General features: G+C 40.8%; 1 protein-coding gene and 2 pseudogenes across 4 annotated transcripts; 2 read left to right on the forward strand and 1 right to left on the reverse strand.

Moving 5' to 3' along the window:
* Positions 1-809: 809 nt before the first annotated feature.
* Positions 810-40796, reverse strand: LOC308608401 (membrane-bound transcription factor site-2 protease). Of its 2 annotated transcripts, XM_081221415.1 has the most exons (11): positions 40587-40796; positions 37619-37767; positions 35423-35642; positions 25304-25407; positions 23473-23600; positions 14444-14562; positions 13355-13535; positions 5373-5467; positions 4812-5007; positions 2679-2754; positions 810-1571 (listed from the first exon to the last, which is right to left on the reverse strand). In XM_081221415.1, the coding sequence occupies exons 1-11, from the start codon at positions 40659-40661 to the stop codon at positions 1349-1351; spliced, it is 1566 nt and encodes a 521-aa protein (XP_081077541.1). In that variant the 5' UTR covers positions 40662-40796; the 3' UTR covers positions 810-1348. The 2 variants fall into 2 exon arrangements, with proteins under 2 accessions (XP_081077541.1, XP_081077540.1); XM_081221414.1 differs by lacking the exons at positions 810-1571; positions 2679-2754; positions 4812-5007; ... (1 more) ...; positions 13355-13535; positions 14444-14562 and adding an exon at positions 18519-20261.
* On the forward strand, positions 28653-31084 carry LOC308608845 (heterogeneous nuclear ribonucleoprotein A1-like; annotated as a pseudogene). Its single transcript has 2 exons — positions 28653-28693; positions 29935-31084. The product of its transcript is annotated as a heterogeneous nuclear ribonucleoprotein A1-like (transcript).
* LOC308609488 (nudC domain-containing protein 2-like) lies at positions 40660-45569 on the forward strand (annotated as a pseudogene). Its single transcript has 2 exons — positions 40660-40899; positions 45066-45569. The product of its transcript is annotated as a nudC domain-containing protein 2-like (transcript).
* Positions 45570-72089: the final 26520 nt, after the last annotated feature.

Raw genomic sequence — 72089 nt, forward strand, 5'->3', positions numbered from 1 at the left:
CCTCAATTAGTGAAAAAGCTGGATACATGACTACTCATGTTCTTGAGTATATGAGAGAAGTAAATATTTTTCATCAAAGAAACAGCTTGCTCATATACTTCTAATACCAACAGCTTCACACTGGCCTATTGACTTCCCAGATCTTCCAGGGCTGCATCTCCAGTCCAAAAGATCTCAAACTAGGCAGGGCTCTTTCGGGCTCAAGAGGCAGTTCCCAGGCACTGGCAAATCCACATTTGTACTCACATGCAGCCATACTCACTCTACTACCAAGTCTTTCGTGGACCCACAGAGGTAGCTTAGGGGAAAGATGGAAAGCAAGGACTACATATTTAATTACCCAACACAGAGAAACATTGGAGCCACTGGTGAGGACAGAGTATGGTTCAGGGCTTAAGGTAATTGCTTCTTGAAGACAGGGACCTAGGAGCTAAGCCCCAGATAGCTCCAGCAGCACAAGAGAAAATATCTACCCTGGAAGGATTCCAAGCTTTGAAGCTCTGTAGAGAACAGTAACCCGGACTGCAGAAGGTCCTGTGATCTGTCTTGTGACCTGCCGCAAGACCCACCTGGCTCATTTCTGAGGTTCACCCCTAACTGTCTCAGCTCACATATTGCAGGTGGGAGATACTTCTGCAGCTCACTCTGAATGTCGAGGGTAGTGTTGCTTTATGAGAGTATAGGGACATATTATCAAAGAGGCAACTCTTGTGGGGCAAAACATGTCTCACCCTATTATAGACCCTACTTCCTCTTTGTTCATTTATTTGGCGTCATTTGACAAAGATTTTCCCTTTCATGTCAGCAGATTCTTTTACAGAATTTTATTAATTTAATTGTAATCAGACCTCAGTTGTCAGAGTACAAAATAATACACAGTTTAATTTAAAAATACTTTTCAAACAAGACAAGGGACAAGAGATATAGACCAAGAAAATGCTCACCTTTCCACTTGGCCAAAGTCTGGTCTCCTTCAAATCTGGATTAATGATGCTTTTTCAAGAAGTTTTTCCCAATTAATCCTACCCAATTCTGTTTTCCTTTACATTATTTCAACATGATACGTAGCCACACAGAAATGGTTTAATATGAATTTGCACTTGTTTAGAAATTGTTCCACAAGCATCTGAAGGTTGTAGGTTCAGTCTTCAAAACTAGAATGTAATCAGGGACTATGCCTTTCATTTCTTCTGTTTATTCCCCATCCCATAGTTTGGATACTCTGGATAAAGAACTTAAAGTTGTTGGCTAAAATGTAACTTTAAGGAAACACTTTATATTTCACACCAAGTAAGGTTTTCAATATTGTATATTGTAACTCAGAGATTCTATCAAATGAGTGCAAATATTACCGTGCTGTAACCATCCAGAGTCCCAGGGTCACATTGGCAGCCAAAAGTATACTGCCACCAAGCAAGATGAAAAATCCTATCAGATCTTTGACATCATTGTCTCCAATCACTGAGGTAAGAGTAGCATCTAGGAAAGAGTTTAAAATCCATTGTCCGTCCAAAGCAAAGCAGGGCACTGCATTAACAATAGCCAGAGCTCCCGAGAGGGAAATCAGGTACCTGGTTAAAATCCGTTAAGGAGCTTACAGCAAGGTCTGAGGGCAAAGCACATTTCTGGGTGTCAGAAGCAGGCATTTTACCAGGACTGGATTTGAGATTACAGGTGACTTCCTTCCTTTCTTTAAATCTCTGCTTACCAGTATACACCATTGCTTCTTAGATCTCTACTATTTAAAACAAATGACATATTATTTCGAAGTTCAAAAACCTTGACTAGAAAAATAAAGGTCAACCACTTGTAAACCAAGACAATCTGTAATGAAGTCCTTCAGAAGACTAACTCTTTCTAATCCTTTAATGATACATCAAGAGAAAGGAATAAGAAATAAGGGAAAATTACTTTTTGATCCTTACGAAGTATACGTTATATTAGATAATAAAGATTTTGGCCCCTTGAACTTTATTTTACTATCATCTGTAAGGTCATAGTGTAAATATCTCTGAGAAAAAGCTGCAGTCTACAAGGTACAATTTTGACTGTACACATTTTTTAGTAACTCATTTATTAACTAATTTTCTCATTTGTTTTGTTTCATTTTTTTGCAAATCATTAAGAAATTAAAAAGATTTAAAAGTGACAAAAGTAAAGAACCTTTCCAAACTGTTCAGTTTATTCAAATTCTATATAATAACCAATTAAAATTTTTCTTTATATGCAAATATAATATGCTAAAGAACACATGAGATTTTGTCCTCTGAATGCTATTTTAGTAGTGGAAACCAGTTTGATCTCCCTTACGCATTCCTCCACTTGATCAGAGCCAACAGGCTCAGAAGCGGTGGAATTCATCACCTCATTAGTAGCTGAAGCGTTCATCCTTTATAAACGTACTAAAAGGTTGTATACCTCTAAATTCAACTCTCAATTTGTAGTCTAGGTTCCTTCCCTTCGACATCTTAACCTTTCTCTCTTCCCAATCAATCTTTCTTCTCTGACTTCTTCCTCCCTAGGTACAATCTGAACTTTTTCAACTTTAAAGTCTCTTTTTTTTGGTATTAGCAGTTAATTGATACTTGTAAGGTCTGTTCATGCTCTCTAATCAAGGTAAAACTGATGAAGTTCCAAGTAGCACATTTTAAAAACATCTTTCACGCCAGAAAGGATACTTGACAAATGTCTCCACAACCACAGGCAGATCTATGCTTAGAAAGTTGAAACGTGGGATAAAACTGGTGATGCTCACTAAAAAAGAAAAATAAGAAATAATGAATAGTATTTATACAGATAAGCAACAGCATTATGAATTTTACCATATGACTAAAAATTGGGCTAGCCTATTAAATTGATTGAGAAAGCCCTTCCCAAACATATGCAGGCAGACTCTATGGCCCACATACAAAAGCAACTGGCAATTCTAGAACATCTAATAAAAATAGTGGAATACAGAAATTCATGTCTCAGTGTACTTATATTTTGAGGTGAGAATACGATAAAACTGATTATATACCAACTATGACTACCAAATACAGAGACTGACTTTAAAAATACACAAGAATTTATATCAAAAGAGTCCTTATTCTTTCAAAGAGGTATAACCTTAAAATCACATTCACTCCAACTATCAATATCATGCCACTTAATCTCCTGGTCTCGGTGTTTTTTTCATTGCTAAAACAAGGATTAAGACTAGGGGATTTTTAAGGTCTCCTCCACTTTGTGGATTCCATGATCCTGTTTTTGTTGAAAACATTTAAAAACTCTCTTATAATTAAATAGAACCCATAGCACACATTTCTGAATTACCCTGAAAAGGGACATTTCTACATTTGTTGAGGAGGTATTATACACTCTAGAGTCACTTAGTGTCAAACTAATAAATAAGAAGAATGACCCGACTTTTATCTTAGGATATGACTATGGAGAAATGAGAGAGCTTTTTCAAGAGTAACATAAAACCCACATGTCCATCAACTGATGAATAAATACAGAAAATGTAATATATCCATACAATGGAATATTACTGGCTTGGCCATAAAAAGGAACGATGTACTGACACATACTACAACATGGATGAACCTGGAAAACATTATGCTAAGTGAAAGAAGCCAGTCACAAAATATTCCATTTACATGAAATGTGCAGAAACAGGCAAATTTGCAGAAACAGAAAGTAGATTAGTGGTTGCCAAGGGCTGGGGGTCGGTGGGTGTAGAGAAGTAGAATGACTGCCTAATGGGTATGGGCTTTCTTTTTGGGGTGATGAAAATATTCTGGAACAAGACTGTGGTGATGGTTCCACAACTCTGAATACATTAAAAACTACTGAACTGTACATTTTATTTTTTACTTAAAAAATTTTTTTAACATCTTTATTGGAGTATAATTACTTTACAATGGTGTGCTAGTTTCTGCTGTATCACAAAGTGAATCAGCTATACTTATACATATATCCCCGTATCTCCTCCCTCTTGCATCTCCCTCCCTCCCACCCTCCCTATCTCACCCCTCTAGGTGGTCACACAGCACCGAGCTGATCTCCCTGTGCTATGCGGCTGCTTCCCACTAGCTATCTATTTTACATTTGGTAGTGTGTATATGTCCATGCCACTCTCTCACTTCATCCCAGCTAACTGTATAATTTACAAGGGTGAATTGTATGATATGTGAATTATATTTCAATAAAACTGTTATAAAAAAAGGAACGTAAAAAAATCTTCTACAAAAAAATAAGTTAGACTGTATGATCTTCAGCCATATGGAAAAGCTATATGTTTAATCCAATCATGTTGCCACTGTTAAAACAATTATGCTGGCCCGGTTTTGAAATTATATTCATATAAAATTCATGTGTCATGCACAAATTACTTTATCATCATTATCACTACAATTCCAATCGCTTCTTGGCCTTTTGGCTAAGATCAAGTGTAGTATCACTATGATTCCAGGCATTCTTTGACATATGCTGCTCTTGCTACTGTTTTGGGAGCTTGGATAAATTTAATAAACACTCAGAGAATATCTGAGAGATCATCTATGTGACAGAAACGGTAGTGAAGGAAAAATGCGTCATGTGTCACTCTCCATAGGCAGACATGGGGTTCAGCTCCATCTTGCTTTCTAAATTCAGATTATTTTCCTAATGGTTAAATTTCATTTCGTGCTTAAGAACAAGTTAACAAGACTTTGAAAAGTGATCAAATATAATAAATAAAATTAATGCAAGATGTGTACTGAGTTGCTACCACTGAGAATATATGCCATTGAAGCGATATTCTGAGGGTCTACCACAATAATACCCACCTGTGTAGTGAAGGTGCAGTGGATGTCCTACATACAACATATCGATTTGAGGTGGGTGTTTCACTTTTATTAAGCGAGTATGAGTTTCCAAAGAAGGTATTATACAGAAACTTGAACTTGAGCTTTTTTTACAATCTTTATTGGTTCTACAAACTTGGGTGGCTTCCACTGCTTTCCGGGCAGGTAGACATGTATGCTAGGGATAGAACATGAATTAGTCAATACTAAAAATGACTTGTTAAGAAGAAAAACACCAAGTTACATTACTTCAATATCTTTCATGTCACCTAGCATATTAGGAATGAAGTTCATATAAAGGAAATGCCATTTATGTGTATCTACTATAAATTAGATTCAATTATTCTACTTTGGCCAAGTAAGATATTACCATTATAAAATTTTTAAAGATTCTCAGATGAAATATGACATATGAAATGTAGAGATTTTAATAAAATGATACAAAGCAAAAGGGCAATGGTTTCAGAGATTCCATTTTAGTTCTATATGCTTATTTTGTAATAATTATATCAGGCAAGCAAGACTGCTTCAGGGACAACTTACCAAACGCTTATTAAAATTATTTCTATAGGAAAAGCACACATCTGTAAGGCTGTGATTGTTACAGCATTCAGTCGAACCGTCTAGCCGTTTGTATGCTGAAGAGAAATGGTTTATTAAAATCTGTTATTAAAAAAAAGAATCCATTACATGGAAGTACATTTGTAATAAGAATTTTGCTTTCAAGACAAAAAGAATTAAGTAAAATGCATATGAATTCAGAAACAACTATAATTGACAGTTCAGCTTGTCAGCTACTCACTGCAGAGTTTGATTTTACATTATAAAAAGAGATACATCCAATTTGAAATCAAGAAGCATCAATTACCCTAGGTTAGTTGTCTTCATATAAACTTACCCACTGGTAAAGCTGGAGTTCCAGGGTCTCAGTAGGTTTTGCAATAACTCCAGGTGGTCAAGCACAAATATTTAATGAGCCACTATTAGATGTCCTAATGCTGCTGATCCACTGATCCAAGTTCACTACTGAACTCCTGTGCTGGGCTGTTAGCAGAGTGAGCTAGAGCAGGGGGTCCCCAACCCCGGGGCAGCAGACCGGTAGCGGTCCATGGCCTGTTAGGAACCGGGTCGCATAGCAGGAGGTGAGTGGCGGGCGAGCGAGCGAGCGAAGCTTCATCTGCCGCTCTCCATCGCTCCCCATCGCTCGCATTACCGCCTGAACCATTACTCACATTACCACCTGAACCACCACCCCTGCCCCCTGCCCCGTGGAAAAATGTCTTCCACAAAACCGGTCCCTGGTACCAAAAAGTTGGGGACCACTGAGCTAGAGGATGCCTAAGAGACTCTCACCCCTAAGGACATCCCTATTATATCAAATATCTATTCCACCTCCAGGCTTATCTTGAGGCCTTCCCCACAGAACCAGGGCAGCCCAATTTGACCCCACAGATATGCACATATTTGCCTGCATACTAGTAATCCAGTTACCATTTTTGGAAGATAACAGAAACAGGGCAAGTATCCCCATTATTCATTTATTTTTTCAAGTTCTTTGGTAGACTGCTTCACTTGTGTCTAGGGTCGAATAAGGAAGCTAAGTCACTGATATAGCTGGGACAAAAATTTGTTTCCAGATATTTATTTTGGAAGGTTTCCTGCATTCAGCACATCAAACTTGTAAAGCAAAATTGATGTGTGGGGACTTCCCTGGCAGTCCAGTGGTTAAGACTCCCAGCTTCCACTGCAGGGGGCGCAGGTTCGATCCTTGGTTGGGGAACTAAGATCCCACATGCCACGGGGTGTGGCAAAAAAAAAAAAAAGTAAAAAAAATTGATGTGTGGCAAGGACCAATTAAACTTAGAATCTTATATATCTACTACCATACTCATATGTGCTGAAGAAGAAAGAGTAAAGTTATCCCCGATTTCCAATACTACGAAAAGCATTATTAACAAGTGTCTTTAGGAGTCTGGCATGAAAATGGTTGTTGATATGCAATCTGACTTTATAAGGATTTTATATTTCAGGCAAAGGTTTTTGTTTGTTTTTAAATCTTTTTTTTTCTTCTAGATCATTTGGTTAGACTGGATGTCCTTAAACACGCACTGCTGCCAACACGAAGAACAGAGGTGAAGTAAACTAACAGATGCATCAATTTCTCCTCTGCAATGGCTGGCTGTGTGGGTAGTTTTGCTTTGTTTTCTTACCATAACTGAATGGGTATTTAAGTTCTGGGTGATGAGTAATATTTAAAATATGAAAGCAAACTGTGAACATCTAATGGCACAAACTTGTGCCTATAATCACTCATCAGCCCTAACGGTAAACTATAAGGTAAAAAGGTGTTTAGGATTAAAAAAAAAAAAAAGATCCAGGCAAAAGCCCTCAGTATTTTTTCTCATCAGTTGCAAAGTCGCACCAATTTTTACCTTCTCATTATTTTTATCTTTATTCCCACTAAAGGGTAGACTCCAATTCTTTCTCACTTGACCCATTTGAAGAGAGGCCTAATGCATCTAGTTTACCACCTAGCTCTCATATGCAAACTTGTCCTACATACTGAATGCTTCAGATTAACCTTCCAGTGTAGAACTCTGAGAATGTAGCTCTTCTAATCCAAATATCCAAAGACTCTGTGCTGCTCCCAAACAGTCTAAATGCCATAGCCTAAAACGTAAAGACTTCTACTTTTTTTTTTTTTAGTCACCTTAGCTCATACTCTTCTCTTGCTGAACCAAATTATTAGCAGTTCCCTGACCAACTTCTAATCTGTGGCGCCGAGGTTCATTTATATCCGTCTCCTGAAATTAAACTCACTGTTGAGGCCCAGCTCAAGAGCTGCTGCTATGAAGCCTGTCCTCATCTTTTCAGTCAAGACTGACTGCCATCAACTCTCACAACTCCCAATACTTTTTGTCATTAATTATATTTAACCTTGTACCATAATGTGGGCATGGACTAATTCTTCGATTAGACTGTGAGGTCTTTGAGGGAAAAGTTTCTCAGTATCTTATATAAGGTGAATAACTCAATATGCACTGAATACATAAATGGTGTTCTATGCCACTTGCCTTTGTATCAGTAATGATTTTTAAAAATTTACATCTGATGCTTGATCCTTATTTTTTCTTGGAGGAATGTATGCAATACAGAATTGAAAGTCAAGAATTTGATATCACTGTTGATATAGCATGTCTGATAATACAACAGCTTAAAGGGGCCAAGCAGGTATCAAATAAATGAAGTGGATAGTGTGTGGAAAAAATAGGAAATGGTGGGGGCTGTGATGAATTAGAGAATATATACCTTGTTGTTCTAAGTAGGGTTAGCAGCCAGGCCACTCAACTTGGGGCCGAGAGTCAAGAGATCATCTATTTTATTCTGTAAGAAAGAAGTCTGGACCCTCATGTGAAACCTTTTCTTTTTTCTTTTTGGCCGTGCTGTGCAGCATGCGGGATCTTAGTTCCCCGACCAGGGATTGAACCCGTGCCCCCTGCAGTGGAGTTTTAAACACTGGACCACCAGGGAAGTCCCGAAACCTCTTAAATACTGGCAGCCAATTAAGAATTTAAAAAATATTGTGCAAGCCGAACCATACACATCTGTCAAGGCTGGCTGGATTTGGCTTCTAGGTTCCCACCAATTTGTGACCTCTAGGTTATGGCTTCTTCCTATGGTGATTAATCCAATTAAAACATAAACTGATGGCTATGGCTACCATGACAAGATGAAGTGCCTACTGACATACAGAATTTCCCATTATTTTGTTATCATGTGAGAAGTATACTTGATATTTCTCTGTTTATCAATTAAAAAAAAGTTGTACGTTTAAAAATGTATTTTATTTTAGAATCTTTTCTACTGGAGCACATTAAAGGACAAGTCACTTAATTTCTGTGACTCAATTCTTAACCTATAAGACAGGTATGCCACAGGTAATTTTCACATTAGTATACTGCTATCAACATGAGAGACCAACCCAATTCTACTTTGGGAGGCACATTCAAGACTGCAATGGGAGGTCCCAGAGGCATTCATGGGTTCAGTTTAACTCTAGGAAATTAGAATTCTCCCTTAAATCTCCCCAGACTGGGAAAGAATTAGGGAAATTAAGACCAGAACAGTTTCATAATTCCATTACAAGGAGAACCTGCATATTCTGAGTGTACCCTAAGATGGGCCCTAAGATACTTGTAGAAATAGTCTAGTCTTCAAAGGATGGTCTAGACCAGAGGTAATTTTGGAATAAGGCTGGAAGGAAGAGACTTTTTCAATCTATAGTTCACAGTACTCACTATTTTCTACATCACTAAAATGAATTGAACAATTTTCTTACCCTAGCTTAATAAATATATAAATGTAACTAGAGTTCCAATATAGGCATGCAAACCTATTTATTCTATTTATTTATTTATGGCAGTGTTGGGTCTTTGTTGCTGTGCGCGGGCTTTTTTTTTTTTTTTTTTTGCTGTACGCGGGCCTCTCACTGCTGTGGCCTCTCCCGCTGCGGAGCACAGGCTCCGGACACACAGGCTCCGCGGCCATGGCTCGCGGGCCCAGCCGCTCCGCGGCACGTGGGATCCTCCGGGATCGGGGCGCGAACCCGTGTCCCCTGCATCGGCAGGCGGACTCTCAACCACTGCGCCACCAGGGAAGCCCTGTGCGCGGGCTTTTGTGGCGAGTGGGGGCTACTCTTCGTTGCGGTGCGTGGGCTTCTCACTGCAGTGGCTTCTCTTGTTGTGGAGCACCAGCTCTAGGCACGCGGGCTTCAGTAGTTATGGCTCGCGGGCTCTAGAGCGCAGGCTCAGTAGTTGTGGCGCACGGGCTTAGTTGCTCCGCGGCACGTGGGATCTTCCCGGACCAGGGCTCGAACCCGTGTCCCCTGCATTGGCAGGCAGATTCTTAACCACTGCGCCACCAGGGAAGTCCCTTTATTCTTAGTTCTATGGTAGAATTTATACCAGAACCACCTAGTACCAAGTAGTTAAAAAATTATAAACTCTCTCTCTCTCTTCAATTGGTGAGAGCAAAGAAACCTTGGATGATACCTTGATATTCACAATGGGAGAACAGACACTTTTTTCTAAACATTAGAGAAGATTTGAGCATAAAAACAATCTGGGTACTCAAACTACGTGGAAAAGATTTCCAGAGTTTTCCTTTTACTATCTTAAGCTAAGATAAGCAACGGTCTTTTCTCACTTCAGTTAAAGATGCATAAGACAAGACAATACTCTCTGTGCCAGGCAGTTACAGGTATATACCCTCGTCTCCTTTGAACAGGAATATAGGCTATTCAAAGGGGGTGCCTGTGTCTGGACTCATAGCTTCATTTTAGGGAGCGGTTGCCTTTAGTATTCAATCTCACTCTTTTTAAAGTGCCATTCAAATGCTGGACTTAGTAGTCTTTCTTATTCAGGACAATGCTTCCAAGAAAGAAAAAAGGAATTTAGCTTTAGGCATATATGAAGAGTGTCCCCTCAAACTAAAGAAAGAGGATGCAAGCTACTTGTTAGAAAATAATCCCCAAAAAGAAACAAACTAGTTCTTGTCTGTAACTTTTAGTTTCATTCAAATCACTAAGTGGCATATGGACACACAGCAATCTTAAATTAAGCAGAGGGTTGAATATGAAGAGGGGAAGTTTGTTCTGTTCTGATGCAGAATGAAACCAGAGATTTATTCCGGGTACAAAGGGCTCTAAGCCTCACCCAGTGTCCTTTTTGGGGCTTCCTGGAAAGGCCATTCAATCTGCAAGGAGTGTGTGGGACAAGCTCCTTAGGCTTGCCCCATGTACCAAGGGCAGAGGCGTAATTAAACCAGCCTTGGTTTTGTTGGTGCTGCTCATAGCTCAGCAGGTTAATGTTTAAAAATAAAAAATGAAAGGACTGACAGAAGAAAAAAGTAGTTCCCAACAATTTCATAAAATGAATAGTCATTTCATGTAGATTAACCACATTTTTCTAATTTGCCAGAAATATACCTGTTAATATTTTAAGGAGAACATCTAGTCTGCTTAATTAATACCTTAATTAATTCATATCTTAGGGAATATCTTTAAAAATTTAAAATTACACCTGGGAGAGTCAGGGTATGAAATGAGGCCAGAAATGATTGGCTGGGACAGCTTATGAGAACTTTCAGGGTCAGATCTTTCCAAGGTGGCTTTATTGTTTTCAAGTGGTATAAATTTTTAGAATTTTAATTATGTATATTGAATTCTACTCTAACTTGAATATGAATCACTTTTGGATTATGAGCTACTTTGTATTACCACATTTGGTTATATCTTTGCCCTCTACTCATAATGTAGGATAAGGAAGGTCCCTAGATACATGTAAAATAATATCAATCTGTAGTTTTCTTAAATGTCCATAGCCACAGTGGTCAAGTCTGCCATTAAAATTAATCTAGTATATATTTTAAGTTACATTTACAGTCATTAAGATTCCTACAGTCTGGCTAAGCATATGTACTCCATTTAAAAATGATTAAATGGAGGTACGGGTTTATCAGATACCGTCATCATGTAAAATCAGCAAGTATCCTAATACAGTTGCTCCTAAGGAAATGAAACATATATTGAAGAATTATTATTTTGGGATTGATTTTTTTATTAGTGTGGGAAGAGTAATATCTGCTTTGGGTTTTTAAACAAATACCTCCAAAATATAGCATATGATCCATAATAGTGAAATACTCAAAAAGTTAATAAGGAAAGAGTTTCAGAGTATTTCAAGAAAAATTTCACTTCCATTCTGTCTGCTGGAAAAAAGACAAAACCTTAAACATCTGAAATGCAGATATTCTAAATAAAACAATCCTACTGGAGAGAGCTTTATTTGATTACGATGTCATTTTGGCTTTTGTAATTCAATACAGATTATACCAAGTTTAGAGAAACTTGAGGAAAATGATAAAGGACTTAAGAAGTATGAAATTATGGATTATTTCTCTTACAGAAGAACACACTGTGGATTACACACCCAATTGAAAAGATGCGATACCTGGAAAAACATGAGATGCAATATGAAGTACTGAGTGCCACCTACGAGGTATTTTTGCCCTTGCCAAAAATGGATCCTGAATCTAATCAAGCCTCTGGACATAACTACCATCTATAGGAAATTTGGGGGATACCGAACATGTTAATGATAAATTTGAAAAAACAAATGACTCAGTTTCTTCAATAAATGATATTAAAAATAAAAAGTCAGGGGGAATTGTTACAACTTAAAAGAGACTTAAAAGGCATACCATCCAATTTAAATCAACTATAAAAACAAAACCAGAGAAGAGTGCAGGTATTAGGAATTATTGTTAATTTTGTTAGGTGTGATAACAGTACTGTGGTCATGTCTAAAAGGTCATCATCTCTTAAAGATATGCTGAAGTTTATGGATGAAATGACAGGATACCTGGGATGCGCTTTAAAATACTTCCCTCAAAAGTGGACAGGCTGGATTAAAAAAACGGCAAAATGTTGATAATTGCTGAAGCTAGGAGAAGGATACATGAGGTTTCATTTATACTACTCTCTCTTTTTATTTTTTTTTGGGCCGTGCTGTGTGACTTGTGGGATCTTCGTTCCCTGACCAGATATTGAACCCATGCCCTCGGCAGTGAAAGCACAGAATCCTAACCAATGGACCACCAGGGAATTCCCTGTACTACTCTCTTGACATTTAGGTATGTTTGAAAAATGTTTACAATAAAAAAAATTCTTAAAAATGGGTTATACATGGAAGACTACATTTGAAAAAAATTTTTAAATCAGTTCTTACTACTTTGTCACTGTTGCACACAGTACTTTAATACAGTTATTCTTGATAATTAATCATATTTCTTAACCCCAGTAGATGTAGACAAGTATCCAGGCATTTCTTGACTTAAAGATGTAGTCTGTGAGCATAATTTGTGCTTTCCAGCACTTTCAATAATTTGGGTCCCCATAATTTTGTATGAAGAGTTGGCAGACTGATTTTTCAGAGTTGGAAGAGCTAAAAATAAATTTGGAAGCTTCTGAGAATAAACTTGCTTCACCCTGTCGCCTACTACACAGAACAACAGATGTGACTTCAGTGGGTATTTTCGGACACCAAGATGACTTCCTCTGGATGACTGCCACACAAAAAAACCCTACCCCAACTAGCTTTGGACATGCCACCATCCATACAGCACAAGGGTATTTAATTGCTGGAATTTAATTAATTGGTTATGTTTGAGCTTGAATGCTGACTTAACACAAGTGTTTTTTAAATGCTGAAAGAATTAGATACTAGAGTTCTGAAAATCAAATATGAAATTAGTTAGAAATTCAACAACAATATATAATAAACAAAACATACATATTAGTATCTAACTTACCAAGAAGAATGTTTACTAGTTTAGGCTTATTATTACTTTACTGATTTGTTTTAAAGAAGTTAGGACAAAATAAATCTACAGACATGATCTAAGAATTAGCAAATGGCAAGTACTGCTGCTTGAAGCATTATATTATACTGAGGAAACAAACACACCTCTAACTGGGAAGCTTAACTGCTGTAAAGTTGATGCACTTATACAGTAACCAATTTGGGGCTCATAGGCGATGGTATCTAGACATTCATTCCAATCTTGTACATTTGTAACAGGACAATCCTGTAGATGGGTGACAAGGTCTCCCACAAAAAGGCCTCTAGGTCCAATGGCAGGTGAGTCCTTGGGAAGAAGGCAGAAATAAATCAGATAATGTATGAAGACAAGCTGTGATTAATCTGAGCAAATAATAAAGACACTGACTTAATTAAGTAGACTATTTTGAATAATGTAGAAAATAATCCAGCTTTGAATCCAAGATGTATAGTCCTAGAAAATTAACAAAATAACACCCAACAATTATAGTTACTTTTCATATTTCACTAAGATTTTGAATTTTTCACAAATGAAAATCAAACAAACCCCACTTGCCAACAATTAAGATTAAAATGATAAACTTTTTCCCAAACTGCTAATTAAAATTTTTTGTGAAAGCAGTCATCAGAATGCCTTCGTTGTCCTATATCATCAATGGATAAAATTATAAGACTTATCTAAACACAGTCCCAAATATGCAGACAATACCATCAGCACAATGAATACATGAGTACATGAGGCAGTTGCTCACAAGGTAATTTTCCTTGTCCCAAAGTGTGAAGAGAAGACTTGATACCATCATAGTAGTCTAAGGGAGTGAAATACAGAGTTGAAGACATTAAACTCCCACGGAATGTTCTGGCTGGCTAGCCTAGGTTCCATCTTTCTTACTTCTTAGGAGTAAAGACATCTGACTCAAAAGCTGAGTTATAAAAATAAACAGTAAAGGTAAATGATGCATTTAATCAAACTACAGGTAGAAAGTCTTGATACTATCCTTGTAACTCAGAACAGAAACAATTTTCAGTATTTTAAAAGAGTCAATGTAGTTCACAAAACTATTTCTTTGATGTGAAAGGATTACAGTAATTTCTTCAGGAGAAACTGAGCATTCTGTATATGAGAAGAGTTTGAATAAAAGTTCCTGACATAAAATGCTAAGTGTTACATCACAAAATCTGGTGAAAGAATACCCCAAGTAATCTATTATTTACCTCAGCAACTTCAGTGATAAGCACCCCAACTCCAGTGTAGTAAAACGGCAAGAGAATTACAGGAAGGAGAACAAGAGCTAAAATACCCAGGAGTGCAAGGACGAAATTATGCCAGATACCTGAAAAGAGGGAAAAAAAGGAATAAGCTCAACCAGGGGCAGGGATGATATCATTCCAGGTAGTTGTACTTCATAATACTTAGGCATTCTGATAAATTAGTAAAGTACCCAGAAGAAGCTGTGAGGCAGATAGATCTACTTATTAGTACAGAAGACAGATGTTCAGTTAGAGGTTTCTTCCATTTCAGATATTAAAATCTAAAATGAGCATGTTAATACAATACTAGGAAGACCACATGCTAATACGATTTAACACTATTAGAATCTATATTCGATTACATATATACCTCTATTATATATGTAAAGGTGTGTGTGTATATAACGAATAGAATATCTTCTACTTACTACTCTTTTCTCAGAAAATGTATACATATTAATTTAAACATAGTTGTGAAAAAAAACATACTTGTGATCTTTGAAAGGAACTTCAGAGCTATCAAATAAAAGTTATGATGAAGTAAAAAACATTCTTGCTGAACTGGGGTATCTTACATCAAGACTATAACTATCTCTGCCATCTCTGCAGAGATGGTTAGGTGAACCCAGTGGTGTGCTGGAGCCTGCTCCTACCACCTTGCCACAGCTGACTGGGCCTCTTTAACCAACTCCTCCTTCAGGAACTTCAAGTTGGCGCTTTGAAATTGGCCATGGTGGGAGTGTTTACACCACAGAAACCAGCAAATGCTACGTATCAGAGCTCTCCACCCTCTCCTCCAGGGCTAGATGTTAAACATTCACTAGCATACCTCTAGATAAACCCCCCTCCCATACCGATCCTTGCCCTCTAGTACAGTTTTTCTCATAAGGCAGGGTGGAAGCACTACCCGCTCTCTGAGCAGTGTGATTCTTTTTTTTTTTTCTGCGGTACGCGGGCCTCTCACTGTTGTGGCCTCTCCCGTTGCGGAGCACAGGCTCCGGACGCGCAAGCTCAGCGGCCATGGCTCACGGGCCCAGCCGCTCCGCGGCATGTGGGATCTTCCCGGACCAGGGCACGAACCCGTGTCCCCTGCATCGGCAGGTGGACTCTCAACCACTGCGCTACCAGGGAAGCCCAGTGTGATTCTTAGTTGTGCAGGTCTTGTCCGTTACAATACAGGATATATAGCATTCCCAACTCCATCCTCTGAATGTCATTAGTGTTCTCCAGTCACTGAGACAAGCAAACAACTGCCCCCACCCCACACATTCCAAATATCCCCAGGAGGGTGATAGCACCAGTGGTTGAGGACCAGTGTTTTGTAATGATAGAAACATAACTTAAAAGACATCTCCCAGACTCTCAGGAGTCTGAGTATGGCCATATGACTGTTTCAGCAAAAGGATGCAAGTGGAAGTGATGGGGATTGCCTTACTGGCTGGAATGTAGCTATGATGGAGCTAAACGTGAGTCCATGACGCAGAAGCTGCATGTTGGGAATAGTAGAGCTAAGACAGAAAGAGTCTGAGTCCCCCAAATCATAGAATTATCATATCAGCATTGAACTACTTACATTTGCAATGTTTTATGAGAGTTTAAGTCACTGTTATTTTTAGCTTTTACAGCAGCCAGATACCTAGCTAATATGGACCATATTCACATTGTAAAATGTTCCTCTAGTCCAGGACATATTGGGTAAACAATATTTTCTGTTTTGCACACAGAAAGATCTTTTAAAAACACTAATGGTATCAAGCTATTTATCACAAACTATATTTTGCTTTTTCATTTATATATTTTCGACTTCTTCCTTACCTTCACATTCATATCTAACCCATTTCTTATATCCACTACAGAGTAATCCATTTTTAAAAAAACATATTGACTTATTTATAAGGTTCCCTACTAATGATCACTTAGGCTGTTTTAACTTTTTATACAATGCTGCAACAAACAGCTTTTCTCATATTGTTATGCATCTAACTAAGAATGCATCTCTGAGGGTATGGAAAATTGCACAGAAATGGAATTATTGGGTCAAAAAATACGTGCATTAAAATTGACCTCCAACAAGTTTGCATTATATTCTCCTAAGTGGCATATGTTTCCCCACCCTCTAAACAATACTGGATGGGATGTTATCATAACTTTAGACTGCCATCTGCTAGGTGAAAAGTAAAATCTCATCCTGATTTCTATTTCTTTAATGATGAGTGAGCTTGTACATTTTTCATGCTTATTAAATGGTTATTTGTATTTTTGTCTGAGAATTGCTTACTTCTATCCATTGTCAGTTTACATTTTTTGACTGGGTTGTCTTCTTTTTCTTAAACTAATTTATATATATATTATTATTTGTAATACATACACTGAGGAATTTGTTCTTCTGTACGAGGTATTATTATCATTTCTTCCAGTTTGTTTGGCTTGGTTTATAGTTTTGCCTATGCAGACATTTTAAATTTTGGTGAGGTCAAATGTCTCCTTTTGTATTAAGCCTTTCCCAGTTCAAGACTATAGAAGACACTCACCTGTGTTTTCTTGTATTGTTTTCATAGGTTTTTTTTTAATTTTCACTCGAGGCATGCGGGTTCTTAGGTCCCCCACCAGGGATTGAGCCCATGCCCCCTGCAGTGGAAGCACAGTCTTAACCACTGGATGGTCAGGGAAGTCCCTAGCATCATTTAAAAAACAAAATTAAAACAAACAGAAAAAACCTCGAATTCTTTGACCCACTGGAATTTACTCTAGTGAAACTAATTAGGAATACAGCTATACCACCCCACCACCCTGTTGCTAGTCCCAAAACAATTTCACAAAATAACCCAGCCCATTGATTAGATTTGCCACCATTACCATGTGCTAAATTCAACTTTCCCCTTAACCCCTCAGGATGGCCTAAATGCTTGCACCCTACCTCTCCCTTATCAGGATGACACCACCATACGACCCTGGCTTTTCTCATCCAAGCAACAGTCAGAGGGGCACACAGCAGCACTGATTCTTTGATTCTCTGGGCAGGACTCTCCTATCTCTTGTCAGGGATGCAGCTGGTACCAGACCACCCTGCTGGATTCCAGATTTGCCCATGATGGCTAAATTGCAATGCAAGTACCTTTATTTCCTTTATTTAAACAATCTCTTGTTCATTAATGATTTGCTTTTTGAGTATACCAAACAAATTTTTGTTACAATTTTTACTTTCTCTAGAGCAGGGTTTCTCAACAGTGCCACTACTGGCACTCTGGGCCAGATAATTTTTTGTTGTGGGGGACTATCTTGTGCACTGTAAAATGTTTAGCAGCATCCCTGGCCTCTACCCACCAGATACCAGTCGCACCCTCCCTGTTTTCTCTATTTTCTAGGTACAATATTTATATAGGCTAGTTTTTTTTTCTTTAGAACAGGTATTTTATTTTTTGCTTTTTCTATTACAAGGGATGTATGTACCAAGTATTAAAAAGTCAATACATACACAACATATTCCACAACTGAGCACCACTCCTTAACTAAACAGGCAAAGAAATGACACTAAAAGACAGCACATGGTAGTATTTGGGGGAAAATAAAGACTAAAACAGGTTTAAATCGACTACTACATCCCATCCAATATTCAATACTACACAATCCAGTGCATCTAAAAGGTAGTTATGCAAAATGTGTTAATGTCAAAGAATACAACCAAAATTAAGATGGCAAACTAAACCTATATAACTTTTTTTAAACAGAAAAATAATTTATATATGCATGTAACTGTCCTTCTTTTAAAGAAAATCTGCAAGCAACGTTATCTACTTCCAGAAAAACCATATATAGTACTAAACATATTCTTAAAAGTATAAACATGAACATTTAGAAAATCCGTAACTGTAAAAACTTATCAATAGATGAACTTCATATTTAAAAGAATGTGAAAAGAAGTCCCATTTTTAGTTTTAAAGAAAATCTGCAAGCAACGTTATCTACTTCCAGAAAAACCATATATAGTACTAAACATATTCTTAAAAGTATAAACATGAACATTTAGAAAATCCGTAACTGTAAAAACTTATCAATAGATGAACTTCATATTTAAAAGAATGTGAAAAGAAGTCCCATTTTTAGTTTTAAAGAAAATCTGCAAGCAACGTTATTTACTTCCAGAAAAACCATATATAGTACTAAGCATATTCTTAAAAGTATAAACATAAACATTTAGAAAATCCATAACTTAAAAAACTTATCAATAGATGAACTTCATATTTAAAAGAATGTGAAAAGAAGTCCCATTTTTAGCACAGTTGTATAAACAAGTCTTTTGATGTGAGCTTCATGAATTGTCCTCCTTTGTGACCAACTATTACAAAAACATAACGTTTTTCAAACGGTATTACAGAACAAGACAGAACATCTTAACAATGTTATCTTATATAAAGAATTATTTTTAACCTTTTAAATTTTACTTTTACTAACCTATCAAAACCTGACCCTTAGATGTGTTAGAGTCATTCAAAGAAGTTCTTTTCTAGAAACAGTACACAAAAAACAGGCATATCTATTTCCCATCACATTCCTGGAAGATGCTTTCTGAGCCTGAGAAATTTCTTCTCTCCTTTTTACTGTTCATTTTTATGCTTAGCATGTACTAAGATATGAGATTTCAGGTTAGCTGACTGAGCAAACTTCTTATTACAGTTCTCGAAGGGGCACAGGAAGGGCCTGTCTCCGGTATGGATTCGCATATGGGTACGCAAATTGAAATTCAGGGAAAAGCGTTTTCCGCAGCCTTTGAAGGTGCACTGAAAGGGCCTCTCTCCCGTATGCACCAGTTGATGACGTTTCAGTTTTGAGCTCTCAATAAAAGCTTTGCCACATTCTTCACATGCGTGGACTCTGGGACCATGGGTGTGCAGATGTTTTCTCAAAGCAGACTTATCCTTCAACACCTTCATGCAGCCTTTGTTAGGGCAAGCTATTGATTTCAGGGGATCTCCCTTGGTTTTCTGGGGCTTCTTAATAAATTCTGCCACTTGTTTGGGATCTGAGAGATCAACGCCAGGAATTCCTCCAGGAGGCAGCTTCTTCCCCGTAGCGTACTCTGAATAACCAAGAGCTGGCTTCTCATTAGCCTCTCTAGTCTCGTGGCCTCTCTTATTGCACCCGGACCACATGGTGACGGCGAACTCGCCTTCCAGGGTTTTGACGTACACCTGCTTCAGCTCCCACTTGTTCCTGTCCACCTCGGAGCTGCTTCCCGCCCTGGCCTTGCCGTCAGCGTACCTATTCTTACCGCTGGGCTTTCTGCCTTGGCCACTGCACTTCCTGCTGTGGCTGTAGGCCGATGAGGACGTGGAGGGTGGTGACAAGGGAGCCAGGGTCTCCTGGAAGCAGTCGTCTTCGTCGGCCAGGATGACCATCTTGTTCTCCAGGTTGCTGACCTGCAGGTCTTCAGACTGGTAGTAGCCCACCACCTCCTCCTGCATCTGCACCATGCTCCTTTCCTCGTTGTAGTCCCCTTGGTTTGGGGTGCTGATAAAGAGAGGCTGCAGCGCGAACAGAGGCGGAAGGTGGTGGCCACTGATGTCTTCGTACTCCTCGGCTGCCTCAACCGCCACGGTCTCCACAGGGGCGGCCTCCACAGGGACGGTCTCCACAGGGCTCTGGTACAGCTCCACAGCATCTCCATACAGCTCCACAGCATCTGCATACATCTCCAGAGCATCTGCATACATCTTCGAGTTTTCTACGGAGGTGTATAAAGTGTTGTTTGAGGCCATTGCCGAGGGCTCTTCTGAGGCTTTGGCTACTGGGCAGCAAACGGACGACCAGAAGGCCGCGGAGAAGAAAGGCTGAGAGAGAAAAGCCCGAGCTCCAGAGGAAAAAGGCACTTCCGGCGCGGGACGCGGAAAACGCAGGAGACGTGGATACTTTTGGACACGCCTCGCACATGCGCTTTGGGGCACCCCCCACGCGCTTTACGTCACCCTGCACTTGCGCTTTGCATCACCCCCGCACATGCGCTTTGGGGCACCCACACCCCCGCACATGCGCTTTGGGGCACCCCCTGCACGTGCGCTTTGGGACATCCCCCCGCACGTGCGCTTTGGGGTACCCCCGCGCGTGCGCTTCGGGGCATCACCCCCACACGTGCGCTTTGGGGCACCCCCTCCCTGCACATGCACTTTGGGGCACCCCCCCACACGCGCTTTACGTCACCCTGCACTTGCGCTTTGCGTCACCCCCGCACATGTGCTTTGGGCACCCCGCACATGCGCTTTGGGGCACCCCCACCCCCGCACGTGCGCTTTGGGGCACCCCCCTGCACGTGCGCTTTGGGACATCCCCCCGCGCGTGCGCTTTGGGGCACCCCCACCCCCGCGCGTGCGCTTTGGGGCACCCCCACCCCCGCACGTGCGCTTTGGGGCACCCCCCCGCACGTGCGCTTTGGGACATCTCCCCGCACGTGCGCTTTGGGGCACCCCCGCGCGTGCGCTTTGGGGCACCCCCACCCCCGCACGTGCGCTTTGGGACATCCCCCCGCACGTGCGCTTTGGGGCACCCCCGCGCGTGCGCTTTGGGGCACCCCCGCACGTGCGCTTTGGAGCACCCCCCCCCCGCACGTGAGCTTTGGGGCACCCCCGCGCATGCACTTTGCGGCACCTCCCCACGTGCACTTTGGGCACCCCGCACATGCGCTTCTAAGCTAGGGCACACCAGCAGAGTGCGCGACCATGCTCATGCCCAGGCTCACGGGCTCGTGCGTACACCAGCCCTCCTGCCACTGCGTGCCTCTTCGCTCAGCGTGCCAAGCTATTGTTTTTTTTGAATATGGCAACCAGGCTCTACAGAATTTTTCTGTATTTCATTTCCATTGACTTTTTTGTCCCTCCCCCTCCCCCCTGCCAGGTATATAATAGTATGGGGGGCGGGGGGAAGGCCTACTCCTTTCTAATATTTATGCTTCTTTTTTTTCTTATTTGATTGCACTGACCCACATTTACAGGCCATTTTTAATAGTATCGGTGGAATGCTTGTCCTGGCCATTAATAGGAATGTTTCTAAGTGTTATACCATTAGGAAGTAACCAGCTATTTCTATTCAATACTTCTACTAAAGATTTTTGGCTTTTAGCCATTAATGGATGTTGAATTTTGTTAAATACCGATTTCAATATCTGCTGAGATGAGGATATTTTTCTCTTAAGAGTAATTAATGTTTACCACATTCAAATAAGATTTCCTAATTTTAAGCCATCCTTGCACTGTTCAGATACACCAACTGTCTGTAGAATTTTTGTGCTTTACAAGTATCAGTGTTACACTGACTTTTAAAAAATTCTTAGTTTCCTTCTCTATGCGACCTGGAAAGTTTATACTAAATTGGAATTGAAAAGAAAAATCTTTTCCTTCAAGATCTGAAAGAATTCTACCTATGCAACTTTCAGGACCACTCTTAAACTTTCTTAATTTCTCCCATGGTAATTAGCCTATTTATAATTTTTTTCTGTCTCTGCTGGGGTTAATTTCGGCTGTTTAAAAGAAAGATAATTATCTGGGTTTGTGAAAATTTTTTGCAGAGATGAACAAAGAACACTTTATTTATCTATCTATCTATCTATCTATCTATCTATCTATCTATTTATTTATTTATTTTTGCGGTACGGACCCAGCTGCTCCGCGGCATGTGGGATCTTCCCGGACCGGGGCACGAACCCATGTCCCCTGCACTGGCAGGCGGACTCTCAACCACTGCGCCACCAGGGAAGCCCCAAGAACACTTTTATAATTGTTTAAAATTTCTCTATCAGTTGTCATTCCCCAATCTGACTGCTAATTCTGTCTATAAATGCTTTCTCCCATTTAATCTTTTTTTGTTCTTCAAAGAACTCTTTTAACAGTTCTATTTTTTCTAATTTATTATTTTTTGCCTATATGCATGCTAATTACATCATTTCTTACCTATTTTATAGTTCTTTTCTCACTTCTTCAGTTTAACTGATTTACTTTCATTTCTTATTTCATAATAATTGCCTAAGGCAGTGACTTTTCCTTTTAGCAGAACTTTACACATTATTTCATTATCATTTTTAAACATACTGCAATTATGGTTTTGAATTAAATTGGACAATTTTTATAAGTTTCATGGGCACTTGAAAAGAAATTGTCATGGTATAGGGTTTGACATAACTATTGAGTTTGCCCTTGCTAATTAGAGCCTCGATGATTAAGCCTTTTTCATACTTACCTGCTATGTGTTGAGAGATGAGATAAGCCTCCTTTATTACATTTCTGTTTTTTCCTTGTACTTTTTCCATTTTTGTTTTGATGATTTGTTACTTTATTCAGTAAGACTCAGGATTACATTTTCATTGTGGATTACACTCCTTATGATTATCAAGTGACCTCCTATGTCTAATTTAATGCTTTAGTCATATTTTCATGATATGTTCTCATTTTTTCAATCTTTTAAAAATAATTCATGTTAAAAAATGAAAAAACTGGAATGTAAATTATTTTGCTCTACCACTTTTGACTGAGAGTTTTTTTTAAATTTATTTATTTATGTATTTATTTTTGGCTGCGTTGGGTCTTTGTTGCTGTGCACGGCAGTTCTCTAGTTGTGGCGAGCGGGGGCTACTCTTCGTTGCGGTGCGTGGGCTTCTCACTGCGGTGGCTTCTCGTTGTGGAGCATGGGCTCTAGGTGCGTGGGCTCCAGTAGTTGTGGCAGACAGGCTCAGTAGTTGTGGCTCACGGGCTCTAAAGTGCAGGCTTAGTAGTTGTGGTGCACGAGCTTAGTTGCTCCGTGGCATGTGGGATCTTCCCGGACCAGGGCTTGAACCCGTGTCCCCTGCACTGGCAGGCGGATTCCTAAGCACTGCGCCACCAGGGAAGCCCTGACTGAGAGTCTTATAAACTGAATTTATCAACCAAAAGGTGAGTTGTTTTCATTTGTGATGTACTTTCCATAAAACCACTAATAACACACAGATGAATAAAGAAATTTAAGTCTTTTACCTGCACAAAATATCCTTAGCTGCTGGACTGGTGATATAAGTTGCAAATGAGTGGTGAACAGATCAACAAATGCTCCAGGATAAATAATGAAGAGAAAAATCCCAAAGCCATTAAATCGAACTTGTTCCCTAAGAAATCACATAAGAAAAAGGAATTTACTACTAGTATTGCATTTTTCAGATTAATAATGCATGTAATCTTAAAACTTCCCACTGTAATTCAAATTCTTGCTTAAAATACAAGTCTCTCTGGACAGTCAAAAAATTATATATGATGTATATCATCATAATTTAATAATAGCATACAGATTTAGTTACCAGTGAAATTGCATTTTGTAAAACAGGGCATTCTGAAATAGACTTAACAACTTCAATAATTTTTAGAAACCAATATGCTGAGCAAATAACTTAAAATTAGTCACTTGTATAAAGAAATAGTTAATATTTCTATGGGAAACTAAATGAAAAACATTTGTATGGGTTTATTCTGAATTATTTTCAGGGAAGGAGACAGTAGAAAATAGAATTCAAGTAAATTATCTAAATATTTATATTTCTCTTAGCCATTATAAAGGTGGAGGCTTATCTAAGTGTATTCCTGTTGAATTAATGTTAAAATAAGTACTACATTTAAAAATGCATAATGCTCAGACTGTCCTCAAGAGAACTATTTTTTATCAATTCATTCTCTAAAAATGGAATTACATTTAAAAGCCTCGTAAGACCACACAGCTACTCTAAAAAAAGCATCATCTAAATATTTTGTGCTGTCACCTAGCATTAACTATACAAGATGACTGTAAAATTCACTTTTTCTTGGCAGTGGGATTTTATAAAATATTACCCAAACTATTTCACAAACATATTATCAATGATTAAACTGTCATAACAATGCATTTCTATGTAAAACCCTAAAAGCTGCAAAGTTAAGGTGGAAGTAAAGATGAAAGAGAGAAAAGAAAAAGGAGCCGACCACTTAAACCACTACATGGCACACCTGTGTAACAGTATATGCTCTGTCAAGATGAGGGTTTATTGCCAGTCAATAGACTCTTGTTCATAAGCAACTGGAAAGTAATAAGAAGTGATTAAATCTTCTCCTCTAAAACCTTTTATCTGGTCCACACACCCAAAGGATGAAACACATTGCCATCAGTATGTGTGTTCATTATGTGGGAGTGAAGGGAAGTTGTGACTCAGTCTCTCCCCCCATCAGGATTTTACACATTTATGAGTCTTTAAAATGCTCAGGTATAATTACAATGATACATTTGGATAGTCAAGACAAAACATGGCATGATACTTGAAGCAAGTCCCAGGTCTCATCCTCCCTTATCTTCTTCCACTTGGATTTCTAGATAGGCTATGATATTTGTTAACAAACTCAGAGCTTTCAGTGTTCTTGCTGTAGCCAGCAGAGGCCATGAGTAGAAGCAGGAAAGTATTTCAGATGATGAGCCAAAGAAAGTACTAAGAAGGCAGGTGGATGGGCTTTGAGTGCAGTGGTTATCATTCTGATCCAGTGATGAACAGAAAGATTAGGTTTCAGGATTGGATGAAAATAGTGAAGAACCATGAGGATATAACCATGCTGGCAAAGGACAAAGGATAGAAAGACCCAGGTTATAGATGTGCACATAGTTAATTGAGCAGATTCATCAATATATTAATCTCTACAAAAGGGAAGTTACGTTAAAATAATAATGGTGGATATGCACTGGGCAGTATCCAAAGAAAGAAAAAGTATCAAATGTAGCAGATTTTAGTAATAAATCCTCCTATATGAAAAGCTTCTTTGCATGGAATAGAGAGAGAGAGGTAAATATCATTACCTAATAGCTGCTATCCCATGTCCAATTTCATGTACAACACCACTAATGAGGACTGCAGCGAAGAAATAGGTCAGTTGGTTGACGGGTAAATTTATGCCAGGAACCTGTTCACAGACACAATGATAAAGACACACTTGGGCACCAAGAGACCACAATGTTCACTCTGTACTAAAACTTAAACTTCCAAACTCAGTGTTCGGTAAGCTAAAAGTAATATGAACACTGATGGTCCACTTCTCCATTTCTATCATAATAAATATAAAAACACCAGTCAGTTTTTTTTGAACTAGGCAGTTTTTGAGCTAAGCACAACACCAATCTAAAGAGAATAGGAAACACCAGGTTAAAAAGTTGAAACGTTAGCTTCCTGAAGTCTTCACCACGGGAAAGAATTAGGGAGCCTGGCATAGTGCCAGGGAAGGCAGAGTGGCAGTGAAGGAATCAGTAGCTGATCCACCCTCGAGGGCTGGCAGCCTGATTTGGGAATTCTTGTTACAGTTCCCATTCCTTCCGCTAAAGTGTTATTGCAAGGCTCCAAGTACTTATGTGAGTAATACAGGATGTCCCCACCCCCCTTCAATGAGTTTCATTTTAGTATTATCAAGTTATATGAGAGTTGATCATTAAAGGCAGTGTAATAAAGTGCCTTATTGGTGTGGGAGCACCAGGCCCTTCATTTCTTCTATCAGTTTGTCTAGTACATTGGCTAGAAAAATCATATCAAAGTGATACACAAATATTATACTAAAATTGAAATTTAATGCAGAAAGTAAGGCATTTGGAACATACAGACATGTTAAGGGCCCACGTGCTCCTGACTGTTGTGCACTTAAGTTTGCTATTTTAAGGGCTGCAGAGTAAAATTTTTTTTAGATACCCAAGAATCTTCTTGTAAGATAAATAATCGTTCCTAAGTTCTATTTCTCACAATCCAGGCAGTGGAATCTAAAGGTATCCTTCTGGAGGAAAGTTCGTCTTTCTTTCATTAGTTAGTATTTTAAATTAATTACAAAATATGTTTAAAGCAGGAAAACTTGAAAACTCAAAGAATAATAGAAACCGTTCCTGTTCCCCAAACACAAAACAAAAAACCATTCTCAGTGTTTCAATGCATGTCTTTCCAATCTTTTCATGTACACATATTTTTTTTTTTTTTTTTTTTTTTTTGCGGTACGCGGACCTCTCACTGCTGTGGCCTCTCCCGTTGCGGAGCACAGGCTCCAGACACGCAGGCTCAGCGGCCATGGCTCATGGGCCCAGCCGCTCCGCGGCATGTGGGATCTTCCCGGACCGGGGCACGAACCCGTGTCCCCTGCATCGGCAGGCGGACTCTCAACCACTGCGCCACCAGGGAAGCCCCCATGTACACATATTTTAAAAAATTATACTCTTTTATTATAAATATGGTTTTGAAATCTACCCTTTTCACTTAATAGTATCACAAACATTTTCCCATGAGTATTTCTGGTTCAACATGATTTTTAATAGCTGCATTGTATTTCATGGAATAGATTGCTGGGCATTTAACTGTTTTAAAGGTTTCTGCTCTTATAAAATACTGTGATAAATATATTTGGACACATATACACAAATATTTGGGGGGAATAAATTGTTAGACAAGCACGGTTGGTTCAGGCTCTGGGGACATATCATTTGGGTTTGGTGTTCTGGCTCCATCATAACTAGCTAAGGGACCTTGAAGAAGCTTGGATTATTCCTCCAGTACTTCAATTTCCCCATGATTAAAATGGAAATCACCACAGTTACATAAAAGGGTAATTTTGAGGATTACAGGAGATAATCCTTGCCCACTGTTTAACATTACGCCTAACAGAGAGGGTAATTATACACAAAATTTAAAGGACTTTGATACATATCAAACTGCTCTCCAAAAGCAGACACTTCAATAACCTTGGGTAAGCTCACTTTATTCAAATCTGCAATTTGAGAGGAATAAAAAGCATCCCATTGTTTGATTTCTATTTCTTTGATGATTATTAAGCTGAATATTCCCCCTACTTTTTGACCACTGATAGATCTTTTGTGAGTAGCCTACTCCCGACTTGTCAATTTTTTTCTCCTTAAAGTGTTCATGTTTTTCTTATTGTCTGTAAGATCACTTCAAGTATCAATTATCAATTCTCTGTGATACACATCACAGATGCATTCCCAAGTTTTGCCTTTTAATTTTATTTTGCTTTTGGTTTTTTGATATATAAAAAATTTTATGTAGTCAAATCTATCAATATTCATGGTTTCTGCCATGAGTTTTATGCATATGTCTTTCTCATTGTGTTCCTATAAATAGAAACCTGTTTTTTTTTCTTTCAAGGTCTTTTATGATTTCACATTTTAATTTTAATTCAATTGCAATTTATTTTTGTGTATAACAAAGGAATTTCACTTTTAAGCCTTTTTTAGTAGCTGAAGAGGAGATTCAAACCATGCTGCTTTCTAAATTCATTGATTCCAAGAGTCCTTTCTCTAGTTATGAAACTAGCTTTCATAGTCATCATTTTTAATGTATTCATAACATTTCACTGAATGACAGTCCCATAATTTAACCATTCCTCAATTACATATTGTGGTTGTTTCCAATTCTTCATAGTAATAAATGTTAGGATAAAGACCTTGATGAATACTCATTTTTCTGTAATTTGGAAGTGTTTCCTTAACCTAGAGTCCCAGATGTAGAAGTAAATGGTCAGAGGATATTTTTATGATGCTCATTATCTGAAGTTCTCTCTACTCAGACCCTACTAAGCAACTCTTTTCAAAAACATCAGTGTACCTTTTTCTACATATCTGCTCCATTCCCATGTTGTCAGGCATCTGTCTGTTCAGACCTGTAGTTTCCTTTTCTCTGATTCCTCTCTAAATTTATGTACTTAAGATTAATACACATACATGCCCTCTATATCACAAAGTATTCAGGTTATCTTACCTTTATTTCAAATAAATCAGTAGCCTTGATCCAATAGGATATTGATTTATTCTCTTTATTATTTCAGTGATGTAATAATGAAATAAGGTAAGGATTTGAACATGTGACTACAACCAACAGATGGTAGGTCTTATTTACTGGCAACAATACTCGACTGCCCATCTGTCTCGGCCGTGATCACACAGGGTATTAGATGTACCAAAATACTGATCTCTCAATAACATAAGAGTGCCAGGTTTTGGGGAAATAATACTGAATAAGGCTGTAGGGAATTACAGAGTAAACAGAAAGTATGTCCTCTAAGCTACAAGAGCTCATATCAAAGTCAGGAGATACAACAAACTTAAACAAAAATATGCCAGGTAGATATACAGAGGGCAGCTGACTTCTTAATGGTTCCAAAGCATGGCTCTCCTAACTGAATCAATATTTTGTGAGCTCTATGAGTAAGCTGAAAAGCAAACAGAAGAAATAATTTCTTCTGTAAATAACACTTTACCATTCAGGCAATGATTCTTTGGACATGATGCCAAAAGCACAAACAACAAAAGCAAAAATCAACACATGGGATTACATCAAACTCAAAAGCTTCTGCATAGCAAAAGAAACAACCAATGGCAGCCTAGAGAATGGGAGAAAAGTTTTGTGAACCATATACTGGATAAGCGGTTAATATCCAAAACATATAAAGAACTAACAAAACAAACAACCCCCGCCCAACAATCTGATTAAAAAATGGACAGAACTACTATTTAGTAGTTCCAAAGAAGACAGCAAAATGGTCAAAAGGCACATGAAAAGATGCTCCACATCGCTAATCATCAGGGACATGCCAATCAAAACCACAATGAGATACCACCTCACACCTGTTAGAATGGCTATCATCAAGAAGAAAAGAGACAACACAGGTGCTGGCAAGGACGTGGTAACCCTTACACACTGTTGGTGGAAATATAAATTAGTCCAACCACTATGGAAAACAATATGGAGGTTCCTCAAAGAGTTAAAAATACATCTAAGGTATGATCCATCAATTCCATTTCTGGGTATATGCCCAAAGGAAATGAAAATATTTCAATGAGATATATGCATATCTCTGTTTATCACAGCATTATTCACAATAGCCAAGATTATGGAGACAACCCAAATGATCACCAACAGATGAATGGATAAAAACAATGTGGTACATGTACATAAACAATGGAATATTACTCAGCTATGAGAAAGGAAGATATCCTCCCATTTGCAACAACATGGATAGACCTTGAGCACATGATGCTAAGCGAGATAAATCAGAGAAATACAAGTACAGTATGATATCACTTATATATGGAATCTAAAAAAGTCAAATCTATTAAAAAACAGAGAGTAAAATGGTGGTTACTGGGGATGGGAGGGATATGAGTGATGGTATTTAAGGGTACAAACTTGTAACAAGTAGTAAATAAGCCACAGAGATCTAATGCACAGGATAAAGAATACAATCAATAAAATTGTACTATAATGTGATAAATATTGCTCCAATGGCAATCATATTACAATAAATGTATGAAAGCAACTCGCTGTTCACCTTAAATTTGCAAACTGTAACATGTCAAATTTATCAAATAAAAAAATTTAAAAAACTTGTTAGCTTTCTTTCTGCCCGTGGATGCTGCCGAGTAAAGCATCATTAAAGTCTCCCCAGCCCCACTGCTGTCACGTCTAAATCAGAGTCCCCCAAAGAGCCCGAACAGCTGTGGAAGCTCTTCGTTGGTTTGAGCTTTGAACCAACCAATGAGAGTCTGAGGAGCCACCTGAGCAGTGGGGAACGCGCACAGACTGTGTGGTAACGAGGTTCCAAACACCAGGCGCTCCAGAGGCTTCGGGTTTGTCATGTATGCCACTGTGGAGGAGGTGGATGCAACCATGAAGGCGAGGCCACACGAGGTGGATGGAAGAGTTATGGAGCCAAAGAGGGCCATCTCAAGAGAAGATTCTCAAGGACCTGGTGCCCACTTAACTGTTGGTGGCATTAAAGAAGACACTGAAGAACATCACCTAAGAGATTATTTTGAATAGTATGGGGAAAAAAGTGACTGGCTGAGGCAGTGGCAAAAAGAGAGGCTTTGCTTTTGTACCACTTGATGGCCATGACTCCACAGACAAGACTGTCATTCAGAAATACCACACTGTGAAGTAAGGAAAGCCCTATCTAAGCAAGAGATGGCTAGTGCTTCATCCAGCCAAAGAGATCAAAGTGGTTCTGGAAACTTTGGTGGTGGTCGTGGAGGGGGTTTTGGTGGGAATGACAGCTTTGGTCGTGGAGGAAACTTCAATGGCCAAGGTGGCTCTGGTGGCAGCTGTGGTGGGGGATATGGTGGCAGTGGGGATGGCTATAATGGGTTTGGTAATGACGGAAGCAATTCTGGAGGTGGCGGAAGCTACAATGATTTTGGCAACTACAACAATCAATGTTCAAATTTTGGACCCATGAAAGGAGGAAACTTTGGAGGCAGAAGTTCTGGCCCCTATGGGGGATGAGGCCGATACTTTGCCAAACCACGAAACCAAGGTGGCTATGGCAGTTCCAGCAGCAGAAGTAGCTATGGCAGTGGCAGGAGGTTTTAATTACTGCCAGGAAACAAAGCTTAGCAGGAGAGGAGAGCCAGAGAAGTGACAGGGAAGCTACAGCTTACAACAGATTTGGGAACTCAACCAAACACAGAGGTGGCGGGGCCTAGTTGCTACAAAGACATGTTTTAGACCAGCGGTCCCCAACCTTTTTGGCACCAGGGACTGGTTTCGTGGAAGACAATTTTTCCATGGATTGTGGGGGGGGGGATAGTTCAGGTGGTAATGCGAGCGATGGGGAGCGGCAGATGAAGCTTCACTCACCCGCCTGCCACTCACCTCCTGCTGTGTGGCCCGGTTCCTAACAGGCCACAGACCAGTAGTGGTCCGCGGCCCAGGGGTTGGGGACCCCTGTTTTAGACAATACTCCTGTGTATGGGCAAAAAAACCCCCAAGGACTATATTTGTGACTAATTGTATAATAGGTTATTTTAGTTTCTATTCTGTGGAAAGTGTAAAGCATTTCAGAAACAAAGGGTTTTAATATAGATTTTTTTTGTACCCACGATGTTGACTGCTAAATGTAATAGTCTGAATAAATGTGACACTGAATACATGTGTCTTAAAAACAAAAACAAAAACAAAAACAAAAACAAACTTGTTAAACTGAAATAAAACCAAAAACCCCCAAAAAACCTTTTGCCATTCTAATCCTAGCAGGCAGACAGGCCAGTGATCATATTTCCTCCAAGCCTGCTTCTTTCTCTACTATCCTCTTTCTTGGCAAACACTAACCAGTCACGCAGCCTGAGAGTCATCCTTGACTTTCTCCTCCCTCCAGCCTCACATTCAATTAATGACTGAGGTCTGAGAACTCCACTGCAAAAGATGCCTTGAATCCAGCCCCTTCATTCTCCTTACCACTAATTTAGTTTAGATCTTTATAACTTCTAACATGAATTATTCCAAATGCTCTCTTAAATGGTCTCCCCATCTTTGGTGAAACCCTACTCCAATCCATTTTGCACAGACTTGTTATCTACAGATAAAATAAAAACTTCTTAGAATGGCCCTTCATAACTCAGACCCTACCTGTATCTCCCATCTTATCTCCTACACCATCTACCTTCCACCATATACCTCTTAGATACAGGTCAAAGTTACTTTATAGCTCCTTGAGGAATTATTGGTCTTTTTTAAAGGAGTAGAGCATACTGTGCACAGGCTCTGAGGTCAGTGGTGGGTGAGTGATGGACCCACCATTTACTAGCTGTGATCACAGGCAAGTGACTTAACAGCTCTGTGCCTTGGTTTTCTCATCTGTGAATCAGGGATAACAACAATACTTACCTCTAGATTGCTGCAGGAATAAAATAAAATAAGCACAAAAAACCTCACATGGGAAGCACTGCATATTAACTAGGTTTTTTTTAAAAAATTAATCTATTTATTTTATTTGTATTTATTTTTGGCTGCATTGGGTCTTCGTTGCTGCGTGCGGGCTTTCTCTAGTTGCGGCGAGCAGGGGCTACTCTTCATGGCGGTGCGCGGTCTTCTCGTTGCGGTGGCTTCTCTTGGTGTAGAGCACGGGCTCTAGGCGCACGGGCTTCAGTAGTTGCGGCACGCAGGCTCAGTAGTTATGGTGCATGAGCTTAGTTGCTCCGTGGCATGTGGGATCTTTCCGGACCAGGGCTCGAACCCGTGTCCCCTGCACTGGCAGGCGGATTCTTAACCACTGTGCCACCAGGGAAGCCCCTAACTAGGTTTTATTATTAGTATTATTACTCCCTCTGCCTTTCCATGTTATATGGTTCCCTCTGTTTCTGGCATGCTCAACTGCCATCTTCCTTTCCCAGGCTATGTGGACTCTCCTTCCCTTCTCCTCTACTCTCTTCCCAGTGCCAGGCACACCTCAGCAGGGCTTGTCTTTGTTCCTGCAGCACCTTGTACTCTGTCCAACTGTAGAAAATCATAGCAGCTCTCCCTCTAGACTAAAAGCTCTGTAAGTGCTAGGATTGGATTTTGTTCCCTGTATAAGCAGGACTAAGCACAAGGCCAGTAGGCAGACTACACTCAGTAAATGTTTGCTGAAGAAATAAATCATCTCGTCTGAGGCCTCACCCACCTGAATCCTTTTAACCTCTAAGAAAGAGCTATTACCATAGGAGAGATTCTTTATGTTTTGCTACAAATGACTTGTAATCTTCCCATAGTGCCCCAGCTAGTAGAGGCCACAAAGAGATGAGTTAAAAAAAATATCTGTCCATCTTGAATAGACATTTTTCCAAAGAAGACATACAGATACCTAACACATGAAAAGATGCTCAACACTGCTAATTATTAGAGAAATGCAAATCAAAATCACAATGAGGTATTATCTCACACCTGTCAGAATGGCTATCATCAAAAAGTCTACAAATAACAAATGTTGGCGAGGATGTGGAGAAAAGGGAACTCTTGTACACTATTGGTGGGAATGTAAATTAGTGCAGCCGCTATGGAAAACAGTATGGAGGTTCCTTAAAAAGCTAAAAACAGGACTACCATATGATCCAGCAATCCCACCCCTGGGTATACATATGAAAAAAACAAAAACACTAGTTTGAAAAGATACATGCACTCTAATGTTCATAGCAGCACTATTTAATATAGCCAAGACATGGAAACAACCCAAGTGCCCATCAGACGAATGGATTAAGAAGATGTACTTATATATATATATATATATATACATATATATACACACTGGAATATTACTCAGCCACATAAAAGAATGAAATACTGCCATCTGCAGCAATGTAGTTGGACGTACAGAATATTATGCTTAGTGGAACAAGACAGAGATAGACAAATACTGTATAATATCACTTATATGTGGAACCTAAAAAATAATACAAATGAATGTATATGCAGAACAGAAGCAGACTCACAGATATAGAAAACAAATCTGTGGTTACCGAAGGGGAAAAGGAAGAAGGGAGGGACAAATTAGGGGTATTAACAGATACAAACTACTATATAGTTTGTATATTTGGAATGAAGTGAGAGAGTGGCATGGACATATATACACTACCAAATGTAAAATGGATGGCTACTGGGAAGCAGCCGCATAGCACAGGGAGATCAGCTCGGTGCTTTGTGTCCCCCTAGAGGGGTGGGATAGGGAGGGTGGGAGGGAGACCCAAGAGGGAGGAGATATGGGGATATATGTATAGCTGATTCACTTTGTTATACAGCAGAAACTAACACACCATTGTAAAACAATTATACTCCAATAAAGATATAAAAATAAAATAAAATAAAGTAAAACAGGTAAGTAACACGGATATACTGTATAGCACAGGGAATTACACCCATTATCTTGTAATAACCTACAATGGAATTTAATCTGCAAAAATACTGACTCACTATGCTGTACACCTGAAACTAACATAATACTGTAAATCAACTATACTTCAATTTAAAAAAAAGTCACTAACTCATATAGTCTATTTCATTAATAAGAACACGATTAAAAACATAACATCCATGACTCACAGAAATGGAAACTATTAACGTAAAAAATTTAAAATTGAAGTTAGTCAGTGGTAAAGCACCCTTTCAAACTCTGGAAACATGAATTGATAAGGTATTGGTGTACATATGTGCTTTAAAGTGGGAATTATTTTAAGTAGCTTACAGTCAAAGGAGTACAACTCAGCACATTATTCTTCATATCAAGAAATCAGTGATCATTCAAAAGGTCTTTTACCTTTAATTAAGAGGATATTATTGCTTAAGAATCTGAAAGCCATGAAGAAGGGGAACATTTTGCATAGGATTAAGATGCAATTTATTTCTACATTATAGAGATCTTAAATCAGTATGCTTGTTCCTTGACAGTAACAATTATTCAACACCTCAAGAAAACAACATGAATTACCAAGTTAGGTATAAAACAAGCTACAAGTTATATATTTTACAACACAGGGAATAGAGCCGATATTTTATAATAACTATAAACGGAGTATAACTTTTTTTTTTTTTTTTTTTTTTTTTTTTTTTTTTTTTGCGGTACGCGGGCCTCTCACTGTTGCGGCCTCTCCCGTTGTGGAGCACAGGCTCCGGACACGCAGGCTCAGCGGCCATGGCTCACGGGCCTGGCCGCTCCGTGGCATGTGGGATCTTCCCGGACCAGGGCACGAACCCATGTCCCCTGCATTGGCAGACAGATTCTTAACCACTGCTCCACCAGGGAAGCCCGGAGTATAACTTTTAAAAATTGCGAATCACTATATGGTACACCCACAACTTATATAATATTGTACAGCAACTATACTTCAATTAAAAAAAAAAACCTTGCACTGAAAAAAAAAAACATGAATTAAATTGAATACTTGTGTAATTGTTGACAGTCTTAGTGGTGGTCCATTTGTTCTATTATTACTACTACTACTACACATTGCAACAATTCTTTGCTATACTCTTACTAATGATTTTGTTTAAGCAAGTAATTTTTGAGAAATTGTGAGACTTTTCATTTATTTCATATTTATATTATGGATAGGAATTATGCTATCCAGAAGAAATTTCTTATATCTATGTTTCAACAAAGCTACTTAAAGCAATAAGAAGGCACTTACCACAACTTGTAGCACCTGTTCGTTGTGAAGTGAGGAAGAGGAAGAGGACGAAGAGGAGGAGGAAGAAGAGGAAGAGGAGGAAGAGGAGGAAGAAGAGGAGGAAGAATAAGAAGAGGGAGAGTCAGCCATCATTTGGCCTAAAGTCTGCATCAGCGTTTTCCCCAGGAGAAAAAAAGAGCTGAACATGGCAATTACACCAAACACCATTCCAAAATTGAACCTGTCAAGAGGAAAAAAATTACATAAATGTAAAATTCCTCACAATTCATGGACTAAAAAATTCATTAACCAGCCACCTTTTATAGCTTCAAAACAATGTCTAAAAATTTCAATAACTCTGCTTCTTTTTCCTACTTGAAGTTCAGATACTTGACTGAAGCATGGGCACTAGTCTCTTTAAGCAGTTATAATTTACAATTCTCTCATAACTGAAGAGGCTGAATGTTGTTCCCAATAAAAAGTTTGTTTCCTCTCATATTTTTTGCTCATTTACATAGCATTGTTTTGATCTTGTTCTCATGTAGTTATGAAAGCTCTTTCGACATTATAGACATCCATTCTTTTTCATCTACCAATTCTTTTGTTTGCATTTTATTTTACTTGAATTTTGTAATGAGCTTAAATAGTAACATGGTAAAACTTAACAACAGTTTCTTTCTTCTACTGTTTTAATAATTAGAAATCACTCCTCTATAGTTGGGAATAATCTATTACATTTTCTAACTTTTTGATAAGTTGTGTTTTTCAAGGCACTTGTCCATTTCATCTAAATAGTCAAATTTATAGGTATACAACGGTTCACAATAGTTTCGTTTTTCATTTTTTTTTTTTTTTTTTTGCGGTACACGGGCCTCTCACTGTTGTGGCCTCTCCCGTTGCGGAGCACAGGCTCCAGACGCGCAGGCTCAGCAGCCATGGCTCATGGGCCCAGCCGCTCTGCGGCATGTGGGATCTTCCCGGACCGGGGCACGAACCCGTGTACCCTGCAACGACAGGTGGACTCTCAACCACTGCGCCACCAGGGAAGCCCTCACAATAGTTTCATTTTTCAAAATGAGTCTCACTCCATTCTCTCACTGCCAAGGGCTTGGGTTCAATCCCTGGTTGGGGAACTAAAATCCCAGAAGCTGCATGGTGTGGCCAAAAAATATATAAATAAATAAAATAAAATAAAATAAAACAAGTCTCAGAATCTATAGTAATGTTTCTCCTTTCAATTCTGATTTTTAGTTATTTTGTTTGCTTTTTTTCTTGATCAGTCATGGTAGGGTTTTATTAATTTTATTAATCTTTTCAAAGTACCAATTTTTGGCTTATCTGATTTTCTCTACTGTATACTTTCTATTTCACTGATTTCTGTTCTTATCTTTATTGTTTCTATTTTGTTTGCCTTGATTTGCTGTTGCATTTTCTGCTTTTTGATGACCTGATTGTTTATATTTAGCTCTACTCCAGTTGGAGCTAAATTTTTAACAAAAAGGAATTTCGACAAAGGCCCCCTACTGCCATATTAGAAATTCTGTCAAGTACAGAAACTGTCAGTCTCTAGGGTGTCCCAGAGATCACTGTAAACCTCCTAACCATAAACACTATAAACCATGATTTTAAAAATATTTTAAATTAAAGGGATATGCCTGGCATAGCCAGAGGGCTCCAGGACCCTGCTGCTGTAACCTGGCTGGCCATTTTCCTGATTGGTTTGTGTGTATGCCTTACTGGATGGTAAGTATTTTAAATATCCTTGCCCTGGATGGGTATCACAGAAGAATTATAGAGGAAAGCCTGCAGACTTTTGGGAGCCCTATGACTCCCAGGACCCTTGTTTCTATGTGTCATGATGGGGGAGAGAATTCTCCAGGATTATTTTCCTGGTGGAAAACGCTCCATATGCTTTTTGCCTTTCTATTGGTGCATAACTTACACAAAGTGCCTAAGTCTGAAACATACAGCTCACTGAATTTTTACATATGTGTACCGATGTATCCATCACCCAGATCAAGACATAGAACCTTGATTTTGAATGCATGCAAAAGCACAATGATGCAATCTCATGAATCTTTATAAAGCCAGAAAGTTTTTACATTGTCAACATTTTAAAACTCAATCAATTGAAAATGATGGAAACAGTTCATTTAACAAGTATTTCTCATGATCACAAATGACTAATTTAAACCAAAAAGAGAAAATAAAGAATACCACTGGTAAAGCATCCTTGCTTTCCGCCGTCCCCAACTGTAAAATGCACGATTGAAAACAGCAGTCTGCCATCTTATGTGAAAAGGGGAGATGCTCACTCCGTTGTTTTCCAGCCAGTCTTCATAAGAATGCTTAAAATACACAGATGACTAAGAGAGAAAGAAAAGTTCCACATCACTGAATTTTGAAGAATAATTTATAAGGTTTAAGAAAATAAAAGTGTTTTCTACAGGAAAGCAAGATACTGACTAATCAAATGTTTATAATTTTAAAGCTTTATGTTTATTCTTCAGGATATTAAAGTAAGAGTCTTGGATTAGCTTATCTGCTGAAGTCAGGGTCTGGCAAACTACGGCCCATGGGCAAAAAAGTTTGCTGACCTTTGCTTAGAACATCATTGTCCAACAGACATATAATGTGAGCTACAAGTGCAAGCCACATATGTAATTTTTAATTTTCTAGTAGCCGAATTTTAAAAGGCAAACAGAAACAGAGATTAATTTAAATGTATTTTTAACTCAAAATATCAAGATATCATTCAGAATATAATATACTGAAACACCTCACATTGTATTTATTTACTTACGCATTAAGTCTTTGAAATTCAGTGTCAGCTTTACACTTACAGCACATCTCTATTCGGACTAGCCCCATTTCAAATGCTAGATGGCCACATGTAGTTAGTGGCTACCGTACTGGACAGCACAGGTCTAGAAGCCTTGTTACCAGAGAAAGAGGTCTTTTGTTGTAATTAAAAAAGACCCCCAGCCAATCCAACAGAGGGGACAGGTTAGCTGGAATTGGTGCTTTCTATCCTCTTCTGAGCAACAACCCTAAGAAATTAGGCTGAATTTGACCATGAAAAAGTACAAAACTTATCTAAAGCCACCTTGGTCTCAGTAACTTCTTACATTCTTCACTGTTGGGGAGACAGCTGCTTATACGCAGCCTAACAAAGAGTTTAATCTTTAGGGAAGTTTGAAGTCCTTGAGTAATGTAAGATTTTGGATAACATAAGGCTGTTTTACATACACTGCCTCTTACCTCTTACAGTAAGTATGGTTAAGTATTTTGTCATATAGATGCCCATCCATTTGAGAAACTTATCTAGAAGGATATTTCAGCCCTATCACAGTCATAAAATGACCTGAGTCTGAATATAGGTATCTGTTTGCCTTTGGATCCATAATGCTCTCTGCTCTCAATCTTCAGGTGAAGTTATTAAAACTGCTTGTCTTCTAGGACTTGGAAAAGGAGAGTGACACATCCCTCCAGGTGTCTACTGAGGAAATCCTAGACAAACCAAGAGTGGAACAGCAGACCAAGTTAGAAGCAGAGAAGCTGAAGGTGCAGGCTCCTAAAACCTGAGGTCTCTCCATTCCCCAAGCGGACACTCTGAATGAGAGATCGGTCTTTCGCTCAAGGAATAGTGCTCTCTTAGCGAGTTAGGAGCTGTTACTGAAATTAAAGTGACATCCTGATCACCTCACACACTGGACCAGAGACTATAGAGGTTTGAAAAATTCTTTTTATTTTGGATTTTTGTCACACATGCAACATGAAGAAATCATGTGGCTTTGTTTTTTCCAAACAACAAAATCACTGTTTAAACAAGCAGTGGCCTGTACTGCTCATGACATGCTAAGCACTGTGCCAAGTATGTGCAGAGAAAGCACCTGGGGATCTTATGAGGATGCAGATTCGGATTCTGTGGGTCAGGAATGAGGCCTGAGATTCTACATTTCTGACAGGCTCCCAGATGATGCCAAGCGCTGCTGGTCCGTGAATCTCAGGTTGAGTAACAAGGCTCTATGTAGATGAATTAATGAAATCCTCTCTATAATCTCAGGAGAGCTTTACAATTATTATGCCTATTTTAAAGATGAAGAAATGGAGAAACAGAGAGTAATTTGCCCAAGCTCTCAAGGGATAGGAAGTGGCAGAGCAGAGCTCTAAGGACTGCTCTAAGGATTGAAATGTATAATCTCCTCACTTTGCAAGTTTGAATGCAACAAAAGTATCATTTTGCTGTTAAGCCTAAACCACACAATACTAAACTACAGTATTCTATTTAAAACAGTATTCATAGCATGAAGGTTTTACTAGGCATGACTGGAATTTTCATTAAATATTTGAGAATTTACATGATTTTATTCCACGCATACAATACTCCCACCCCCAATATGCAATTCCGAAAGGCTGCCTGAAGCATGTGGTCAGACAACTGTCCATAATATCTGCTACCCAAATAAGAATGGACCGTGCACCCAGGGTGTGTGTGGGGGGCGGGGGTGGGAGTATTAAGGAGGGTTAGTGTGAAGAAACGGCATCTAAGATACAAATTAGAATTCGAGTAGTCAGAAACTAGTTATCTAAAGCCTTGCTACTTTTAAGTATGGTCTGTAGATTGGCAGTATTGGTAGCACTTGGGAACTGGTTAGAAATGCAGAATCTTAGGCCCCCGCCCCAGACCTGCTGAATCAGAATGTGCATTTTAACTGGAACCCCAGATGGTCATAAGCACTTCAAAGTTTGAGACCACTGATGTAAATCACAATCATTCCAATACCAGTCTCTGGAGGGTTGTGGCCTTAAAGACAAAGAGGGCAAACAATGTCTTTCCCCGGAGGATATTTTATTTCCTCCAAGGTGAAATGCCGCGGTGTTTGGCAGGGCCCCGGCCCTCCCGAACCCACTACCGGCGCCTCCCGGGCAGGACCCGAAGGCTGCGGGGCCTGCAGAGCCCCGCAATGAGACTGCGGCGGCTGCGCAAGCCGCCACACCCCTCCCGCGGCCAGCCGTGCTTTATTTACTCCATGGGACCGGGCGCCACGCGGAAGCCCGTACGTGGGTTCCGGTCGCACGGCTTTCAGCCCGGGAGGCACAAGGCAGGGGAAGAGAAAAGGCCTAGGACCTTGCGCCCGGGCCCTGGCACCGCGGGCTTGGGCCTTAGGCCCGAGGCCCTCACCTTCAACACCAAGTCGGTCAGGTAGACGGCAGTCCAGCCGCCCACCACCACCACCACCAGCGATACCGGAATCATGGCAGCGGCGGGGGCAGCGGAGGAAAGGCGAGCGCCGGCGTCCTCCCTGCGAGCCGCAACCAGCCGGCCTCGCGGCGCCTACAGCCCCAACATCTGCGCAGGAACCCAGCTGCCACCGGCTCCTTTTTCGTGGTGGCGTCGTTTCCTTCCGGATCCTTCTGGTGGGTCGCACGAAAGGCAGTGTGCGCACCGGAAAAGGGCGTGGGGGCTTATTTTCGCGGGGCACTCGGGCGTCGCTGTCTAGGCTGCAGCTGCCAGTCCTCTAGCGATTTCTTAGGCTATGGCCCTCCCTGCTGTCTGCTCTCCATTCTCCGGTTTTGGTCTGGGGTTTGCGGTTCCTTTTAATCTAGTCGGGGGTAGGATAATCCCAAATAATAATCGTCTCCGCCGCTCAGACTCCGTCATAGGTATCCAGATTTAAGTTAATCATGTTTATTCGTTCTTTTTAGTGAAGCGTAATTTACATATAGCGAAAACATAATACAGATCTCAACTATTTCGATGAGTTTTGATAACGATATATCTGTGTACCCTAATAAAAATAGAGAACATTTCCATCTCAGAAATTTTCTTCGCTCGCTTCCTGGTTAATCCTCTCCTCGCCCTCCCATCACCCCTTTTCTAATTTTTAAATCTTTGTGTAAATAGAATCATACAATAAGTACTCTTTTGTGTTCGGCTTATTTCGTTCAACATGATTTTTTTGAGCTTTAGGATCTTTTCTCAACCTCTTCCATTATAAAATTTGAGATTGGTGCTACATTAAAAAAAAAGTTCTGAACATCTGTACATATTTTTTGTTGACGTGTACCTGATTATATATTGACCTGGAGCAGTGGTTCTCAACCTCGGCTGTAACATTAGGATCACCAGGGGGCTTTAAAAATTCCTGATGCCCGTTCTGTAGCTTAGACCACTTGAATCAGAATTTCAGAATGAGATCCAAGCATCAGTATTTTTTAAACTCAGGTCATTCCATTGTGCAGCCAAGACTGAGAACCACGGAAGGAAAACTAGTATTTATGGAGTTTTGTTTGTTTGTTGTTTCTTTGTTTTTTGCATTCTCTTAAGGCCCAAAGTTATTTAAAAGTTATTTGTTTTTACTTTTCTGGAAAATCATCATTAGCAATAGTAATACTAATACCGAAATATTGAGAACATAATACTAGCTTAAGAACAAGTATCCCAAATAAAACTGCACCCTCAGCCTTCTTCAAAGTAAAAATATAGTGTCATACTAGGAACCTGTATGACAGATACTGTTACTCATTTGCCTCACTCTCCCATACTTTTCCTAAAGTTTTAATAATTTAGCACCATATCTCCCTAGCTTCAAGAAACCTTATGACTCAGTTTTACATCTTCTTGCCTATATGTGTGTATATGTGTTGTTTTAAAATGTTTCAATTTATTCTGGACAAAGCTAGGTATAATTATAAAAGTTTATATTCAAGCACCCTGTGACTCCACAGTTTTCCATGTACAGGTATCCCGAAAGCATTAGTGCAGTTTTAGGTTTTGATACCTTCAGAAGTATAAATGCCAAAAACTTGCAAAAAGCATCACTTGAAAATTTATTGAAATTTCTTTTACACTATTTAATTTGGTGAATTTTGAGTAATTTTAAATTTCAAATTTTTTAGTCCCCCTAACTGAGGATGGCAAACGTTGACTGAAACAAAAAACTGAATTACATTTATTATTCAAAAATTCCCGGGCTTCCCTGGTGGCGCAGTGGTTGAGAGTCTGCCTGCCGATGCAGGGGACATGGGTTCGTGCCCCGGTCCGGGAAGATCCCACATGTCGTGGAGCGGCTGGGCCCGTGAGCCATGGCCGCTGAGCCTGCGCGTCCGGGGCCTGTCCTCCGCAATGGGAGAGGCCACAGCAGTGAGAGGCCCGCGTACCGCAAAAAAAAAAAAAAAAAAAAAAAAAAAATTCCCGAGACCTAAGAAGCATGAAAGAAATTTAAATAATTTTATTTTTCAAGTGATGTTTTGTGTAAGTTCATAGAGTTTGTACTTCTGAAGTTATTAAAGCTTAAAACTACACTAAGACTATTGGTATACTATTGTATTTGAACTGACCTTTGTTTGCTCTTGTATAATGACTGTAGCTTTTAACACTGTTCTTTCCTAGGATGAGAAAATTTACTTAAGAATTAAAATGTCTTCTCTTTTGTTAGCCTGAAGCCTTGTCTGGACCACTTGCTGGGACAAAAACCAGTTACTGTGTGGCTGATTACCCAAAATATGTAGGAAATGAGTTGATTGTGTTTTTCTGTTCCCAACCTAAAATTTTACTTGTTCAGCTGACTTGGTGTTCTCATCAGGGACCCAGCAGTCAAAACAAAACACTGAGTAGAATCCTGCTGGTTTCTGGAATTTATCGGTAGTGGAAGCCAGCTGGTGGCAGCAGAAGAGACAAGACCTAGGATGCAAGGTGGCAGCAAAAAACACCTGTATTCCATAAGATCAAGGTATTCTTCCTTAGAAGAAATGTGACCTAATTTACAAATAGTTTCAGGTTTCTGTCAAGTAACTATCTTGAAGGACGCACAGCCAGGCTTTTATTCATATGATTTTTATTTAGTATTTTTTTTTAGAGGGGCACCAAAAATACATTTTGGCTGAATGCAAAACAGCTACATGTTAGGGACTTCCCTGGCTGTCCAGTGGTTAAGACTCCGTGCTTCCACTGCAGGGGGCACGGGTTCGATCCCTGGTTAGGGAACTAAGATCCCACATGCCACATGGCACGGCTGAAAACAAACAAACAAAAACCAGCTACATGTTAAAAATCAATATTTGGCTGAAGCGGAATATCACTATTATAAACTTCTGAGATACCAGAATCAACATGAAATATAAAAATTAGATAATATTAATTTTAAAATATTATAATTTTGCTGTTAAAATGTAAGTATTCAGATTTTTAGAGTTTGACATCCCCTTCAGGAGTATTTATTTCTCATCAATGTAAGCTGATAGTTTGCTTCTGGGGTCATTATACTATATGTTTATGACACTAACTTACACCAGTCAGGATAAGCTAGGTTATGCTTAGGAAATAAGCCCTAAAATCCCACTGGCTTAAAATGAGAAAGATTTATTTTTTGTTTGTGCTGCATATCCAACAGGGGTTGGTAGACTGATGGAGACTCCATTTTATCATGCCCAGTTCTCAAAGTGAGGCTCAGGATTTAATGCAGCAGAGAGAGGACTAGAGTGTTTACCACTGGCTGTGAAATGCTATGGCCCAGACATGCACACGTTCCTTCCACTCCAGCTTCATGAGCCAAAACTAGTTAAATAGCTGTTCCTAATTTAAAGGGCAGAAGCAGTGTAATCCTCCGTATACCTAGAAGTAGAGAAGAATATACCTGGAAGTAAACAGTAGTGCCGTCTACCACATAAATAGATGCTCTCTTTCATCTATGGAGGGCAGTGTAACAGAAAATGTTTGGTTAGTGCTGCCATTATGGGATACTGCTAGTATTGATGCCGCCACAAAATTATTAAGCTTTCCTTTCTCTTTAATAGGAAGTGACTAAGATAAAGGCTCATGTCTGTTTTTTTTTTTTTTTTTGGCCGCGCCACACGGCATGTGGGATCTTAGTTCTCCAACCAGGGATCGAACCCGCACCCTCTGCAGTGGAAATGCTGAGTCTTAACCACTGGACGGCCAGGGAAGTCCCTCATCTCTATTTTATATCCTCAGCTTGGTGTGGTTGCTGATGATGGTGCAGTTTGGTTGAAGCAGTCCCACAGACAGAAGCTTCTAGTCCCAGGTTAAGAAAATATTTTTTGAATCTTTTCTGAAAGTATTATCCACGCTTATATTTTTTACTCCAAATATACACACACACACACACACACACACACACACACACAATATTTGCCTGCAACTGCTACTTTACACGGTCATGTGAATAAAATTTGTCCTTAAACCTTGGTTCTAAAACTGTGGCAAAGGAGCAATACAATTGGCCTTCAGGAAACCAGTCATCTGGGTTTTTCCATTTATATTTCAGTTTCATTTCATGTACACCAGTCTCAGCATCTTCCTGGAGTAGAATGATAAGAGAATCTTTTCAGCCACTGTCATGTAAGAAATACTTGTACTCTGAAATCATCAGTTTGATTACTTCTTCCTCAGGTTCCAGAAAGCAAAGTATTTTTCTCTGCAAGCAGTTTTAATAAGTTAAGATACATTGTTTTCATCTAAAAATCGTGTTATTTTAGTTTTGCTCTAGATGGCTTTTAAACACGTAGTAGCTGCTATTCCATCTTGTTTAAACATCTTGTTAAATATATGACAAGGCGATTCAAAAACTTTTGGATGGCCACCGAGGCCAGGAGGCGACTGGAGTGCGTCAGCCCCGTGTGAGGAGCGCTGTGGGGCCAGTGGTACCAGATCTTGGAGGAGGTGTTCATTGAAGTTCGGGTGTCTCCAGGCACTCGCGCTCAGGATATCCAGTGCGGCCTGCAGAGCCGGCATGTGGCGCTGGCCGTGGGTGGCCACGAGATCCTCAAGGGCAAACTCTTTGATTCTACAATAGCTGATGAGGGAATCCGTGGACTCTGGAGGGTAGAAAAATGGTCCGTATTGTTCTTACAAAGAGAGATGCAGCAAATTGTTGGACTTCTATTCTGGAATCTGAGTATGCAGCTGATCCTTGGGTGCAAGACCAAATGCAGAGAAAACTTCCAGAAAGAAAATCCTGGTTTTGACTTCAGCAGAGCAGAAATCTCAGGAAACTACACTAAAGGTGGATCAGATTTCTCAAATCTTGAGAAATATCTGTGAACTTGCTGCATTTTGTGGATCCTAGCAAATGTTGCCAGCTTAATCAAAGGAACAGATTATGTGGTGGAAGAAAAATGTGGATGCCTACAGTTAACAAATTGCAAAATATATTTAAATATGGTTCTGAAAATTGCATTCAAATATGATTTACATAGGAAACAAATACTGTAGGAACTATTCTACTGATATATGGTAGCTTTTTTTTTGGACTCGTTTTTGCTCAGCATGAACTTTCATATGCTGCGGTTTACTAATTTCATATTTACCCTGTATTTTTAATACAAAAAACTTTAGGGTATAGATCATGTGAAATGACAGGGTGCCTTCAGGGAAAATTAAGTTTTTCTTTCAATAAGTGTGATGCAGGAATAATGTTCAATAAACTTTTCTAAATAGGAAAAAATAAATAAACCTTGGTACATCATGTGTTTTTGTCTTTGACTGAAGTACGAGGCAGTGGCCCACTATCTTTCTGCTTATAGACAGTTATAATTGCTTTCGGATTACAGTACTGAAGGTTATATGAGCAAAACACTGTATGCTTATGATTCCTAAATCACTCTTAGCCTTTACCATGTTTGTTCTATTATCCATAACAACTGACACATTTTGAAACTGATTTTCCATCCTATAAGTATTTCTTCAGTCAGAATGCATTATGTTGATAGCTGTGTGAGGGAGGCCTCAACAATCTCTCAACAATTGAACAGAATCAGAGTTGAATTCATTATTAATCTGTAATACTGTTAGACTTAAATATGACTTATAGTCGTTTTTGCATATCCAAGTGTCTGATGTCCAAGATATAGTGGCGCATTTAATACTATTGCCTTTTTGTTCATAGCAGAATACAATTCAGGAAGTTTTTCAATACCATATTTTCTAGAAGGAACTTAACAACTAGGATTTATAGCTTCAGCAAATATGAAAAATCCATCATCTTCAACTACTGAAAACAGTTCATAGTCTGTAGCAGGAATTGTCAAATTATGGCCTGGGGATCAAATCCAGCCCTCTGCCTGTCTTGTAAATAAAGTTTTATTGGAAAACAGCCATGCTCCTTCGTTTGCATTACCTTTGGCAGCTTTGCATCACAACAACAGATCTGAGTAGTTGTGACAGAGACCTAATGGCCCACAAAGCCTAAAATATTAACTGTCTGGTCCTTAAAGGAAAAAGCATGCTGGTTTGTGGTCTGTAGTGATACTGTCAATAAGATTTTTCTTTAACTTTAGCTTCCCTAGACATGGAACTATAAGGAATTCTCTACTTTTTTTTTTTTTGGCCGCACCACACAGCCCTGACCAGAGATCGAACCCGCGCCCCCTGCACTGGAAGCACTGAGTCTTAACCACTGCACTGCCAGGGAAGTCCCAGGAATTCTCTTCTTAAAGCCTTCTCATAAAGTCTATTATTTTGGACTTCCAAAGGCAAAGTTGAGGGGAAACTAAATCCCAAATCCCAAGGCGTAAACTAAACATAAGTGCATCCCTGTTATTTAACTCAGCAGGCTCTAAAATTAATCTCTTACTGCTTCTCTGAGCATATTTTGATTTCCCTCTTATTTGTAGATGATAGTTCTATAGAGCATAAAATTCTGGACTGAAAGTTGTTTTCATTCAGTATTTTGAGAATGTGACTTATTTTATGGCTTCCATTGCTGCTGTGGAGAAGTCTATTGTTAGTCCAACTGTCACTTCTTTTAGGCAATCTGTCTTCTTTCTAGCTTCTTTCTACTGATCTGAGTTTGACTTTGGTGTGTCTAGGTGTAGATTTCTTTTGTCTAACTTGCTTGGAATTTGTCATTATATGAATCAGGGTCCAGGCAGGAGAACAAAAGCCCTGCTAGGTACTTCAAAACAGAGAGGATATGGTAAGGGAATCGGCTACACATGTATTGGGAGATTGAAAGAGGAACAAAGGTCAGGTAGCCTGGAGGTTAGAAAGCAGAAAGTATTAATAGCTAGCACATCCCTAGGGTTCAAGGCACCAAAAGGAGGCGGTTATGTTACCAGAACCTAGGAGGGTGGAGCAGGTGGCCACCATCTCAGGAACAGCTATGCTATTGGGGATGGATGGGTGGCTGTTGCTAAGGGCTTCGGACCAGAAGGAGTAAAAGGAAGAGAAAAAGAGAGAGAGAGAGAGAGAGAGAGAGAGAGAGAGAGAGAGAGAGAGAGGAACTCCTGCTGTTACCCTCCTCCTACCTTTTGATCACATACCAGAGCTTCTTATTGGTGGAACCCAGGAGGAAGCCAGCTGCTAAAGGAGCCTGGAAAAGCATTGTGGACACCCAACCCCAGTGCTGCCTTACAGGGAATAGAAGCCTGGGTGTGGAGCTGAAAGACCAGCACAGTTTAGGTTCCTGAATTTTGAGATTTGTCATCTTCATCAAACTTGGCAAATTCTCAGCCATCTTCTCTTTGAATGTTCTCTCCCCCTTGTTCATCTCATTTTGAAAGTCTGATTGGATGTAACAGGTTCTCTATCCTCCGTGTCTATTTTCCTTTAACATTTTCCATGTCTTTACCTTGCTGCATTCTGGGTAATTTCTTTCTTCCTTCCTTCCTTCCTTTCTTTTTTTTTTTTTTTTTGGCTGTGCCACGCAGCATGTGGGATCCTAGTTCCCAGCCAGGGATAGAAACCGCATGCATTGGAAGTGTGGAGTCTTAACCGCTGGACGGCCAGGGAAGTCCCGGTAATTCCTTGAAATCTATCTCTCAGTTCATTATTTCTTACTTCATTCAGTTGTGTCTAATCTGCTGTTTTGACCAGTGTACTGATTTTCTAATTTCAATTATTTTATTTTTTATTTCTAGAAATTATATTTGTTTTTGTTTCAAATCTGATTTACTATTTTTTTTTTCGGTACGTGGGCCTCTGAGTGTTGTGGCCTCTCCCGTTGCGGAGCACAGGCTCCAGACGCGCAGGCTCAGTGGCCATGGCTCACGGGCCCAGCCGCTCCACGGCATGTGGGATCTTCCCAGACCGGGGCACGACCCCGTGTCCCCTGCATCGGCAGGCGGACTCCCAACCACTGCGCCACCAGGGAAGCCCTGATTTACTATTTTTTGCTTTCTCTTGTTCCTTAGCCATATTTTTAATTGTACAGATTAAACATGCTTATTATATACTGTGTATCAGATAATTGCAGTATCTGTAGCACTGGCAGATCTGATTCTTTGTTTCTGCTAATTGTCATTCATGGTGACTTGCATTTTTTTCTTTTTTATTGCAAACTCATGTTTGTTGGAACTCTATCTAGTGGAAGTACTTAATACCTGAGCTTGAGGTAAGTTTCTCCAGAGATAATTGGCATTTACTCTTCCAAGTACCTAAGGACCTCACTAACCTGGGGTCACTTAAATCTAAATCCTTAATGTAGGGTTCTTTTAGGTCACAATTTTAGGTTTCAGATTAGAAGTTGATGTCCAGTTGTAGTAGGCTGCTTCTGAAATGGCTTCCAATGGTCACTGCCTCTTGGTAATCACACCTTGTGTAATCCCCTCCCTTTGTGTGTGGGCTGGACCTAGTGACATGCTTCTAACAAACTGAATATGGTAAAAATGATGGAATGTCACTTCCATGATTAGGTTATAAAAGACTGTGACTTCTGTTTTCCTTTCTCTCTCTCTGGCTCTCCTCACTTTCTCACTCTGATGAAGCGAATTATTATGCTATGAGCTGCTCTGATGAAAGGCCCACGTGGCAAGGAACTGAGGGTGGCCTCTGGCCAACAGACAGCAAGGAACTGAGGCCCCCAGACCAACAGCCTCAAGAAACTAAATCCTATACAAAACCACAAGAGTGAGCTTTGAAGCAGATCCTTCCCTGGTTGAGCTTTGAGATGACTGCTGCCCCAGCCAACAACTTGACTGCTACTTTGTGAGAGACCCTGAGCCAGAGGACCCAGCTAAGCCACATCCAAATTCCTGCCCCACAGAAATAGTGAGATGATAACTGTTGTCATTTCAAGGCACTAAGTTTCAGGCTAATTTGTTATTCAGTGGTAGATAACCAAAACGTCAATCATGAGTGGTAATAGTTCCATTCTAGTCTGTCGGTTGAGCTAAATCTGTTACTATTTTCCATTATGACTATCTCCTTAAGGAGATACTGGAACAAGCCAGAAAATACCCAAAGGGATACTGTTAGGAGGATAAGAGGCCTGAAGAGTATATCATATGAAGAACAGGTGAATGAATTGGGTGTGTTCTACCCCCCAAATTGATCTATGATAATTTTTCAAATTTTAAAAAAGGTGGTAGAAAAGAAGCCTGATCTGGGAGCAATAGGAATGACCAAGACGTATGGGCTTCAAACCTACTAGAGGCCAGTTTGTAATCAGAAAACTACATGGGAGGTTTTTTTTCTCCTCTATTTATAGCCAAGGCCAAGAGAGGCAAGTTTCGTTAAGGTCACATTCTGGGAGTGGTTGGTCTGTTCTAGTTCATTCACCGAGGGTCCAGTTTCCAAGTCTCTGAGCTTTATCTTCTACCCCTACTGAAGGCCCACTCATATAGCTAAGGTCAGCAGATGACAGCAGGGCAGACACCAGCTTTAGATGTCACCTCTCTGGATTTATGTTGTTTCATCTTGCGTTTTAAAAAAAGAAAACAAAAACCTCTGAGGATTTCCCTTACTTTCCACTACCTCTACTACGCACTTATGAAATATTTACAGTACTTTATCCAATGCTTTATGTATTTTTGTCCCAGGAAGGTTTTTTCAGGACGGCTAATATGCTATATTGCTGGAAATGGAAGTCCCTATGGACCAGTTCTTTAAAACAATGGGTAAAATATACATAACATAAAAAGATCCCGCATGCTGCAACTAAAGATCCCACATGCCACAACGAAGATCCCGCGTGCTGCAACTAAGACCCGGCACAGCCAAATAAATAAATATTATTAAAAAATAACCATTTTAGCCATTTTAAAGTGTACAATTCAGTGGCATTAAGTACATTCACAATGGTATGTAACCATCACCACTGTCTATTTCCAGAAATTTTCCATCATTGGAAACAGAAACTCTGAACCCATTAAATAATAATTTCCTACTCCCCCCCGCCCCCAGCTCCTGGTTACCTCCTGTGGGCCTGTTCTAAACGGATAAGTTACTACAGACCTTTGAGAATATATCTGCCAAACCCCAGATATTCTCAGATCCCTGGTTGAGAAAAAAATGGTCTAACACTATAAATTTAACATTGGGAACTTACACCGGGGAAGCACTACTGATTACCTCTGTACTCTGTGCCCATGACCAGTTCCTTTCAAAGTTGACATGTGCTGCCAATATTCATATTTTAGGAAGCTGAAACTTGGCTTTTCTACTATTCTCCAGAAGCCATGCTAATTCCCAATTTTACTTTTACAGTCTCCAGCAAAACAAAAAAACAAACCAACAAACACAAACACACTGCACGGAATTCCTGGTATAGGCTAGTAGATATTGCTAAGAAGAGCAAGACCAAAGTTTACTGCCTTTTCGGTGAGAAGCCAGTTGTTTGTACTGGTGCCCACTATCATTCAAAGGAAATAATTACTCAGTGGTATTTTTGCCCTAGGAAAGTTCAATTAACTTCATAACTGAGGGTGTGAGAGAGGAAAAGATACATTACTGGCTGAGCATCCTCTACTTCTCTCCCTGTAACTATCTAGTAAAGAGAATTTTGTCTTTGCTGTCCTATTTGAGATTTTTCAGGATGTGGAATTGGGAGAACGAGATGGACTTAGAAAGAGATGGTCCTGAGAGATCGACAAGAGAAAAGGATTTAGTGAAAAGCCAAGTCAAACCTGGAGTTAAGGTTAAAAGAAGGGAGAGATAAAGGACAAACTAAGGGCTGGATGTCAGAGTGAGTTTGGGGATTTGGTCAGTCAGAGGGACTGTAGCAAGTATGTGTGTGAGGGAATCGGGGAGGAGAGGAAAGCTGACTCTAGGGCTGTTGCTGTCAGTTATGATCTGGATCCACTTTCATAATCTTTGCCGATTTCACATTTTTCTTTTATTTTGAGATGTTACTCATGTACAGTCATGCGCACAAATCTTAAGGATTGAGCTTGACGAATTTTGACATATGTCTACACCTGTGCAACCACCACCCAGATGAAGGTACAGAACATACCAGCGCCCCACAGCTCTTCCTCATCCCCTTCCCAGTTCACCACCCTGGAAGTGATCACTCTTCTGCTTTCTCTCACCATAGATGAGTTTTTGTCTGTTTACTTAACTTCATAAGGATGGAATCATATGGTAGGTACTCTTTTGTGTCTGCCTTCTTTCACTCAACATTACATCTGTAAGACTGATCAATATTGTTGTAGGTAGCAAAGCAGGTTATTATTTTTTTACCATTGTGAAGTATTTCACAAATTATTTCCCTGGACTATATACTTGATGAACATTTGGGTGTTTCTAGTGTTTGGCTATTACGAATAACAATGCTATGAACATTCTTGTATATATGTAATGGTGGACGTAATCACTCATTTGTGTTGGGTATATGTCCAGGTGTGGAATTACTGGATCCTAGAGTGGACATATCTCTATCTTTAGTATTTGCTGCCAAACAGTTTTTCAAAGCAGATGTACTAATGTACATTTCCACCAGCAATGCAAGAGAGTTCTGGCTGCTCCCTGTCCTTGTCTAGACTTGATATTTTTAAAATTAAAAAAATTTTCCCCCAGATTTATTGTATATTATTGACATGCAAGGACTTGGTATTTTCAGTCCTTTAATCTTAGTCACCTTTAACATTCTTTGAGGGGCACAAGCAGACATCAGAAATCCTTTAAAATTATTTTTGTTGTTAAACTCTGCTTCAGTATAAAAGATTCTATGCATAGACTGGGTACATGAAGCCTTGGAAATTATCAGGGTCAGAGGCCTGAGGTTTTGGATTTGTGCAGATCCACTTCAGCTGTTGCAGGAAGAACATATATGAGAAGAATTCAAGAAGATCACTGTGTTCTTGAAGGTGAAACTTTATTCCATAAAGATAGAACACTCTCTCTTAGAAGATGGATCATTCAGTAGAGACTGTCTGAAGTAGGCAAAGCTGTCAGAAGACTGGACGAATGCAACATTCTGTTAAGCCAGTTGTTAAACTTGAGGGTGCATCAAACTCCACTAGAGGGCTTGTTAAAACACAGCTCGCCAGTCCCACCCCCAGACTTTCTGAGTCAGCAGGTCTGGGACTTGGAGGGCAGAGAATCTGCATTTCTAACCAGTTTCCAGGTGATGTCTATACTCCTGATCCCAAGACCAAAACTGTGCCATGAGGGCCACTGAGGTCCCTTACTGCAATGTCCCAGTGAGAAGCAGTGAAGGCAGTGAGAGGTAATTGGATTTGGGATATATTTGGAGGGATAGAGCCTACAAAACTTGATTTAAACACTGTGATCCTAGAATGTTCCTTAAGTAGGTTTCTTGCTTGTGTGTTTTTGCTTTTTAGTTTTTAAATTTAAGAGCCATGCAGTTTTGTTGTTAAGCATATAGGCTATAGAGTTCAATGGCCTGGGTTCAAATTGCAACTCTGCTACCTATTAGTTGTGTGGTCTTGCAAATTCATTTCTCATTTGTAAAATGTGGATAATATGAGCAGGGGGTTCTTGCAGGGAATAAATGAGATATCATATATAAAACACATTGTATATGGAATATAGATTTCTGATTGCTTCAATTTGGGGCAAGAACACATTGCTTAGATATGATAATGAGGATTGTCGACATAAAATAACTGAGAAGAAAATTCTGCATTTATTTTCTAATATTTTTTGATAACTGATAAAATTTACAGAAAGCTAATTTTTAAATTTAGATTTTTATTACTTTTACACAAAGCATAAATTGTGTCAAAATAATTCTGATAGGTGACTTGAAAAATTTAATTTGTACCTTCTGTACAAATTCTGTACAATATTCACAGTGGACATTTTATCTCTTCAGATTTAATGGGTTTTGGTAAGAACTGCAAATTAGATAGCAGTTGTACTTGGCACTTGAAAATTTTCATCTAATTAGTTATCTTATCAGTGACACAATTAAAAATTGCTGAATTATTATCCATTCAGCTAAAACACTGCCAAAGGTCAAAATCTCTGATACTGGTTTTCAGCATATTGACAGGCCAAAGCAAATGATATAAAAGTTTTAAAATGTTCTCAGAGCGCAGCAAAATTTTGGCCAAGGAGTTTTCAAACAGGAAATATGAGGTAAACATCTATTTTTTCTTACCCTTTTAGAAAATGGAATTGTCCACTATATAATGATACATAATTCCAACAGGGTCTTCGGCATCCAACTGGCTGTAAAAAGAACTAACCATCAAAAGGCAATCCTCTGTAGCAAAAGCATTTTATCTTTGTAGATGCCAATAAATGTTTCATTTCTTTTGAAAAATAGGCAAAGCATGTTTTCCTGCAAAATATAAGCAGTCTCCTCACATGATATGATTATCCAAGCTTGTGATTTTGTGTTCTAGTGGTTCTTAAGCCGGTACACACACCAGAATTGCTTGGTGTGGGGGTGTGTCTTCAAAGTACCCCTGACTCTGGCCCCTGGCCGGATGCAAGGCTGGGACTCTCTGAGGATGGAGTGTGGACATGCCCATGTTTACATGCTCCCTCAGCTTTGACACCACCTGCATTTCGGCCATGTGGCAGTTTGGATAATCTGCAAGGCTTTCTGCTCCTTTTATCCTTTTTTATCCCTTTTATCCACCTAGAAGTGGCAGATAAAATAAGGCAAGCATCCTTTTAAATGCATAGTTAGGATAGTAAGGGAAAAACTGAAGGGCCAAAATCAGAGCCAGACCTACAGTTGCCCATGGTGAGTGGCTGCTGACACTTCATTTCTCCTGGAAGAGGAAGAGAGTATGCCCATCTTTGTAACCAAGCACTCGTATCTTTGGATTTGGGTTTTAACAGCTTTTGGGGTACAGAGAAAAGGCTCTGGGCACACACAAGATGGGGAATTGGAAGTAAAAACCTTGTACAGACTTGGGACCCTGATTAGGCTACAGTGGAGTAGAAAGCAAAGCCATCCATCAGCTGAGGCAGAAAACAAAGAAGCTTGTCTGCCCTTGTCTGAGCTTTGAGTGGAGAAAAAAAAATACACATATATGTATAAAAAACCCCCCACACATGTAGAATCTCCATGGGAACTAATAATCACCACCTTTCCTCAGGTGGTTTTCTTTCTGTATTTACACTAGCTGTGTGGTCTGGCAGCCCCGAGCTGAGAAATTAGTATATGAAATGGTCCCAGGCTGGGACACTTTCAGGGCTTCTGGCAGGTGGGAATGTAAATTGGTACAGCCACTATGGAGAACAGTATGGAGGTTCCTTAAAAAACTACAAATAGAACTACCATACGACCCAGCAATCTCACTACTAGGCATATACCCTGAGAAAACCATAATTCAAAAAGAGACATGTACCAAAATGTTCATTGCAGCTCTATTTACAATAGTCAGGACATGGAAGCAACCTAAGTGTCCATCAACAGATGAATGGATAAAGAAGATGTGGCACATATATACGATGGAATATTATTCAGCCATAAAAAGAAATGAAATTGAGTTATCTGTAGTGAGGTGGATGGACCTAGAGTCTGTCATACAGAGTGAAATAAGTCAGAAAGAGAAAAACAAATACCGTGTGCTAACACATATATATGGAATCTAAGAAAAAAAAAAAGGTCATGAAGAACCTAGGGGTAAGACGGGAATAAAGACACAGGCCTACTAGAGAATGAACTTGAGGATATGGGGAGGGGTAAGTTGGGACAAAGTGAGAGAGTGGAATGGACATATATACACTACCAAATGTAAAATAGATAGCTAGTGGGAAGCAGCCTCATAGCACAGGGCGATCAGCTCGATGCTTTGTGACCACCTAGAGGGGTGGGATAGGGAGGGTGGGAGGGAGGGAGATGCAAGAGGGAAGAGATTTGGGAACATATGTATAACTGATTCACTTTGTTATAAAGCAGAAACTAACACACCATTGTAAAGCAATTATACTCCAATAAAGATGTTAAAAAAAAAAAAAAGCAAATGCAGGACTTCTGAGGGACACACACACAGCCGTGCAGCTGTGGTTGCAGTGGGGTCAGGGGAGTAATTCAAGCAGAGCCGAGGCACTTCTGGGGTGCGGAGTGGCTGAGGGCAGGGTGCACTGCCTGACCTTGGGTGATCACCCCACTCCCTGCAGACCCTCATAGCTGATGGAGGCTGCCTTCTCCAAGTGGGTTCAAAGGTGTACCTCTAACCCAAGAATTTGTTTGGTGGGACGAAAGTTAACAGGTGAGTGACTCTATTTCACCATCCTGTCCCCAGCACATAATATATTTAGTGCCTTTCTTGAGGATTTGCTTATAGGGAGCACTTTTTTTTGCTACTTCCCTTGAGCTTTGGAGCTGACCCAGATTAGGGGCTGGCCTTCAGTCATTACCTGTAGATATTACCAGGCCAAGTAGCCAGTACCTCTAAGGGAATGTGCATTCATAGGTCAAAATAACCAGATATCTGAAGAAGATAGATACCTTAAAAGAAAAACGACAAACTGGAAACCATGTACCAATTTTAGTAGCAACACTAACAAACCAAGGGATTTAAACAAATATGAAAGGACTTCCTTTTCTGGTTAGGGTGTTAAAAGTTGTAAGAGATAGCTGTTCTCACTCTACCAGTTGACTCTGATGTAACCATCCATTGAAAATGGCTACTCTGGGGACTTCCCTGGTGGCACAGTGGTTAAGAATCCGCCTGCCAATGCAGGGGACACAGGTTCGATCCCTGGTCCGGGAAGACCCCACATGCCGTGGAGCAACTAAGTTGGTGTGCCACAACTACTGAGCCTGCGCTCTAGAGCCCGCGAGCCACAACTAATGAAGTGCCCGCGCTCTAGGGCCCGTATGCTGCAACTACTGAAGCCCAGGCGCCTAGAACCTGTGCTCCGCAACAAGAGAAGCCACCACAATGAGAAGCCCACACACCGCAATGAAGAGTAGCCCCCACCTGCCCCAACTAGAGAGAAAGCCCGCACACAGCAGCAAAGACCCAACGCAGCGGGGGTGGGGGGGAAGAAAAGTAAACAGCTACTCTGTTCCAATAACCTGTAGAGCAGTAAGTGCCTGGGTTAGCCTGATTTTTGACAAGAAGCGTGATCTATAGTGATATTGTTTACCTTGATTTTGACAAGAATCAAAGCTTATTGTGATAAGCTTAAAATGTTAAGCTTGTGCTTACATTTTATTCAGTGCCATGTAATTTTATCTTGAAACTGCTTAATTAGGGGTTAGTTGGGGGAGATGTAAAGGTGAATACAGCACTGACAGAATGATTTCTTACTCTGTGGTTCATTGGAAGACCAAAGATTGTTCAAACAAATACTTGTGAAATTTTCCCTAATCCCTTGTCATGGAGGTGTAACCCCCAATTAAAATCAGTGTGCCATTATTGTAGTACTACAACCAGCTTTGTAAGAAGAGCCAGCCAAATTTTATTTATTTAGCACTACTTCACTCGCTGTTTTTTTTTTTTTTTTTTCTTTCTTAACAAATTGTATTTGCCTATTCTACCCTGCTGTATTAAAACATTCCACGTGGGAAGGTCCCATGGCCTTGATGTAGTGAATTCCCTACAGAGGCTTCATGGAGACCCAAGTGTGAATCAGAAACAAGGGTGGCCAGCAATGGAGCCTAGAAAAAAACAGGGTGAGCTAGGTAGACAATGGGCAGTGCCTTTCTATGCACTGTCCTGGGGAGACATTCTCTAAAACCTACTGAATGAAGTGCACTAAACTAAGTCCTAGCTCTTTTTGGGTAGCAGTGTTCAGGATGGGTAGTCCACAGTGCTTTAGGGCCAGCTGTAGCCTGTGTACTCGTTAGTACACCTTAGGTTCTGGGAGTCTCAATAAATACCCCCCAAAATGCCTGACACTTCAAACCATGAAATTAAGTCAGGTAAGAAAAACCTGATTGTATTTTAACATTTAAGCCCTCTTTCTTTGCTCTAATTCCATATACCTCAAGCCACCTTCTGACAAACAGACATCCCATATAGCTTGTTTAAAGGAAAAAGTATACTGGTCAGACAGCTAAGAATAAAAAAAGTCCACACAATAGTCATATTTCTCAATAAAAGTTAATCATGAAGGATATTAGTGCATAATATTTAGTCCCTTGTGGTTAGCATGAATCAGGATCTCTGAGAGAAAGCTCATAGACTGTTAACAACTGAGGGCCAGGCTTAGACCAGGGTGAATGCGTTAAGGTAAATGCCATTAAGGTAGTAGCCATCCTTCTAGCCCTTCTTAGCTGTGTACCTTCCTTCCCACATCTACAGTGCATATGGCGAGTATGCTAATCCCCACTGATGGAGAACTTAAAACCAAAAAAGCAGGATGAGGACGCTTGCGCTTACAGTGTGGTTTCCTACCCCAGCACTCTATCAAAACTCTGCCCTCAGAAGTCAATAGCAGCCTCCTGGTGGCCCAGCGCGATGTCTTCTCAGTTTTCCTCCTACACTCCCTTTGTTACTCAAAACTATTGACCATCATCTCGGTTCCCCGGGGGATGCTATCTGAGGTAGTCCAGACCGGGGAGAGACAGAGGGTGAACCTGAGCCAAAGTTTGGGAAACTAAGCACAAAAACCAAATATTTATTAACCATCTACTAATTATGGGTGCTAGGCATTTTCTTTGAGGTACCTGAGATATATTAGTGAATAAAACAGACAAAACCCCCTGCCCACATGAATGAATATAAATGTCTCCAGGAACATTAATAAAGTAAAGGATCGTACTCTCCTCTATGTTCCTGTAGGTTTTATTCTCACTTTTATTATAGTACTTCCAACATATTATCGCAATTATTTACGTGTCTATCTCTGCTTCCTGAACTGTGGGTGCTGGGATGGCAGGGATGTCATATCTTATTATTCACACGGCAGGCATTCAACAAATGGCAGTAGAATGAATACCCGAATGAACAAATCAAGCTGGACTGCTAAACAGGCTGTTGAGCTCTAATGCCTTAGAGAGATTGTACTTATCTTGGTCTGAGAGGAAAATAGGTTTTATGTTAGAAAGAGAAAGCCCCACAAAACAAGAATACTGCACTAAAGGAATACTAAACAGGTATTAGCACTTCTCTCTGTCCCCTCCCACTGACACCCTAGGCAAGGCCACCATCATTTCTCTCTCGATTAACAAAACCATGCCCCAAATGGTCTCTACACTGCTTCCAACTGGTCCTCTCTCCTTTAGTCTGTTCTCCATAATGGAGCCAGGGAGTGTTCTAAATTATAACGATGACCATGTCACTCCCCTCTGGAAAATTTTGCCATGGTTTTGTATTTTAGTCTGTTTTTGCCATATAACAATCCCAAATCTCAGTGGCTTACCAAAAGAAATATTATTTTCATGCTCTCGCGTCTGTGGGTTAGTGGCAGTTCAGCTCACCAAGGCTGGGTTCAGCTGGGTAGGACCTCAGGCTTCTGGCTGGGTTTAGTTCTAGCTCATGAAGTGTCTGTCATCCTAGGGCCCGGGCTGAAGGGGCAACAGCTACCCAAAGCATATCCTTTTCATAGCTGATGGCAGGGGCACATGAGGGGGAGTCAAACCAAGTGAGCTCCTTCAAGCTTCCTCTGGCCTTCTCTGTCAACTTTCCTTTGGCCAAAGCAAGTCACATTGCTAAACCCAAAGGTAGGGACATACACTCTGCCCGTTGTGAGGGCATGATCACTTCTGTAACATGAAGGGAGTGAAGAATGGGAATAACAATCAATCCTACTTTTCCTTGACCTTAGGGTCAAGTCCAAAACCCCTGACAATCTTATTTTTTCTTATTTTCCACCTTCTTCTCTTGCAACCTCTCCACCTCCTTCACTACATTCTTCTCACTCTACTCTCCTGATCATCTTTCAGGTCCAATTATGGGACATACTATTTCTCACTTTCAAGCCTTCATCCATGCTACTGCCTTGTGCTGCTGCACTCTTCCTTCTCCCTTCCCCACCTCTGTCTCCCCGCCCCACTTACTACAGGGTATCTGCCTCTCCCAGCCATCAAAGTAGATGTCACCACCTCCTGTAGGACTGAATTAGTTACTCTTCCTCTGCATTGCCAAAGCTCCAACACTTGATTTTATCAGAGTCTTTAGCGCAAGGCGTTGTTTTTTCTTACTTAATTGACTGTCTTCCCTGATAGGCTATGTGTGACCTTCATGAGGTTGCAAACTGTGATGTATTTCACCATCCTCTCCCCAGCACCTAACATTGTTAGTGCCTTGCATATCGGGAGTGCTCATTTTGTTTTTATTTAACGAATGTATACATGAGTGAGGACGAACAACCAAGAATACAATTTGGTTTGAGGATCTGCTCAAAGTAATTTATTTTGAAAAGTCTAGTATATAGACATGTCCAAAAAACTCATGGCAATGAAATATGTGCATATCCTTTGCCTTTTTCAAAGTCCTCTCTGCTGTTTATTTTCATTACACAAATCTCCCCTTTGTTAGACTTTTGTCATCCACACACTACACTGCAAGACAGCCTACAGGTGACCCTAGTAGTTTGAAGAGAGACTTTACCCTGTGGCTATAATAAAAAAGACAGAACTGGGCTGATAATGTTTGCAACAATTCAAAGGATGCAGCTGGAATAATGATCAGCTCTGGTGGCTGATTGGATGTCAAGGGACAAAGGCATCTCCCCCAGGAGGGAGTGCCTTTGTAAGATACACTGCTCCAAGTTATTGTTGATAGCCAGGAGACTAATTTTAATCGATGCATTTCTGAATGAAGAGACCCAGATGTTACATGCTAATTTTCCTTTTTAGAGTGTGTCAATTTATGCAGTCTGGCTTGAGGGTTGGGAGAGTCTATCAGTCACCCCTGACTAGCTGCTCTGCATGAAAATATGAACAGTAATGTTTTGTCTCTGGAATTTGAGGAAGAAAATTTCGTTAAAGACAGGAGCCATTCCTAGTCGCCAATAAAGAGCAGACAAGAAGGCCGATTAAGGATTTGAAAGTGATTGGCTGGTGCGTGGTGTGGTGTGGGAGGGTAGCAGGGTGCGTAGGGGGGATGGGAAAAGTCATGGAAGAGACCCAAATCTTCCAGGGTCCCAGCATATGGATTTGTTTACTTCGAGAGGTAATTGCCAGCTGAGGCCCATGTTCTTGCAGCTCATTTCAAATTCTGATGATAGAGAAATTATTCCTTTTTCTGATGATGAGAAATCTGATCCAAGTTGCATAGGCTTAGAAATGTCTCTGCTAGTAATTTGCTAGATTAAAGGATATAGGATTTCACAATTAGAGTCTCATTTAAGAAAAACCATCTTGCTTATTTAGAGAATTAGTCTTTTATTAGTCAAAATGGATTTGCTTCTGAGGCCTAAACTACTTGGACTCATTTCAGGCAAATGTTTTTGAAGAGCTGAATTCTTAAATTGAAAGAGAAACATAAGCCAACACAATAACATATTTAATGAACTGCATGAATGCCTTGGAAAATTCCCATCCTGGCCAAACAGTAGAATAGAAATCACAACCGAAGGTGCCAAATAGCTCCCATTTCCCCCAAAGGCCCAAATCATCCTAGGTCACGGTATTGACTCGTGCATTTATTGATTTTTTTATTTTCTGCATTTCTTACATAAAACCTGATCCTTAAAAAACTTGGCCTGATTGTTCTAGGCATGATTGGCAACACTGAATTGTTTATTTCTCAAATGAGATCAGTAATCCCTTTGGGCAGAGTGTGTGTGTTCGTGTTTGTGTTGGGGGGTGGTGGGAGATGGTTATGAAGAGACTTTGAAAACTTCACTTTATATGCAGGAGTAGGGATGTGGAGAACTCTAGACTGTATGATTAGCCTCTTCCGAAATGTATAATACCTCCCATCCTTTGTGTTGTGACCCTTCATCTTCCAAGTATTTCAAAAGTTACCGCGAAACTCTCGGCATAGCTACCTAACAATGGCCTTGGGGAACTCTGCCCATTTACTCACCCACGGGACAGTGAACCCTCAAAGTGGAGGTGGGAATTGTTCTGGTGGCCAGAGAGAAGAGCCCAGCAGGACAGGGCCTGGGTGAGGAGTGGCGGTGAGGGAGAGTGGGCTGAGGGCTGGAGGGAGGGGGAAGTTCTGGGAGGATCATCATCTGTAGGGTGAAGAGATGACTTCTCAACACACACAGTACCTAAGTTCCGGGGAGAAGCCCTGGAAGGAGAATGTCCATGGATGGATGATCTGCTGACCATGCTGTTCTGACTCAGTCCCCTAAATATGACCTAGTCCTTGGGGTTCTCTCCCCAGCACTCTTAGAGCTCTTGTAAATGAATCTAAGCCAGTGTGGCTGCTCAGACATTGCCAGGTTTTTGCGTTAATATAGGAAAAGACTTAATGATCAGAGACACATGAAAGTCCTGGATCTCCTCCCCTACAACCAGGCGGGATATTACTGTAAAAGCACATCACAGACCAAATTCTGCCAAACATACAAGTAAGTTAGAGCCAACAGTCCCCAAACACGCAACCTGTTCCTATGAGTTCCATGACCTTACTGTCGGTTCCTTAGTCATTCCGACAAGCACCTGGCCTCAAAGGTTTAATGCACGTGGACTCAGCACTATTCTGGAGACAGGTGACCAGGTCTTTTAGTCAGATCAGGCTACATTGTCCTTTCTGAAGGAAGCAGGACACCAGTTCAAATAGAATGCTGTGCCAACATGTTAGGCTGCTGGGTATGCTGGATTCTTATTTTCTCACTACGCAAGAGCTGTGAGCCTCATGCAGTCTTTCTAGCCCAACACATATCTCGAACACCACTCACTTCACCAATGAGAAATTCTTTCTAACACCCCTTAAGTTAATATAAAAGCCCCAGTGCAGATTCACATGGCCATGTTTGCATAGCTACCCCGGAGGGTGGATTATTGATTAGAGCCCTTCAGTGTCCACTGACTGTCCCTGGGGTGCAGATTAAAGTACATTTTCACTCACAGATTTAGCAATTCCTGTGCTCCTCCCCCCGCCCCCCACTAATCCCCATAAGTGATATTATAAACTACATTCATTGAAAGAAGATAACTCAGTAAAACCCCTGCCACTCAGAGGAAAGCAGTGCGCAGGTTATTAAGCCATTGTTTCTCAACTCCGAACTCTTCTTTGTGATGCTAGGGCGGGGACTCTGCAAACATCTCTGCTTTGCCAGCTGTCCCTGTTAGGCTCTGTCTGTAGGGGCACTGGAGAGAGACTGCAAAGCTGGGAGACTGATAAGGGACTGTTCCTTCTGAGTCCAGCATCAGCCGGCAACTATACTTCACTTTATCAGTAGCCGTGGCTTCCAGCACCAACTGGTTCCACTTTCTAGGTTGTTTATAACACTCCTGGAGTCTCTCGTCATGCTCTCCTCAGTTCCACGAGGCTGTCTTCTCACACATCTGAGGCACCAGCACCAGCCAAGCAGCTGCCCACTCAGGGTCGCAGCTCCATGGGGCCCTTCCTCTGAGCTTCGAGGCTCCAGCAACTCTGACTTCTTTCCTTTGTTTCCTCAGCCCCGGGGCTGGTACCTACTTCTTGCAGTTAATGTCTTTGTGTTACCTCAGTGTTCCCCTTTGGCTTTTCCAACCCTCCAACACCTGCTTTATTAAACCCCTATATTAAATTTTCCCTGTTAAAATAAGTGGCCTGGGTTCTATTTTCAGACTGGATGCTGAACAAGACAGTCAGGGTCTAAAAATAAGAAGAGAAGCAGAAAAAGTATTCTAAGAGCTTTACGAAGAAAATTTCAAACCAAAAGGTTGGTTTACAAGGAAAGGCCTAGTAGAATGTGATTATCTTTGGATATAGCCCAAGATCTAAAATGTCAATATCGAAGGCCTGCATGGATAATTAGAAGATTTGCCAACATCTAGTTACCAGAATGATCTGACAGCAGGTACTGGAGAAATAGGAGTTATAGACAGTGTGCTAGCTAGTCTCCAAAGATGGCCCCAGCAATTCCTTCTCTCTCTCTGTGCACATGCCACTCTTTACATCAAGGGTAGAACTTATTTCCGCTCCCTGTGAATGTGGGCTGGCCTTTCAACTGGCTTTATGCTGACATTCTGGGAATTCTGAGCCCAGTCATTAAGAGGACTGGCAGCTTATGCTTCTTCTGGGGTTGCTCATTCTTTTTTTTTTTAATACATTTATTGATTTATTATTTTTATTTTTGGCTGCGTTGGGTCTCATGGCTGCATGCAGACTTTCTCTAGTTGCGGCAAGTGGGGGCTACTCTCCGTTGCGGTGCGTGGGCTTCTCGTTGCGGTGCTTCTCTTGTTGTGGAGCACAGGCTCTAGGTGCACGGACTTCAGGAGTTGTGGCACGCGGGCTTCAGTAGTTGTGGCTCGCGAGCTCTAGAGCGCAGGCTCAGTAGTGGTGGCGCACGGGCTTAGTTGCTCCAGGCATGTGGGATCTTCCCGGACCAGGGCTCGAACCCGTGTCCCCTGCATTGGCAGGCGGATTCTTAACCACTGCACCACCAGGGAAGCCTGACTGCTCATTCTTGAGACACTCCCTCTCATAACCCAGTCACCATGCTATGAGAAGCCCAAGCCACATGGGCAGGCCATGTAAAGGAGAACTGAGGTATGCTGGTCAACAGTCCCAAATGAGATCCCACTGGACAGCCAGCATTTACTGCCAGCCACATGAATGAGCCATCTCAACTGTTTCAGACCACTTGGGCCCCCAAATGACTGCAGTCCCAGATGACACTATGCGGAGCAGGAGAACCACCCAGCTGAGCTCAGTCAACCAAGGGGCTGGTGAAAGAGAAGGAAATGGTTACTTAAGCCCCTAGGTTTGGGAGTGTATTGTTCGCAGCAGGAGAGAACCAAAACAGATAGGAAACCCAGCTCCCAGATACTGGGAGGCTAAGATCACTGAAAGGAAATTTGCTGTCACGGTTACTAAGGTTGGTCAAACCCATCCTAGCAGGAGTATTTGTACCTCTACCAAATGATTCCTTTTAAGGTAGCACAGCAGGGTGAAAATTTGATTATATCAGCTGCTACTAGAGTGTAGGGAAGGGTCTAAGTCCTCTGATAGGCTGTTTGGGAGATGGAAGATGAAGCATGTGGACATTGAGTGAAAGGAGATAACAAAGAAAATTGCCTACACAGAAATGGATAGGAATTCCCAGAGTGAGTGAAGACAGGAAAGAGGAGAAGGGGAAGTAGAGAGTGAGAGAGCAAGTGAGCAAGTAAGCAAGGACTAGGGTGAGAGTGAGGCTGAGAATGAGGGGCAGGGTGAACAGGTAATGACGCAGCAGGCTGGATGCTTGAGAAATTCCTGGTGGTGGAAGGGGGGACGACTTTTAGAACAAGGTCATCCAGTACTTGGTATTTGCTGTAAACTTAGGCCTTTGGGGAATGTTTTATTTTGAAATTGATGTGGCAATGAGACCACAGACTCAGAAATTTTTGAAAGAGAAACATTTGACATTTACTAAAACATATTCATGTGAGAAGAAAGGAGAGCAGCTCCAAGACAGAGCCAAAGACCAATTTGCCTTTCTTTTCTTTTTATAATTAATTTCTACTGGAGTATAGTTGCTTTACAATGTTGTGCTAGTTTCTACGGTACAGCAAAGCGAATCAGCTATATGTATACATATATTCCCTCTTTTTTAGATTTCCTTCCCATTTAGGTCACACAGAGCACTGAGTAGAGTTCCCTGAGCTATACAGTAGGTTCTCATTAGTTATCTATTTTATACATAGAATCAATAGTGTATATATGTCAATCCCCGTCTCCCAATTCATCCCACTCCCCACCTTTCCTGCCTTGGTATCTATAAGTTTGTTCTCTACGTCTGTGTCTCTGTTTCTCTTTTGCAAATAAGATCATCTATACCATTTTTCTAGATTCCGCATATATGCGTTAATATACAATATTTGTTTTTCTCTTTCTGACTTACTTCACTGTGTGTGACAGTCTCTAGGTCCATCCACGTCCCTACAAATGACCCAATTTTGTTCCTTTTTATGGCTAATATTCCATTGTATATATGTACCACATCTTCTTTATCCATTCCTCTGTTGATGGACATTTAGGTTGCTTCCATGACCTAGCTATTGTAAACAGTGCTGCAATGAACATCGGGGTGCATGTGTCTTTTTGAACGATGGTTTTCTCTGGGCATATGCCCAGTAGTGGGATTGCTGGGTCGTATGATAGTTCTATTTGTAGTTTTTTAAGGAAACTCCATACTGTTCTCCATAGTGGTGCCTCACTTCTTAACAGTTTTACCATTTCTCTTATTCATGAGTACAATTCAAGATGCCCACCCCACCCCTCCCAACCCTTTCCAGAAATTGTGTTGGGATCCACAGGGAATGGAGACTCTTGTATTCATAAACAAATATATATGACTTTGAAAAGCAATTCAAGTGTACATTTTGAAAACAAAGAGAGTCACAGCAAATAGAATGATTGTTCACCTGGAAAAATATTCAGGTGACTCTTGAAATAGAAAGAATTACAGTATTCACTCAGAAAAACAGAGGCATTAAATGTTGAGGAACAGGACTTCCCTGGTGGTCCAGTGGTTAAGAATCTGCCTTCCAATGCAGGGGACGCTGGTTCGATCCCTGGTCGGGGAACTAAGATCCCACATGCCGCGGGGCAACTAAGCCCACACACTCTGGAGCCTGCGCACCACAACGAGAGACCCTGTGTGCCGCAACTAGAAAGCCCACGTGCCACTAGAGAGAAGAGAGAATCTCGTGTGCCACAATGAAGAGCCCACACATCGTAACTAAGACCCAACGCAGCCACATAAATAAATAAATAAATAAATAAATAAATAAATATTTTTTAAAATGTTGAGGGAACAAAGCATTAAGGATCTATTTTGTTACTTGGGTTTTTAACTTTTGGGACACATGACATAGAGTTCTTTTTTTTTTTTTTTTTTTTGCGGTACGCGGTACTCTCACTGTTGTGGCCCCTCCGGTTGCGGATCACAGGCTCCAGACGCGCAGGCTCAGCGGCCATGGCCCACAGGCCCAGCCGCTCCGCCGCATGTGGGATCCTCCCGGACCGGGGCACGAACCCGTGTCCCCTGCATCGGCAGGCGGACTCTCAACCACTGCGGCACCAGGGAAGCCCGACATAAGAGTTCTTTTGCTTTTGCATAGCTGATTTCCCTCAACTGAATGAAGGATAAGGGGTTGTATTTCCCTCTTGGACCGAGAGGAGAAAACAGAATAGGAAGAAATGTGTGAGTGAGACTCAGGAAGAGCTGGAAATCTTACCAAGAAGTGGTCAGGAAATCATGAGCTCCAAGGAATTTGCAGACATTTGGGGACAGCACTGAATTTGTCACAACGTTTGGGGAGACCTGAGCTCCTTCAAAGGCAAATAACGGACCCAGGTGACAATTATAAGAGAGTTTCAAGAGAGAATTAGACCCATGTGTGCTATGGGCATTCATTCTATGTAATGAATTATCTTTCCTGTGCATCTAGAATGATACTTATCAACTCTCCTTGGGAGAAATGAGAACAGAGTCACTTGCATCATCTTCTGTGTTCTGGGGTTCAGATATGGAAACCCAGTTGAGATATCAGGCTTTTTATAGCCAAATAAGGTGCCTTCTGATAGAGTCCGAAGAGTTTTAGAGTCTTTATTTATTGATTGATTTTTATAAATTTATTTTAGTTATTTATTTTTGGCTGTGTTGGGTCTCCGTTGCTGCACGCAGGCTTTCTCTAGTGGCGAGCGGGGGCTACTCTTCGTTGCAGTGCTCGGGCTTCTCATTGCGGTGGCTTGTCTCATTGTGGAGCACAGGCTCTAGGTGCACAGGCTTCAGTAGTTGTGGCACGTGGGCTTCAGTAGTTGTGGCTCGCAGGCTCTAGAGTGCAGACTCAGTAGTTGTGGTGCACGGGCTAAGTTGCTCCGCAGCATGTGGGATCTTTTCGGACCAGGGCTCGCACCCGTATCCCCTGCATTGGCAGGCGGATTCTTAACCACTGCACCACCGGGGAAGTCCCTAGAGTCTTTAGAGAAAAATTCTGGCGATGCGCTCTAGGCCCTGGCTGGTGAGAGGGTCCCTATTACAGCCATCAGGAACCTCTGGTCTCTAAGCTGGAAGGCACTTTGAGAGTCATGGAATTCAGTCCCTTATTTTCCTGATTGTAAAAGTGAAGCTCAGAGAGGTGAAGTGACTTGGCCGAGGTCAAGAGTTGGTTAGGCAGCAAAGCTGGAAAGGGAATCCTGCTTTTTGACTCTAAGTCTAGGGCTTTTCTGAGAAATAATTCCATGTACTTGTGGTAGATTGTATTACTGTTCCCCCCAATACTCCCTTTTTTCTCTCCCTTCAGTATCCCTCCCCTGTGGTTCGTGATGTCTCTTTCCCTTTTGCCTCAACAGCCTGCGTGAATATGACGTGGAGCAGAGCTGTGCTCGACATATAGTGTGAGTACACATACCCTTTGCTGGCTGTCAGCCACTGAAGTTTTGGAGTTGTTTGTTACCACAGTGTAGCAGGGTAACTGAGGACATGGGAAAAGACGTGACCCAAGAATCGGCTCACCTAACAAGCTGGGTGCATGAGAATGTTTCAGGACTGCAAGCAGTACTGATTGCTCTGGGCACTGATCCACGCATGTCCTTGGTATAATTGGGAACATAAGAAAATAAGGAGGTGCATTACTTAGATGTTCAAGGATGACACAGCCTGTGCTAAGAAGAACCTTTTTGTATTAGATAAAGCTTAAATAAATACGCCATAGTGGACTGAGGGCTTTGCTGTTTTGCCTGAGCGAACAACAGCCCTCTACCACTGTGCTTTAACGCATACATCTCGTGTGTTGGACTCATTTTCGTCCCTGACTGAACAACTACAACACCACAGGCTAACTTAGCTGATCCTGACTATTGCAACTTTCTTCTGCCTTGTAAGCAGGCTGTGTTGCAAGTGAGGGAATGTCTTATCCATTGGTCTGTTTGGAAACTACATTTCCACTTTAAGCTATTAATCTGGAATGCTGCTACAAATTCACTTCCTAAGAGTCTCGGTTAGATCTGAATGGATCTAATCAACTTGGTTAACTGAAACATCAGAGCCAGGAGTTTAGATAAGAGACAGTGACCTTGAGGCCTTCCCTGACCATCCCTTCCTCCACTAGAGAGAAAGCAAGGGAGAGAGGAAGGAGGGTGAGGAGAAGGGGACCAGGCCAAGAAAGGGATTTGGGGGATTGCAGATAGGCAAAATTTCCTGACTTCATACTTCTGCGGAGGGCCAACCTTGAGAGTTAGCTCTGTACCTGAGCCTTAGAAGGTTCTTCCTTACCTGGTACCATTCCATGTACCCTACCCTCTCAGAGGAGGCCATTCCTTATCCCTAATTGGGGGCAGAAGGAAATTTTAAGATGGTGGCTATTGGACTGTATCCTAAATGTTAAATTTCGATTTCCATCTCAGCAGTGCCAAACAGTCTTTATCCTATATTGCTCATTTTTTCATAATCAAATTTAAAATTATCAAAGAGGTTGACTTAGGGTATTCACTGGTTATTATTTATTGCATTATATCATTAATGTCACCCCCTGTGTGTCATTAAAGTGAATCAGCTTAAGGTGAGGTAATGGCAGCCCCAGAATTGGATTATGTCATTAAAGAGTCACCCTTTGGCTGAAAATATTGTATACCTGCCCTGTGATTCACACATCATCCAGAGGCAAATCCCAAACACTAGACTTAGGTGAAATACTATTTCTGAGCTTTTAGAATTTTGGCATTTCCCTCGTCAGAGGCTGAGTTACCTAAAGGTGTTGCCAATAAACAGTCCTCATATTTTAACCCAAATTTTATATATTTTATGAAGTCATGAGTAACCTTTAAAAGGAGCCCTGAAGGAAATCTACATGTATAAAAAGCCTCCTTAAAATGAATTTTGTATTTAGTACTTCATGGACAAGAAAGGCACAAAGTAATTAAAACAGATAGGAGCAAGCTTTGTGTTTCAAATACTGTTACCTCATGACTCTGGCAGTTGAGACAAAAGTTTTTCATGTCAGCATTCAGTAGGCAGCCATTAAGATCTCTCTGAAGTAACTGTGTGAGAAACAAGATGCTTTGTTTATGTATTGTCAAAAGTTCACAGAGACTCCATTATGTGGGAATGTTAAGTATAACCCAAGTGGCAACTCCACCCTAACATATGCCATGTCTGATCTTGCCTGGCCAAGAGCAGCCCAGCCACAGGGACTGCTCTTTTCACAAATATTTGGATGAGATACTGTCTATTTAGGCTTCTTATGAACACAGCGTGTCACTGTCCAGATGGAGTAGTCCTCACTGCCCGATGGGTGCCACCACAGCCTACCACCGCAGCACTAGGGAAAGGCACCAGACCCTGGGGGCCAATGACTGAATGACTGACAGTGCCTGGCATTCCTTCTTCATCCACGTGCTTCCTACTGCCTCCGTGAGCTGCATTTTTCAATGTTTGGTTCAAAGGACTACAAAGTTTACATGGGTAAGAGGCAGTGTGGTAGTTAAGAGCATGGATTCTGGGACCAGGCTGCCCTGCTTCAAATCCTGGCTCTGCCATTTATTAGCTGTGTGACCTTAAGCAAGTTCCTTAACCTCTCTGTGTCCCATTCCCTCGTGTATAAAATGGGTATCATGATAACAGTATCTACTGGTTGTTATGAGGATTAAATGTGTTTGGGCATATAAAGGACATAGAAAATGCTGTTCCTGGCTCATAGTAAATGCTACCTAAGTGTCAGCTGTCACTGGGTAGCTGTCATTGCCTCTGGTTACAGTTCCTGTGATTTGGAATTGCATCTGTCAGGAGAGGGTCTACCTGCTTTATCAGGACATTAGTTGCCAAGACACCTAGAAAGCCTATCACAGGAACTAATTTGAGGCCCTGGCCTCCCCAGGGATGCCTGAGGAGACCAGTATCTTAGGGGACAGTTTTACAAAACTTTGTCACTGGATAGAGCTTGGCAGCCCCTGCATGGTAAAGCCTCCCTTCACCTGAGTGGAGCCAGGGCAGGAGTTCCTGACATCGATGCAAAGACGGACAGTGAACTGGTGGCGGCAGCTAAGCTCCCGGAAGGGCGTGATGATGGACTTCACCATTATTTCTTACACGAAGGGAGTATTTCATGCACATAGTTTTAGGTGAAGAGGATTGTTCCAAAAACATCTGTCTATGCTAAAGACCTTCAGCCAAAGGTTTAGTCCCATACAGGCCCTGAGCCATCTGAACAAGAGTGTTAGAAGCCCCATCCTTATTGGCAATGGGGATCTGGACTTGGTCTGGCTGCCCGTGCCTGGTGTCTGGGATGCTGCTGAGTGGGGAGACCACGGGCCCTGGCAGATTCCATCAAGCTGCAGCCTCCTTGGCATGCTGTGACAGATGCTGCTGGCTGGTCATCCTATAACCATTCCCCTTCTTCCTTTGCCTACCTCACACTGTAGAAGTGCAAACTCAAATACCACGTGTTCTCGTGGGTAGTCATGTGACACAGCTCTGGCCAAGGAGACACAAGGAGAACTCTTTGGAGAAATATTTTCCCCTGTTTTCGGCCTTTGGGGACAGTTATGTGAGGATATGATGCTTATAGCTGTGGTGACCATCTTGTGACCATTAGATAGCAAGTCCAAAGGCAAGAAAGCCAATATTCCGAGGAATGGTAGAGGGGAAGGATAGAAAAAACCTGAAATCTCTATGTCCTTGTTGAGCTGCTGAACGAATCCTGGGACTGCTTATCTCTGGACTCTTTATTTTTTATTTTAAACAACAGATGCTCTTAAGGTTTAAGCCACTGTTAGCTGTTTTTCTGTCACTTATAGCCAGAAGCATTTCCAAGTGATCCCTTAACTCTCACCCTGTATGTCTAGTTTGTGTACATGAACTGCTGTCTTTTCTCCTGATTGCACACCCTTTGGCCCCGAGTCAGGCCCTTGTGTGATCAGGTATTGGTAGCCTTACCAGCTCTTGCATTTCCCTCTCTCCAAGGTGCTGGAGTTGACTATCCTGAGCCGCTGGCCAAGACCCAAGGATGCCCCACTTTCCGGCACTCAGATGGAGAATCTGGCCAGAGATTCTTGCCATGGTGTCCCATTCACTGAATTGCACCCCTTCTGTGTTTTCCTTCCAGACCCAAGGCTTCCCTATTATTTGGAACATTGTGATTTGAACTAGAGGCCACCCAAGGCAAGGTCAGCTCCCTTGGTCTCAGGCTCGCCCAGTTCTGCCTTATGCATGTCCCCCTGATAGACCTTCAGTTGAGGTGACATCGCAGCATGGCTGACAGGTGGGCCCACGCTGGCTGGGACTCGCACAGCCTGGAAGCTTAAAGCCCAGAAACAGCTCCTCTCAGTGCTGAAAATTTGAGTTCTAAGTGCCTCGCTACTTCGATTTTCTCATGCTGCTGACGTCATTTTGACCTTGGCCAATAAACCTGATCTTAATCCCTGCATTGCATCTGTTCAGCATGGTATTTTGGAAAAGAGGCCTGGATTTTAAGGTTGAGGAGGTTTTGGCTCTAGTCCTGTCTCTCCCACGAACAAACCGAAGTAGGCCGCTACTGTT

Source organism: Mesoplodon bidens (assembly GCF_964165515.1).
Source record: "Mesoplodon bidens genome assembly, chromosome: X".
Classification (NCBI taxonomy): domain Eukaryota; kingdom Metazoa; phylum Chordata; class Mammalia; order Artiodactyla; family Ziphiidae; genus Mesoplodon; species Mesoplodon bidens.

Coding starts and splice junctions, on each gene's coding strand:
- LOC308608401 (XM_081221414.1), bottom strand. CDS start 40,661: ATGATTCCGGTATCGCTGGTGGTGGTGGTGGTGGGCGGCTGGACTGCC. Junction 25,408..35,422: donor AACAGGTGCTACAAGTTGTG/GTAAGTGCCTTC, acceptor GTCTGTGAACAG/GTTCCTGGCATAAATTTACC. Junction 23,601..25,303: donor CATGGGATAGCAGCTATTAG/GTAATGATATTT, acceptor GTGATTTCTTAG/GGAACAAGTTCGATTTAATG.